This window comes from Medicago sativa, chromosome 8, assembly GCF_051527215.1.
Source record: "Medicago sativa cultivar Bolivia chromosome 8, Bolivia_mono, whole genome shotgun sequence".
In the NCBI taxonomy this organism is placed as follows: Eukaryota; Viridiplantae; Streptophyta; class Magnoliopsida; order Fabales; family Fabaceae; genus Medicago; species Medicago sativa.
In genome coordinates this window covers 64,113,720-64,185,808 of record NC_140756.1, presented here as the reverse complement: position 1 = coordinate 64,185,808, position 72,089 = coordinate 64,113,720, and the positions used below count along the sequence as shown (strand labels likewise).

At 32.1% G+C, this 72,089-nt stretch overlaps 4 protein-coding genes and 2 pseudogenes across 4 annotated transcripts; all 6 read left to right on the top strand.

Moving 5' to 3' along the window:
- The first annotated feature begins 16,392 nt into the window (after positions 1-16,392).
- Positions 16,393-17,602, top strand: LOC146900462 (glycogen synthase kinase-3 homolog MsK-3-like). Its single transcript, XM_085735611.1, has 3 exons — positions 16,393-16,916; positions 17,004-17,054; positions 17,209-17,602. The coding sequence occupies exons 1-3, from the start codon at positions 16,764-16,766 to the stop codon at positions 17,278-17,280; spliced, it is 276 nt and encodes a 91-aa protein (XP_085591737.1). The 5' UTR covers positions 16,393-16,763; the 3' UTR covers positions 17,281-17,602.
- Positions 17,603-27,660: 10,058 nt separating this feature from the next.
- Positions 27,661-31,823, top strand: LOC146900461 (uncharacterized; annotated as a pseudogene).
- A 6,863-nt stretch (positions 31,824-38,686) lies between these two features.
- On the top strand, positions 38,687-40,685 carry LOC146900460 (uncharacterized). The gene has a single exon (XM_085732612.1). It carries the CDS (start codon positions 38,996-38,998, stop codon positions 40,514-40,516), a length of 1,521 nt encoding a protein of 506 aa, XP_085588738.1. The 5' UTR covers positions 38,687-38,995; the 3' UTR covers positions 40,517-40,685.
- A 142-nt stretch (positions 40,686-40,827) lies between these two features.
- On the top strand, positions 40,828-47,197 carry LOC146900459 (NDR1/HIN1-like protein 12). The gene has a single exon (XM_085732613.1). It carries the CDS (start codon positions 46,353-46,355, stop codon positions 46,962-46,964), a length of 612 nt encoding a protein of 203 aa, XP_085588739.1. The 5' UTR covers positions 40,828-46,352; the 3' UTR covers positions 46,965-47,197.
- A 4,471-nt stretch (positions 47,198-51,668) lies between these two features.
- Positions 51,669-53,191, top strand: LOC146900458 (glucan endo-1,3-beta-D-glucosidase-like; annotated as a pseudogene).
- A 13,594-nt stretch (positions 53,192-66,785) lies between these two features.
- LOC146900457 (uncharacterized) lies at positions 66,786-71,645 on the top strand. Its single transcript, XM_085732611.1, has 5 exons — positions 66,786-66,947; positions 67,489-67,559; positions 67,895-67,963; positions 68,187-68,297; positions 68,669-71,645. The coding sequence occupies exons 1-5, from the start codon at positions 66,814-66,816 to the stop codon at positions 68,755-68,757; spliced, it is 474 nt and encodes a 157-aa protein (XP_085588737.1). The 5' UTR covers positions 66,786-66,813; the 3' UTR covers positions 68,758-71,645.
- The last annotated feature ends 444 nt before the right edge of the window (positions 71,646-72,089 follow it).

The following is a 72,089-nucleotide window of genomic DNA, read 5'->3' as shown; positions in this document are numbered from 1 at the left end:
TATGAATCCTTCCACTTATATAATGTACATCATTTATTTCCTTTTAGAGCCACTTCAAAATATTCATTCTACTCATTATATTTTGCTCGAACAATGAGACTCTTTCCAACAAAAATTGATAATCAAAGCACAATATTTCATCCATTAAACATCGATTGATTTAGAGAAGCTTTAAACATTATAGAGAAAGAGAATGATTCTTATTAATTCATTTTGCTTAAAAAAAAAAAGTCTACGAAAGTTTGTGAAATTACTCTCTGGCCCAAAATAATTAGTATATAAATTTTGGGTCTATTTTAAAATTAGTTAATATAAAACTAATAGGTATGGGGAGACTATTATTAGCAACAGTATCATTCAATTTGGATGGATTGTACCCCAAGAATGATTCTTATTAACTCATTATAGAAATCCACATATCAAAAGGCGTGCATTCAACTTCTTAAAAGTTGTTATATTGTGTTTTCTAATGGAAAATTGCTCTATTTAGGTTGCTTAACATGTGCCCTAAGGGCACAAGTTAATATGACTCTTTGCTTAATTAAGCAAAACTCTTTTTTTTTTTTAGAGAATTAAGTAAAACTCTTCTCAAGCTATTTCCCTAGGTAACCTTAGTATTTAAGTCGCATCTGTGTCCAACTTTTGTGTTCAGTTACTTAATTACCAAAATTAGGGGAGAAAGAAACAAATTACTACCACTGTTGTTGTCATGAAGTTGTTATTGTTTCAACTTTTGTGTTGTAAGAAAACTTTCGTACGTAGGAATAAATGTGACTATTGTAGTTTTATCCTTAGTGCTGTTAGTTTTATCCATGTTCTTTTAGTTTGCGATAATTATTACTCTTTCAATCTCATAATAACTATCATATTTGCTCATTTTACACAAATTAAAAGTTTTACTAAATTGTTCTTATTACTCCCTCGGTCTCATATGAAATGATATAATTGGCTATTTTAATTGTTCTTATTACTCCCTCGGTCTCATATGAAATGATATAATTGGCTATTTTAAACATGCAAATGCATAATTTTAATCTTTAATATCTTTAATAATTTGTTAGCAAAATTTATACAAAAATATGATATTTTAAAAATATTCATCGAAAAAAATCCAACATCTTACATTCTATAATTTTTCTTTATTTATTAGTAGAAAAATATGATAAAAAAATATGTTATGTAAATAATGCACATAGTCAAACAAAGTCACTTATTTTGGGACAGAAGGAGTAATATTTATTGTATTAACCTAAATGTTGTTAGTTTGTTCGCAAATTTATCCTATTCTTTTGTAGCAATTTTATAGTTGTGTTATTCCATGTATTTATATCAATTTGAATGGATGGATATTTTTTTAGTTTAAAAAACGTATAACGTATTTTCATTAGGATAAACGCAAACTGAAATGTAATAACTTGATGCATTTACTATGAATTAGAAGGTACAATTAGACACACATAAGTTCTACCTCAACTGACAAATGCTGAAATCATTAATTCAGATATCCATGGTGTCCCAAGTTCAAACCTAAAGATCTTTCGTTTGTGTGAGTTTCATATGATACTTACCACTCCATCGACGTAAAAAAAAGTACAATTAGACAAAATAGAAAGAACTAAACTAATAGTGAAACTCTTTGTTGGGTAATTTATTACATATATGTATTAGTTATTATACAACAGATGGTGTAGTTTTTTCATCCTAACTAGTGTCTTGTTGCTTGCTTTCTATATCAATAAGTTCTTATGTTCTTAAATATAAGTATTTATTGCATATCCCAGTTTTATTAAAAACAATCGGTATTGTAGTTAATGCATCAACTTTTTTTTTTAAGTAGTATAGCGATTAAAAATTTATCTCTTAAAGGTGTATAAATGAGGTGTATGAGGTTCGAACCTAATCCTAACAATTTTTACAAGCAGGATTGCCAAATTTGGTTTAAACACCATGCTACAATGGGGACGGATGTTAAGTTTGATAACCTATTTTGAAATATGGAAGAATAGATATGAAGAGATTTTCCAAAATGTGAAGAAAGATACTTGGAATTCTATCAACACTATAATCTCTTATCATGCCTCTATGGTTCACGCTCTTGGTACCACTAGTAAGTATCATGTGACCCGCCAAGTTCGTTGGAATTCTCCCCCATAAGGATATATTAAAATCGACGTAGACGCTCTTCTTTTGGTAATCCCGACAATGCAAGTTTTGGAGGTCTTTTAAGAAATGATAGAGGAATTTGGATTCAAGGCTTTTATGGATCTCGTGGTAGAGCCTCTAATTTACCGGTTGAACTTTCAGCTATTTGGAGAGGGCTTCAGTTAGCTTGAGACCTTGGATATCGGTATTTCATCATTGAATATGATTCTCAAGCAGCTTTGTATCTTATTGTGAATATTAATCAGAATGAATTTCATCCTCATGCAGACTTGTTTTCTCTCATTAGAAAGCCCTCTTCTCTTCCCTAGGAGTTGTTGTTTAATCATACTTTAAGAGAATGTAATGAATGTGTTGACTGGTTGACTAAGTTTGGTGTCACCAGTGTTGATTCCTTGAAAATGTGGATGTCTGCTCCTCCTCAGTTAAATATCACCCTTCTTGCAGATACCTCTGGGGTATTTAGGTAGCGGATTGCTTTGTTTTTTTTCCTTCTTTTATTGTTCTTTTTCCCCTTGATAAAAGAACAAGAAAAAAAAGAGGTGTATGCTCTGACCCTGCATACTACAATACATTGTCCATATCAATTGAGTTAAACTCAAGGAAACGTTAATGCATTCATTTTTTATATTCTAAAGAATTTAATTAGTATTCTTTGCCAGTGTATGATTATTTTAGGCTAAATTACATATTTGGTCCCTTAACTTGTTTGTTGTTTTCATTTTGGTCCCTTAACTAATAAACGTTCCGTTTTGGTCCCTTAACTTATACTCTGGTAATCAAATAAATCCTTTTTGTAAGTTTTATGAAATATCGTTAATCTTCATCCCTTCCTTCATGAGCTTCATCATTCAACCCAGATTTTCCGAAAATTCATCAATTTCATCACCTCCCTTCATCATTAAACATAGAAAAAAGAAAAAGCTGAACCAACCTAATGATCCAATTTAAACTTTCATGTTCAATTTTTCCCCAAATTCAAAACCCTAATCAATTCTTAATATACATAGTAGGAGTTCAAAAACATTTTAATGCCTTAATATACATAGTTTGGTATTGCGCAAACACATATGGAATGGAATTCAGAAATACAAACAGTATATGCCTTCATTTTTGTAGTAAGTGAAATCGACATTTTAATGTAAAAATATAAAATGCTCTTTTTGATTTTTAGAGAGCATGGAAAATTGGCAGCGGAAAAATGAAGAATAGGGATTTGAGTGGATTCTTCTCACAATTCACTATTTCTGATCCAAAAATTCAAAAGCTTTAATTGTAATGTTACTTGAATATGAATGTGAATCAGTGAAAATGCAAGCTTGTTTTGTTCAGTTTTTGTTTTTGTTTTTTCTTCTTCAGAGTTTGATGATCAAATTGATGAATTTTCTGGAAATCTGGGTTGAATGATGAAGTTCATGAAGGAAGGGATGAAGATTAACGATTTTTCACGAAACTTAACGGAAAGGATTTATTTGACTATCAGAGTATAAGTTAAGGGACCAAAACATAACGTTAATTAGTTAGGGGACCAAAATGAAAACAAAAAATAAGTTAAGGGACCAAATATTTAATTTAGCCATTATTTTATAGATGGATTCAATTATGTGTTGTCACCTGTGAAGCCCTGATACTTCAAAATGGATGACGTATCGTATCCCCTGCGTATCCTGCACCGATACCTGTTCGATACTTCCCGATACGTATCCGGAGAGTATCCAAATATTAAATTTTATTTGGCTTAATTAATGATTTGGTCCCTTAAGTTATTTGTTGGTTACGTTTTGGTCCCATAAGTTATTAACGTTACAATTTGGTCCCTTAAGTTATTTGTTGGTTACACTTTGGTCCCATAAGTTATTAACGTTACAATTTGGTCCCTTAACTTACTTTTTGGTTTCGTTTTGGTCCCTTAACTTATTTTTTGGTTTCGTTTTGATCCCTTAACTCTAATAACATAAAGCACCAGAGTGGTTGACGGAGGAAGAGTTAAGGTACCAAAACGAAACCAAAAAATAAGTTAAGGGACCAAATTGTAACGTTAATAACTTATGGGACCAAAATGTAACCAACAAATAACTTAAGGGACCAAATTGTAACGTTAATAACTTATGGGACCAAAATGTAACCAACAAATAACTTAAGGGACCAAATCATTAATTAAGCCATTTTATTTTTTTAAAAATTAATTATCCGATACTTTCCGATACGTCCCGATACACACGGATACTTGTGTTTTTTATATTATTTTGATTTATGTGTTTTTTTGTTGTAAAAAATAAGAATAAAAACAGTATATTACTATAATATATATACATTTCCTTTATCTTTCTTTGGTGCCAGTACGACCCACACCACACCACACAAACAATTGCATCTTTCCCTTTCTAAGAAATTAGGGTTTCAACTTTTTCTTCCAAAGTGGTCGCCGTCCACTTTGGCCACCGTCGAAGTCTTGGTATCAGACGACTTTGGTATATATTGCGTATGTAATTGACTAATGACCACTCTCTTAATCGTCAATATTATTTATATTTATGTTAATGTGCTACGAGCCTGGTTTCTTGTGTTTGTTAATATATTTGCATATTAAAAAAATGGTTATAATTATATTGTACATTTAATTATATAATTTTTTTATTAACGTATCCCAGCCGTATCGTATCTTGATTTTTGAAATTTTTCCGTATCAGCGTATCGGTGCAGTATCGTATCCGTATCGTATCTCGTATGGCTTCACAGGTTGTCACGTTAATTAATGAATATGAAAACAAATGTGTTGTATTCTTTAATTAATGTGACAACACATTACATGAATGAAATAATTATATACTGACTGAGTACATTAATTAGCTTCTATTCGAAAACACTTAGTAATACTAATTAGGGATTTATTTTAAAAATAATAATAAATATATCTAATATTTTTAAAAAGTCTTATATTTAAAGAAACTTTTTTTATTGAATGAATGCTTATATTTAAGGATGAATGAAGTGATGCTTAAATCTTGTCTCTCGCAATATATATTGTTTGGTCGCCTTTTAATTTTTTTTTTTTTTTGAAAAAGCAAAAATATAATTTTATTAAGATAGCAACATAAAGCATAAGACATGCTATGGATGGCAAGTACAAAGCAGAACAGTTCCAGCCAAGGAAAGCCAATACAGAAGCAAAAAGCCCCAAAGAGAGGAAAACAGCACAGAAGAGAGCTAAGGAAATAAAAAGACCGGGTATCGAATAGAAAGAGACACCATAGGATCTCGCTCCAAGCCACTAACGGACTACTAGGAAGCCAAAGGCGATGCACTGAACAATAGCCTCAACTTCGAAGCCTAACGGACAAGGATTTTGAGATACAACCATGAAATCTCTAATGAAACAATCCAATACCCGACACAAAAAACGCCAAAATCACTGATGATGAAAATAATTAGGTCGCCTTTTAATTAGGTCCTATGGTATGTTCTTTCAAGGTTTTGGACAGGTTGTCATAATAAGTTTCAATTAGGTGATATTGAAATTTTCAAAATCGTTTCGACCAAATACATCATAAATCCCCTTCATTGAAAAAAAATCTCCATATTTATCATCGAAACAATATAATTTCATTGAAGAATTTGTACCATTTAAAATTACTGTATCTAAAATAATTCCCTCGTTCAAACATTCACACAACAAAAAAAAAAAAAAACACTCTTCTTTCAAAAAAAAAAACACTCTTAAACTATAAATTTAACAAAAAAATAATAATTTAACAAGTAAGAATGAAATATATTAAACACTAAAAAAGCTTACTTATCAGCACAATGTATGCTGAAAAGAAGCTAAGAGTTCATATACAACATCAGTTAACTGACACCCTTAAAAGATAAAGGCAATGAAAAAGAAAACAAAGTAAAACAATTAGCCAACGACCAAACAATCAAAAGGGCATCACCACCAACCAACACATGCAAGAGATACAAAAACATCATTATTCTTCAGCCACCACAAAGACACATATTTGACCTTATTGAGCAACTGAAATAACGATTTCTCCTATTGGTTAAAGATCTCGTCATTACGTTCTTGCCAAATAACTCACATAGTAGTAAACCAAATTAAATGCAAAAGGAATTTTCGCGCTTTCGAACCACTTGTCAAAATAGCATACTGAATGAAGTGATCCGAAACAGAACGAGGATAAACCGAAGAAAACCCCAACCAGCCACGACCAAAGACCAAAGAGAACCAAAAAAGTTGCAATGAAGGAACAAATGATTGATCGATCTATCTCACCATAAGTTGCTATGCAAAAAATGATCGTCAACCTGAAGAACACCACACATAACCAAGTTATCCTTAGTAGACAACCTGTTTTGAAGTAATCGCCACGCAAACACAGAGACTTTCAGAGGAACTTTCTTATGCCACACCAACTCGGGATCTACATCTAAAATGAGCACCTGATGACTAGTAAGAAACTGGCACACACCACGAACAGAGTAAACACCACTCCTATCCAACTGCCGCTCCACAAATCAACGGTAACGTCCTGCAAATGAACATGAGAAAGCAGCACCGAACACTCCCCATCCAACTCTTCCTCTCACAAAACAAGATAAAATCAAAACATAGCAAACATGTGATTTAATACAATAATGTTCTCGTATTGGGAGAATGTATAATCCATAGGACATTTATGTCATGTGGTCCTTTGAGTCTTTTAAGTGCTTACATAGCAAATTAGAATGAGATGTATATGCCCACAAGACTAAGCTTAAACCGACAATGTTGTTATTGCTATGTCACACACTTTCAATCAAATTCAAACCCAAAACCTCACACTTATGTGTGACTTTAAGATCATGTTTGTCACTTACATACAATAATTATCAAGCAAATCCTCCAAGAAGGTGAGTTGCAGCTGTTGGAAATATTAAGAGTAAACTAGAATTGAGAGAGTTAGAAAAGATAGAAGAGAGTTGTTGTGCCGTGACAAAAATCACTGCCTTCCGGTGGACCTCCGGTGCAACCCAATATCCGGTTTTGCTCCCCAAGGTTTACACAACTACGTGTCAGAACTCGTGCACTCGAGGCCAACACGTTGGAGCCTCGCAAACAATGCCCATAATTACTGAAGAACAAAGGAAAGAAGAGATTGAATTGAGAATATATAGTGAACCTGATATTCTCCCCTATTTTCCTTGCGCCATTGTTTCCATATATATTGCTATATATATCTTGTGCAAGTGGCCACATAGTGAAGAATATCCTCATATTACCGTTGCCACATTCTCACAGCACAATCAATGACATATATTGATGGCCGTAAACACCCAAGAACGGTTGAATATTTGTTTTACAACGGTAAGCCATAAAACCAAATAGTTATGTAGTTTTAATGAGGCACACATTTGTAGTAGTAAAGGACACTTGATTGTCATTAAATCCTACAATCCCCCACTAATGACAATCAAAGAAAAGGAATCGAAAACTTGACAAAGAAAAGAGATTGAAATCTTGGGCAAAGAAAGGTTTTTTCATGCTTAAGTGTTAATGTCACGAGGATTGAATTAACACGTAATGAAGTGAGGCAACACCTTAAATCTATTAAGTGAAATTACTCTTGAACTTAATAGATTTTAGATGAGACCCCCACAACACGCACTTTTACCTTTAAAATTGTGATAGCTCCGCGATAATTATTTTCATCATAATTAAGACCTTTATCACCTTGGGTCGCTCATGAGTGCTCTAGAAAGATTGCCCAAGTCTTTCATAGAAGGTGGTCTAGGCCTTCACACTCAAGTAGGTAAATTCATCAAGTGCGTCTCAAAAGCACCACCATAAAGGCTATGAATTTATTAAGAACATAAAAAAAATGTTCAACCTCAAATTTAACAAGCGGCGAGTCCATCAAGTCCGTCTCATAAGGACCACCCAAAAAATTAGGGCTATGAACTCATTTAAGAGCTAAAAGCTCAACCTCACATTAAGCACTACCACACGTCATAGGGATGAAAAATGTAGTGCATATAGGAGTATTCATATGGCTTTGTTTGACCACGAATTGGGTATCCACCTTATTTTCCTCCACTCAAGGCTTTATATTCATCCCCCTCGACGTATCCAGGACAACTTTCCTGGGTAATCCTTTCACATAAGGATCTTAAGTTTTTTTTTTCTTCTTCTTTTTCTCACTTCTCATATAGTGAGATAACATTATTTTTAATTCTTTTCACAAAAGGATTTGTGTCGTCTCTTATAGACACTATTATTAGTCTCATAACTTATAGTTTGTGATCACAAAATATTTAGAAGGTGTGGATCTCCTCAATAAAAGTATCCCATTCACACAAACTCTTTCAACTATTATGCTTCTTGACCTCATCCTTATTTGAGATCCAATTCACTAAAATCCTTCTCAGATAGACAATCATCAAAATATAATATCCAAAATACTCTTTAAATATTTTGGAAAACATAATTGACCATTCAAATAATAACCATTGAAATCATGAGTTTATATACTCAATCTATTCATTATACCACATGCAATATCATGTATAATATAATTCACAAAATACATAACATAGTCAATTATGTCACACTCAAATTGAGAGACTATCTTTTGAAATTTCACTTGTTATTCATGAGATTGCTACCTTAAGGCATATTCACTATTTTCAAACCATATTTACCATGTAATTTAGTTCACTTCTAATGCCTTGTTTTTATTTTAAGTAACAATAAAATAGCATTGGTTAACTCTTTCCTTTTAAAAAAAAAAACATTGGTTAACCCTAGCATACTCATAGATAGTGAAATTATCTTAAGCATGGCATTTTATTCATAATTTATCAAGATCTTCTACTCCTACTAAAAAGGAGAAATATACAATCTATGCCAACAAGAATATATTTTTCCCGAATCCTTCTACTTTCCTTTGTTCAAAAATTTCAATGTTTTATTTTTGTTACAACAAATTTCAATGCTATGTGCACATTTAAAAAGTAACAAAAATAAAGTAGAAGAAATATCTTTCACAAAATTAATTTTGTTCTTCTCATAACCCCCACATTTAAGTAATTTAGGTTAAGAAGAATAACTTTTCTACCTTATACATATAACCATCCCACACATATACGAGAAAGTTAAACATAAATTATATGAATAAATAAATTCATCAACAATTCTACTAAAAATTTCAAGCATGTGATACAACAAAATCCAATTACGTCATAGATGTGTTCATACATGCAAACACACTCCATAGATTACCAAATATTTATGGACATCCAAATGCACATGCATAATCACATTTATATCCATAATTCTATAAAATTTAATAAGACGTAAAAGTCCTAAGCTTTATAAATGACACAACTTGCAAAAATAGTCATATTTAGGCCACACAAAAAATCGATAGAGAATTCTAAAATTTCAAGGATCATTTTCCTTGACATATAAAATATCGATCTCATGCCTCTATTTTTCATATAAATCCTTAAAAAACAAATTTACAAGCAGAACCATAACGATGGGTAGTCTATCATAAAGGTTTCAAACCTATGAATCACTATTAAAAATTTAATGAATCAAACTTTTATAGACACATCTCAAATTATAATCAAAACTATCACCACGTGGAACTTTCAATATATATTTTCTTGCAATTTTTCACAAAGCCAAAACATATTTATATAATTTTTGGCAATCATGGACATAAAAATCATTTTATCATTAGATTAAAAAATATATCTACATACATGTCCTTGAGTTTAAGGCACTTACTTAGACTTTAAGCTTTGCTATTTACCTCAAATTAAATGACGATTAATTTGAACTCTCGCCCAATTTGAACTCTCGCCCATAACATTCTTTACCATCCACTTGATGAAGGTATCGAGTGATCCTTTTCAAGCAATTCGAACCAACATGATACATAGAAAAAATCACAAGTTAATATTTCCAATATAATTAAATGAATAATTATATTGAGATATAATTTGCTTTCAGATTGTTGGAAATATTAAGAGTAAACTAGAATTGAGAGAGTTAGAAAAGATAGAAGAGAGTTGTTGTGCCGTGACAAAAATCACTGCCCTGAAAGCAAATTTCCAGTGGACCTCCGGTGCAACCCAATATCCGGTTTTGCTCCCCAAGGTTTACACAACTACGTGTCAGAACTCGTGCACTCGAGGCCAACACGTTGGAGCCTCGCAAACAATGCCCATAATTACTGAAGAACAAAGGAAAGAAGAGATTGAATTGAGAATATATAGTGACCTGATATTCTCCCCTATTTTCCTTGCGCCATTGTTTCCATATATATTGCTATATATATCTTGTGCAAGTGGCCACATAGTGAAGAATATCCTCATATTACCGTTGCCACATTCTCACAGCACAATCAATGACATATATTGATGGCCGTAAACACCCAAGAACGGTTGAATATTTGTTTTACAACGGTAAGCCATAAAACCAAATAGTTATGTAGTTTTAATGAGGCACACATTTGTAGTAGTAAAGGACACTTGATTGTCATTAAATCCTACAATCCCCCACTAATGACAATCAAAGAAAAGGAATCGAAAACTTGACAAAGAAAAGAGATTGAAATCTTGGGCAAAGAAAGGTTTTTTCATGCTTAAGTGTTAATGTCACGAGGATTGAATTAACACGTAATGAAGTGAGGCAACACCTTAAATCTATTAAGTGAAATTACTCTTGAACTTAATAGATTTTAGATGAGACCCCCACAACACGCACTTTTACCTTTAAAATTGTGATAGCTCCGCGATAATTATTTTCATCATAATTAAGACCTTTATCACCTTGGGTCGCTCATGAGTGCTCTAGAAAGATTGCCCAAGTCTTTCATAGAAGGTGGTCTAGGCCTTCACACTCAAGTAGGTAAATTCATCAAGTGCGTCTCAAAAGCACCACCATAAAGGCTATGAATTTATTAAGAACATAAAAAAAATGTTCAACCTCAAATTTAACAAGCGGCGAGTCCATCAAGTCCGTCTCATAAGGACCACACAAAAAATTAGGGCTATGAACTCATTTAAGAGCTAAAAGCTCAACCTCACATTAAGCACTACCACACGTCATAGGGATGAAAAATGTAGTGCATATAGGAGTATTCATATGGCTTTGTTTGACCACGAATTGGGTATCCACCTTATTTTCCTCCACTCAAGGCTTTATATTCATCCCCCTCGACGTATCCAGGACAACTTTCCTGGGTAATCCTTTCACATAAGGATCTTAAGTTTTTTTTTTCTTCTTCTTTTTCTCACTTCTCATATAGTGAGATAACATTATTTTTAATTCTTTTCACAAAAGGATTTGTGTCGTCTCTTATAGACACTATTATTAGTCTCATAACTTATAGTTTGTGATCACAAAATATTTAGAAGGTGTGGATCTCCTCAATAAAAGTATCCCATTCACACAAACTCTTTCAACTATTATGCTTCTTGACCTCATCCTTATTTGAGATCCAATTCACTAAAATCCTTCTCAGATAGACAATCATCAAAATATAATATCCAAAATACTCTTTAAATATTTTGGAAAACATAATTGACCATTCAAATAATAACCATTGAAATCATGAGTTTATATACTCAATCTATTCATTATACCACATGCAATATCATGTATAATATAATTCACAAAATACATAACATAGTCAATTATGTCACACTCAAATTGAGAGACTATCTTTTGAAATTTCACTTGTTATTCATGAGATTGCTACCTTAAGGCATATTCACTATTTTCAAACCATATTTACCATGTAATTTAGTTCACTTCTAATGCCTTATTTTTATTTTAAGTAACAATAAAATAGCATTGGTTAACTCTTTCCTTTTAAAAAAAAAACATTGGTTAACCCTAGCATACTCATAGATAGTGAAATTATCTTAAGCATGGCATTTTATTCATAATTTATCAAGATCTTCTACTCCTACTAAAAAGGAGAAATATACAATCTATGCCAACAAGAATATATTTTTCCCGAATCCTTCTACTTTCCTTTGTTCAAAAATTTCAATGTTTTATTTTTGTTACAACAAATTTCAATGCTATGTGCACATTTAAAAAGTAACAAAAATAAAGTAGAAGAAATATCTTTCACAAAATTAATTTTGTTCTTCTCATAACCCCCACATTTAAGTAATTTAGGTTAAGAAGAATAACTTTTCTACCTTATACATATAACCATCCCACACATATACGAGAAAGTTAAACATAAATTATATGAATAAATAAATTCATCAACAATTCTACTAAAAATTTCAAGCATGTGATACAACAAAATCCAATTACGTCATAGATGTGTTCATACATGCAAACACACTCCATAGATTACCAAATATTTATGGACATCCAAATGCACATGCATAATCACATTTATATCCATAATTCTATAAAATTTAATAAGACGTAAAAGTCCTAAGCTTTATAAATGACACAACTTGCAAAAATAGTCATATTTAGGCCACACAAAAAATCGATAGAGAATTCTAAAATTTCAAGGATCATTTTCCTTGACATATAAAATATCGATCTCATGCCTCTATTTTTCATATAAATCCTTAAAAAACAAATTTACAAGCAGAACCATAACGATGGGTAGTCTATCATAAAGGTTTCAAACCTATGAATCACTATTAAAAATTTAATGAATCAAACTTTTATAGACACATCTCAAATTATAATCAAAACTATCACCACGTGGAACTTTCAATATATATTTTCTTGCAATTTTTCACAAAGCCAAAACATATTTATATAATTTTTGGCAATCATGGACATAAAAATCATTTTATCATTAGATTAAAAAATATATCTACATACATGTCCTTGAGTTTAAGGCACTTACTTAGACTTTAAGCTTTGCTATTTACCTCAAATTAAATGACGATTAATTTGAACTCTCGCCCAATTTGAACTCTCGCCCATAACATTCTTTACCATCCACTTGATGAAGGTATCGAGTGATCCTTTTCAAGCAATTCGAACCAACATGATACATAGAAAAAATCACAAGTTAATATTTCCAATATAATTAAATGAATAATTATATTGAGATATAATTTGCTTTCAGATTGTTGGAAATATTAAGAGTAAACTAGAATTGAGAGAGTTAGAAAAGATAGAAGAGAGTTGTTGTGCCGTGACAAAAATCACTGCCCTGAAAGCAAATTTCCAGTGGACCTCCGGTGCAACCCAATATCCGGTTTTGCTCCCCAAGGTTTACACAACTACGTGTCAGAACTCGTGCACTAGAGGCCAACACGTTGGAGCCTCGCAAACAATGCCCATAATTACTGAAGAACAAAGGAAAGAAGAGATTGAATTGAGAATATATAGTGAACCTGATATTCTCCCCTATTTTCCTTGCGCCATTGTTTCCATATATATTGCTATATATATCTTGTGCAAGTGGCCACATAGTGAAGAATATCCTCATATTACCGTTGCCACATTCTCACAGCACAATCAATGACATATATTAATGGCCGTAAACACCCAAGAACGGTTGAATATTTGTTTTACAACGGTAAGCCATAAAACCAAATAGTTATGTAGTTTTAATGAGACACACATTTGTAGTAGTAAAGGACACTTGATTGTCATTAAATCCTACAGCAGCAACCTCTAAACCTTTTCTAAATTGACTAATGACGCAAGGTCACCTATGAGATTAGGTGTGTCTCCGTGTCCGACACTTCACACGCGTTGGTGTTCGACGCCAAAACGACACCGACATCGACACATATATTTGTTAGCATTATCAAAAACTCCTCTAACTTTGCATATATATTTTTTTCTTCATATTTTCAATGTCATCACACTTGGTAACTCTTAGGTGATATCTTGATATTTTCAAAGGTAAAGACTTTAGAGGTTCAAAGAAAATGGGAAGACAACCATGTTGTGATAAGGTTGGTTTGAAGAGAGGACCATGGACTATTGAAGAAGATCACAAGCTTGTGAACTTTATCCTTAATAATTGGGATTCAGTGTTGGAGAATGTTCCTAAACTTGCAGGTAAATATTTTAATTAAAAGTTGTTGTTTTTTTCACATGCTTTTTAGTTGATAGATAAGTTTCATTGAAAATGTGTTTCTAACATGCTGCATATTTTTGAAGGTCTTCTAAGATGTGGAAAGAGTAGTACATTGAGATGGATTAATTATTTGAGGCCAGACCTTAAGAGAGGTGGCTTTATTGAAATGGAAGAGGATCAAATTATACAACTACATGCCCATCTTGGTAACAGGTATTGAAAATCTGATGTATATTTAGGAGGAATTTCATGTTTGGGGTTGGGAATTTTGTGTTTCAGACTTACCAAGTAATAGAGTCTCTATGGTGCATGCTTTCATGTAGATATTGACTTAGGCAAAGGAGGTTCCATTTATGTTTTTTTCTTTTGTCTGCATATATGGGGATCGCGCTAACTTCAATTGTGCTAGAACTTTGTCAGACAAACTGGTAGTAGGGATTTTGTCGGCATTCATCTTCAAAAACTGATAACCTAAGATACCCTTATTATTTCAGGAAAGTATAGCAAAAGAATTTTTGAATAGGATGGTGAAATGGATCAAAAACATCAAAATTTCAGATCCCTTGAAAGAAGGTTGCAGGCTAGGACCTGTTGTTAATGGAACTGTTTTTGAAAACCAATCTAATATGTGCATTTCTCATCTTATAACAACAACTTAGGGTAATGATGGTCCAAATATTGATTGCAAGGTTAGAAGGGACTTGATTAACTTGAGAACATTTCACATGGAGTATGACATTTGTCGTGCAAGTTATTATATGTTTAATATGCTATTTTTTAATGCTGACACAAAAAAAGCTGGATGGTTCAGTAGTGCTATGAAGAACCTTCTAACGTACATACTCATATCACAATGTATATCAGACTGGATGTTTGAGTTGTTCTAGGTATAGACTCACGTCGTAGATGTATAGAAATGTGGATAATCATAACACTAAATCTCTTTATGCTCATAAAAATTTGTTGTGTATCTGTTCTGTTTATGCACCCATTGCTAATATTCAAATTATACTTTATGAATTGGAGTGAACATGATATAACAATCAGTATTGTAATTGAAGATTAAAATGAACATAATAAAAAATAAATTTATGTACTCTTTTAACTGCTACCAGGTATTTGTACACCTAATAAAATTCAGCTAAACGCTTTTCATAGATAAATACCAATGGTGTAAATATTTTTAATGTTTTTCTTCTTGGAGTGGGGCTAAAACTGATCATTATTCTATTATAATTTGGTAAATGCAGTTCTCCGATGGTTATCTGGACTTGATCATTACGAAGAATTGCCCGAAGTTACGTTTGTTGTCAATGATGTCAGAGCTGAATAAGGGAGGGCACGTGAAATCTCCGTATGTCACGTACCTAAAGGTGTGATTTCCTGATATACTGTGTAATACTTTTGTAGCAGTTACATTGAGCTTTGAAAGAGTCTTGGCATTGGTTTAGTTGCATAACGAAGTTTTCTAATTTATGTATCTTGCTATAAATCAAAGGTGAAAGCTTTCAGATTGGAACTTGGTACACGCACCAAGGACCTAGAAAAGGAAGGGATCATAGATTCAGATGGTGAGGTTTTGACAAGAGGGAGAAGAACCTACAAGTGTGAGCAGAAGGCTTTGATGGCCTATGATAAATTGCAGATAACAGTGGATCAAGGTTTAGCTACACTTTTTACCCCTATGTAATACTCTTGGTAATTATTTTCTCGGGCACAATTCACACCACGCAATATTGTACACACACACACACACACACACACACACACACACACACATTCAGATACATGTTTGTATCAACAGAACCTTCCTGTACATCATCAAATATATTCAATGGCAAGTTTCCTTTGTAACACCAAATTGTTGGCGGTTAAATTTTGAATTATTAATACGGAAATTATATTATCACTCTTTTCTTGAGTTGAGTGAGAGGGTACACTTCCAAAGAAAAAGTGTAATGATAAATATTACTTGAAAAATCCACATGAGATTGCAATAATAGATGTAGTTATATACATGTGTATAAACAAACCATGAAGTTATTGAAAGTTTAGCAGTTATGTTATGATTTTGCACTTTATTCTGTAAATGGGCACCTGCATCCATACTTCAGAAAAGCTATATTCAAAAACACAACCGATTTGTGACATGCACAATTTGAATTGGTTTTGTTTGTGCTTGAATTAATTCTATGTTATGATTTCTACCAGAAAGGAAAATTGAGAAATGATTTTTTATTATATGTTTTAGCATTTACAAATTGGTCGTGCATTCGTTGATTTATGTGGGGCAGCTGTTGTTTTGCTTCTGTAGTTTTTCTTGCCGTGTTTTATTAGATCATTTCACTTTCCTAACAGAATGGAGATAGTAATTTTTGGTTGTCTCTTTTTGATGTTGTATAAAAACAGGTCAATCTTCACACCTACCAACTGAAGATATGCGACTTTAGTCTTGGTTCGTTTCTCTTAACCTTGAAATCCTTTCGTTAGTTTTGCAATAACTATCTGAGTTTTATAAAGACTAAATGCTATATGGTTTTACAGGTTAAATGTGAACCAAACATATCTTACATTTGTTCTAGGTACTATAGAGCTCCTGAGCCTATATTCGGTGCAACTGAGTACACCACAGTCATTGACATCTGGTCAGCTGGTTGCGTACTTGGTGAACTTTTGCTTGGCCAGGTAACTAGCTTCATTGTGTATGCTTGGTCAAGTTACATTTAGAATTCATGTATGTCAAAACTAATGATGAATTTCTGTTCTTATCAGCCACTGTTTCCTGGTGAGAGTGGAGTAGACCAACTTGTGGAAATTATCAAGGTAAGATATGTTTTAAACAATAATATAGCAATAGTGATATTTACCTTGCTACTAGCTTGAACATATCAGTTTTAAGTGACCTTTCATATTTTTGTTTCGTTTTGTGCTATTTTTAGTTCAGTTAATTCGGAAGTTTCATGTGGTTCACTTGCAGGTTTTAGGTACTCCAACAAGGGAAGAAATCAAGTGCATGAATCCTAATTATACTAGGTATAATTATATATAAACTTGGGAAATCTTTGTAGGTTAATCAAGGTTTGAATTCATTGAATTAGAAGTATATCATATATAGTTTGATATTGCTAGCTCATCGCTCTTAGCTAAGTCGTATCGAAGAATATATGGAACGATGCATAGTTTTGTTTATCATCATTAGTTCCATAACTGAGCTATGATTGAATTTTTTGTTGTTGTGTTGAATGAAATATTAACCGTTTTAGAGTGCCATTTTTGTTGTATCCTAACGAATAGGAGTGTAGTCATTTTAGTGCAGTTTGATTTGATTGTTGTAATGTACATCATGCTATAGTTCATACTTTGGCATCCAATCTTTTGATCCATAATCCTAATTTGTATGGTTCACTATACAAGAAGTTGAGTAATAGTGATGGTTTAACTTCTAAGCATTAGAGCAATCAAATATAAAGTTTATAAGTATTGAAGCAATGTAACACCATGTGAAGTGAATGTAAATGAAAATGGTATCTTACCTTGAAATGCTTTCCATTCATTCTTTCATGTGAATAAAGGCCAAAACTGTTGCTTCTTCCATGAATGCCGCTAATTTGCAACTCCAAAAGCTATATAAAAAAAAATGGAAAATGCTAAGAAGTACGTTCGAGACATTGAAGTTTTAAAAATTAACATTTTTCTACATAAAATTTATCAATTATTTCTTCCAACAAAACCTTTATCTTGATTCAATGTGTGACTTGCGTTTTTTTTTTCTTCAAATAGTTTTAGTTATGTTTATGTGTAAACTTTTAAAAAAATATTATTTTGTTAGAAATGATTTATATGCTAAAAGTGAAAAGCTATTTAGATTAGTTTTTGAAGAAAATCATATTTGATAGTAGAGATAGAAAGTCATAGTTTATGATGTCTATCTTTAGTTTTTGATTATGTCGTTTCCTTAACCTTGCTTAGCCTCTTAATAAGTTAAGGTCCCATGGCTTCTTTTGGTCAAGTGTAATATGGTAATTTGCATATTATTGGTTTCAATTAGAAACATGTTAATTATAATGTTGTTTTCCTAATTAGGATATGCTCTTCTAATGCATCAAAGCTTTGTAATTAAAGGGCAGAAATTTCATAGAAATATGTAGTTATTTTCCATAATTTGCTCGGTTTTTCCTTGGAACAAATTTTTTGCAAAATACGTAATTCAACCCGTGCGAAGCACGGGTTTGGGTGTTTCATTATTGGTTCGAATTAGTAATTTCATCTTAATTATTCCATAATTTGCTCAGTTTTCTTTCGAATAATTTTTTTAAAAGATACGTTATTCAACCCCGTGCGAAGCACGGGTTTGTAACTAGTATATGTATAAAACATACTTTATATAGTTCGTACCCTCTACATGGTTAAATAAGTCTTTGAAGTAGATCTAGGAAAAGGGTTTATGAATATGCTATTATTCAATGTAGTTAAAAAAATCGTCCAATACTGTATCCAATTTGTTGTTGTTTCTTCTAAAAAGTGGATGCGTATTGGACATCATTTATATAATGGACAGTTTTTATGAACTAAAATTCTTTTTATTTTTACCACATAATACAAAGTCAAATCGCGACATTTTAAAGTGGAATTGAAAAAGAATTTAACGTGATTTTCACGATCTAATCTTGACATTCTGTAACCTTAACCTTCACAAATTTATATATAGGGTATTACTTTTCCCACCCTATGGTCTTCTCCTGCGCCTTGTAAATTTTCCAAAAATGTCCTTGTGCATTCCTAATTACGTAATCCGGATTGCATTAGCACCATGAAAAAAAAGTATAAATGATGGAATTTTGGATTTTGGATGTAAAAATCATGGAGCAAATGAAAAAAACAGTTGAGCAAAAAAAACTTAACAAACACATCCCTCCACCGCGAACAACACAAACACAGCACACCACCGGTTTCCTTCGTCGTCTACCGCGATGACCTTCAACCACCACCCTCCGCCGCACCGTCGAATATTAACCATAAATATTACATTAATATATTCTACATATACCTCACTCAAAAAACCAGCAACATTTCCATGGCAACTGGAATCGTGGGGGGTTGCTTAAGATATAATTCAATGTGTTCTTGTCTCACCAAGTGATTGAAGTGTTCCACTTGCACTGAGACAACAAGTTCAGTTTCTATCATGTATAATTTACATTCTGAGACTTGTTATTTTCATTGGGACCTACCGTTGCATTTAGATAAAGACTGAATATATGTGCACATTCAAGCCTCACCATAGCACATCACAACACTGTGAGTACTCAATATGATATATTTGTCCACAGAGACATCTCAGAGTGCATATTTGTTGGTATCTTTACATATGAAAAAATTGGTGCTGGTGCTGTCTGGATTACGTAATCCGGATTGCATCAGCACCATGAAAAAAAAGGTGTTTAGGGGGTTTTCGGATTATGTAATCCGAAAAAATCATGTAACGCGCCCTATTTTTTGAGATTTCCGGATTACAAAATCCGGAAAACTTCGTAACTCATTTTTTTCACCCTTTAACAAAGGAAAACACCATTCCGGATTATAAAATCCGGAAATTCAAGGGCATTTTTGGAAAAAATAGAGCGCGCGAGAAAAGCCATAGGGTGGGAAAAGTAATTCTCTTATATATATGCTATGCTATAAGTGATTTGATTTCACTTAGTTCAGAATCCAACTCACCATAATGATGATTTTCTTAATTTTTTTGGGTTTCCTTTACATTGATTTGAGTTGATTGTTACTTATACATGAATTAGTGTCTTCGGTCATACTCCATCCGTCTCTATATCTAAACCCCTTTTGTATTTTTCACATTTTTAAGAAAAGTTGTTAGTGCAATTAATGTGTCTATTTTGTGTCCTCGTGAGCTTAGCTCAGTTGGTAAGGACAATGCATAATATATGCAAGGTCCGGGGTTCGAATCCCGGACACCATAAAAAAATGTGTCTATTTTGTGTGTTAATATTATCAAATTGTCCTTTGTTTGTATGTGTATTAAATTTGACTTTTCATATTTCAAAACAAGTTAGTAGTATTAATTAGGGGTATGTTTAAGAAAAAAAATAAATGTATTTAGTAATTTGAAAAGAGGTTTACATTTAGGGACAAATATAAAGTCAAATGGATGTTTAGATATAGAGACGAAGGGAGTAAAAGACAAGAGAAAGTCTTACATAGACACAAATATAAATGAAAAATGTTTGAGCACACTCACATGAATTGAGAAAAATAAATGAGAACAAATCAAGTTACATCATTCAATTATTTTCTCTTTTAATTTTATCAATTTATGTATGTGTGTCTAACCATTTTTCATTTGTCTTTGTGCCTAAATAAGACATTCTCAAAAGACAAAAGTCATGTGAATCAGACAAAATATTTCAGTCTGGTTGCAAACATAAATAAATGTATGGGAGAACATAGGAATAAAATAAATTCAAAGAGCCAATGAGCTAGTGATACATCATACATGTTTTTTTTTTTTTGAGGGAATACATCATACATACATGGCTGCGGTCAAAAAATAACACGAGGGCCCAATTTTAGCACAATTAATAAAGATATCAACACCTTTAAATCAAAAACCGTACTGTTGTGTTAGGAGTATATGTTTTTTTCTTCAAACAGTTTTGTTCCGGACCAGCATAAAGTTAAGTGATATACTTTTCTATGATGTTCCCGACTATTTGTCCCCGTTTATTATTGCTGAAATGAATTAATTTTACCTTTGTTAAAAAAAAAGTGATATACACTAACAAATTTTTTGTATAGTTTGAGTTCACACTCTCATAATATATGAATTAAAGCCATTTGGATTGGTCGGGTGATCCTAATTTAGAATCTTAGAGTGTGCTTTTTCTTAAGATTTATGGTTCAATTCTCTCTTATACTAATTTAGATGGAATAATTTAGTTTCTTAAAAAAAATATATGAATCAAATTCTTATCAATTGTACAAAAGTTGGTTGACTACCTTCGCGTTATTGTAATTCAAAAAGTAATGGAATTCATAATACAAACTCAAAATTACAAGTTGGTTGTTCTATGATTCAAATATGGTATTGGTTTTTTCTTTTTTTTGCAACGATTATTGCACAAAAAAAATGTTCCGATCAACCAAGAACAACCCAACCAAGATGAAAAACCCAACAAGGTTTTTGCAGCATTTGCATGAACCAATGCCAGTACAACAATCTAACTTTAACCAGATCTAAGATGGTCATAGTCTCATCTTTTCTCTACTTGAAAAAAAATAAAACAATCTCATGCATACCTTATAATCATAAAGGACAAACTACAATATATCCTTAAAATCAATCCTTCTAGTAAAAACTTGAAGAAAAAAAATAAAAGATATTTAAAATTCGCCAAAAAATTCACACTAATATATAATACCCAAATTTATAAGCGCATATATGTTTATCCATTAAAAGGTAAAGAGACTAAAATAAAGAATGAAAGAGAGATTAGGAAAGACCAGATCCTCTATGGATGCAATATAGTATTACATCCGTAGACTCACTCGAAATCTAACACTCTCTACAACTGCAACATCATACTTTAACAGCAGATTATCTAATATTTGATCAAAAAGTAGCAACTTACAGCTTCATACCCAAAATCCTTATGTTAAGGAAAATTTGGTGGTGAATTATGGCCCACACCAGGACTGTGACCAGGACTAGTTGGACGAAAAGCATCACCTTGACTATCCTTGTCATCACTTTTGGCATAAAAACCAATGGAAGGAGCTTGTGGACTCCTCAACAAAACTCTTGGAATTATTGGTGGTGCTTGAATATTCTTCCCTAACACTTCCATCAAACCAAAATTTTGTACAAGAATGAGAAAAACAAGAAAGCTTAACATAATGGTTTTCTTTGCCATGAAGCTCACTATAGAGTAAGAGAGAATTAATTAAAACTAGTTAAGTGATGATGATGGTTGTTAATTGAGAGTGGTAATGGTATTTAACATGAGATTCTATAAGGTCCCACGTGCGACGATATTCTTGTGTTTCAACATGGTGATAAAATAAGGGATTAATTGCACATGGATGTGTCGCTTAAATATTGTTCATGGTAGAGAAAGATAATAAAGGTGTAAGCACTCGAATATTTTCTCAGAGAAGTAAGTCCAACGTTTCTTGGCTATCCTAGTGATTTCCTATTTAAGGCATAACTTTTAATCAAAGTTGTTAAAGTAAAAGAGGGTTGATCATGAGATTAGACAACACTAAGAACAATTTGATTTTTAATAATATGTGATCTTGGTTACTCTGCTTGATTAAGAAAATGCTAAATTCTTCCACTATGTAAACTATCTTCTCTCCATCTCATGGTTTTGGCTGTGTGGAAAAACTGCGGATCACTTTACAACTTATGTTGTTGGTGTACGGTTGTTAGAATATTGAAGTGCAAGGACATGCTTCTTTTTAATTCATACTATCGTACCCTCAATTTAGAGAAGATTATAATGACCGATGATAATTAATACTCCCTCCGTCCCGGAATATCTGACTCATTTACTAAAAAAAAGTGTCCCAAAATAACTGAGTCATTTCAATTTTCAATACAACTTTCATCATTTCCAATACAATATAACTCTAATTAATACTACTTTCATCATTTCCAATTCAATATATTCTATTTTCCCCTTTATTTATACATTTTTCTTAATCTGTGTGAAAAACCAAACTGACTCAGATATTCCGGGACGGAGGAGTATAAAATGAAAATGTTAATGGCAAAATTTAAGGAATAGTACACTTCACGATTTGAATTCTCTTCATTGGAAATTCTATCAAGTTTTCATAAAGTGAAATCTCAATCATCAAACATGAGAGAGAAAGTAAAAGAAAGAGAAGTGGTTGTTGTACTTTAATAGTGGAGATTGAAAATAGAGAACAGTGATTAAACATTTATTTGTATTCAGCTTAGTAGACTTCATAATTAACCAAAAATCATCGTATTTAAATACCCAATTGTGCTCAAAATTGGACATTTGCTTCTATTGAGATCCTTACTTTATCATCTAAAATAGTGACTTTTCAAAATGTAAATCATTTTGAATAGGGCAGTGCTATTTATGGCGAGAGAATGTCTCACGAAGGTTCCACGAATAGTTAAGTAACCAATAAAATCTCTATCCTGGCCAGAAAACACGGTGAGTGGTGGCCGTAAATTTAGAAAGACTTTCAATTACGTCAATCGTGATATTGTCGTGGTCATATTCCTCGGGATGTTAAGCATTACCCTTTTGAATAAGGCAGTGCTATTTACCGCGAGAGAGTGTTTCACGAAGGTTCCACGAATAGTTAAGTAACCAATAAAATCTCTATCCTGGCCGGAAATCACAGTGAGTATTGGCTGTAAATTTAGAAAGACTTTCATTTCAGTCATGATATTGTCGTGGTCATATTCCTCGAGATGTTAAGCATTACCCTTTGATAACCTCGATTGCTTAACAAAAATAGGGGGTGATGATGTGTCACATTAAGTGTCTCATTGCTTCACACACCATGGTACACGTAGATGCCATCTCAAATGTTGCTTTCAACACAAATGTCAGGAGCAAAATTGACATATATTAGCATGCTTTCCATTGAAATTCTAATGTATATTGTCCGTTCTCTACTTTATTGTTGTTTTATTTCCCTTTCTTCAACTTAGCACGATCCATTAGGGAAATCAGCAAGAATCTCCAACTCTTTTCTTCTTTCTTTTCTCCCAAAAGTAAATCTCAAAAATAAGAAAATAATACTCCCTCCGTCCTGGAATATCTGATCCATTTACTAAAAAAAAGTATCCCAAAATAACTGAGCCATTTCAATTTTCAATACAATTTTCATCATTCCCAATACAATATAACTCTAATTAATCTACTTTCATCATTCCCAATTCAATATATTCCACTTTCCCCTTTATTTATACATTTTTCTTAATCTGTGTGAAAAACCAAACTGACTCAGATATACCGGCACGGAGGGAGTAACAAACAACAGGAATACCATGAAACTACGGCAAAAAAGCTCAAAAGGGTTTCTCTTTTTGGACTTACTTGATTCTTGCGTAGAGGTGGAAATACAGCCAGACCTAGAAAATGGAGTAGAGAGAGCATTTTGCATAAGCATATTTTTTTCAACAATTTAAACTAGGGAAATGCTAAACGGTGCCCCGGGATACAGGTTAAGGATCCTAAAAAAGGAAATTATATAATAGTTATTGCATTGAAAATTATGTAATTAATATTAAAAAAGTCAAAAATATTTCCTATTATGATAATAATTACCTTTTTTGGCATCCTTAAGAGTGCCTCGGGGCACCGGTTAGCATGACCCATTTAATTATCATGTACAATATTGCACATACTAGGCAAACCTAAACAATATTCTATTAATGAGTGATCTATTTGTAAAAATAATTTGTTTCAAAATGAGTGATCTATTTGTAAAAATAATTTGTTTCAAAATGAATGATCAATTTAATTTTCAATACAACATTTTTTTTTTGAAGAAGATAAAATGAAGAAGCTAAATTAACCCACTCAAATTAGCATCAGAGAGAATGGAACCTGTGACCTTGAGGAGGAGCACACTCCCAAGTCCCAAGGCCAATATACCACCAGACTAACCCAAATGGGTTAATTTTCAATACAACATTAATTACTTCTTTTAATTGTATACTCTAATTAATAGTATTACTTACACCGCACTCAATTCAACATCTTTCACTTTATATTTATGATAATAATAAATACATCAATATTTAACAAAGCTAATTTTAAAAAAAATACTACCTCCGTTCCTTTTTAAGTGTCACTTTTTAACATTTTACACAAACCAAGACACTCAATAAATGTTACTTTTTCTTATACAATAATCTATACTTTTACTATAATAGCCTTAGTCATTTAATATCTTATTTCATATATTTCTCTCTCCACAATAAATAACTAAGGGTAATGTTGGTAAAACAACATTTATTGTTGCATTGAACTTTGAAAGTGACAGTTAAATAGGAACAAAAAATTTCTCCAAAAGTGACACTTAAAAAGGAACGGAGGTAGTATTACTTTCTATATTTTATTTATACTCATACATTTTTTTTGTTCACTCTCCAGTCATAGGGAAAATAGTTATTAATACGTATGAAATGATGAAAGGGTTAAATATGTTTTTGGTCCCTATAAAATTGTGACCTTCTAAGTTTAGTCCTTACTTAATTTTAATAGCTTTTTTAATCCCTATAAAAAAATTTACTTATAATTTTAGTCCCTGCTAAAATAAATTTTGTTTAATTATCCTTAAACTCTTAAATTTTTTAACGATTCTTTTTATACAAGTTTAGAACACTATGAAAGGTTCATTTACTAAAATCTATAATTTTTTAACATGAAATAAATTAAATATGAATTTTTTAAAACGACAAAAGTTTAAGATATAAGTAACAAAAATATGGACGTAGAAATCAAATTTTTGCGATATTTTTTTCGGAGGACCTTTTAATAACGTTCTTAACACGCCTGTAAAAAATTGTTGAAAAACTTAAGAGTTTAAGCATAAATTAAACAAATTTGGATTGAGTAAGGACTAATATTGAGTGCAGAAATTTTTTGTAGGGATTAAAAATGCTATTAAAATTAAGTAAGGACTAAACTTACAAGGTCGCAATTTTGTAGGGACCAAAAACATAATTAACCCATGATGAAATGTGTGTGGAAAGAGGGGAAGCACTTGGGTGACATAATGTCACCGTGATATTAAATCTGGGCCACACAACACATACAACACATCTGGGCCACACAACACAACACCTTTGTGTGACCCAGATTTAATGTCACGGTGACATTATGTCACCCAAGTATTTTCCGTGGAAAGAGGACGTAGTAGGTCATGTTGTTTTTGAATGTTTCAACCGGTGCTAATGATAAGATAAAGTCTTCTTCAGAGCATGGGCTACATAATTGTTCGTTAGTCAATGGAAAATATTTCTTGAACACTTATGATCTATTCTACATTTTGATGGAGAAATGATTAGAGAAAGTAATATGATAGATGTAATATGTTAGTGATGTAACTCACTTAGATTGACATAGTGGTATTAACTTGAGACCTAGGAGTGTGCTCCTCTTCAAGGTTTTAGATTCGATTATCTTCAATGCCAGTTAAAGTGGGTTAGTTTAGTTTCTTATAAAAAAATGTTAGTGATGTGATGAAAATAGAGATAGAGAAAAAAAAACAAGATGTTGAATTATGTATAAAAATTAAAAGTGTACAAATATCATTATTAGAAGTCAATATATGTGTTTTTTATGGTATTATTTTGGTTAGCCCAATTTTAAGTTTTTCTTTTTATTATTTATTATCTCTTTCCATCACATAGTAACATCATTGTTTAGTCTATTTTTAAAAGCAGTTCACATATGATGCTGGATTTATGATATTCAGATATCATATCAGTACTCTAATGAAACTTTAATGATTTAATCTAATATAATAGTAAAAAGATATGTCTTACATATTGAGAGGTTCTCGATTTGAGTCCGTCAATATCTTTAGAGAAGAGTAAATGTAAATTCATTTATAAATTATCTGAGTTTGTCTTTCCTATCTTGAACCGGGACATCTTTGACTCTAAATTTTCTTCATAAGAAGATATTACTCTTATGAAATTAAGAGGCAATAACAAATTAATGGTACAATACAAGGTTTCTTCTAATTTCGGCTAGCATGCTCACTGAAAGAGGTACCGTTGATAAATGAAGAATTAATAAAATACTTCAATTTGTGAGTTAAGATAACACCACTACTAGGTTGAAGTGCAACTTTATTATGTATATATATTAATATTATAATGATAATGAATTAATGATGCTCTTCTCAAAATAAAAGGTTGAAGTGCAACTTTATTATGTATATATATTAATATTATAATGATAATGAATTAATGATGCTCTTATGAAAATAAAATATCTTGTAATGATGAATAATGATCTTGCTTTCCACAACTCGTGATGAAGTTTAAAGTAGCATTGCGTGAGACTATCGTGCATATAGCTTGTCGCACATTCGAATTAACGAGGAATCTCTGCAAATATAAATTGTTTTATCAGCAGCTTTCATATAGTGCATATATTAATATATACATTTGGTCAAAAAAAAATATATACATGAGAAATGTTAACTTGTGCCCTCAAGACACAAGTTAATGAAACAAATATAGAAATAACTCATTGGAATGTGTCCATTACATTTAATTTTTAGCTTTTTAATGAGTTGAATGCACAAAATTTTATAAAATATTTCTTCTTTTAGGTTCTTAACATGTGCCCTAAAAGCACAAGTTAACACTACCCTATATACATATATCAATACATACAAGTGTACGTATATGGGGTCCAGGTATGTGACGTATATCACACTTTTCATTTCATTAATAAACAAGGTGAAATAGTCAACGTGAGCTTACTTTATTAGCGGGGAAATAGTCACTTTAGTCCCTGAATGGGAAGCGATTCGTCAATTTAGTCCCTGAATGCAGAGAAACTTCAAAATAGTCCCTGAATGTAAACTCTGTTAGTCAATTTCGTCCCTGACGTTAAATAGGTATGTTAACGATGACGTGGCGGCTGATGTGGCAATATGATAACTGCCACGTAAGATTGTGACTTGGCAAAACGTAAACACGTGGCAAAACGTAGTCACTTTAGTCCCTGAATCGGAAGATATTCGTCACTTTAGTCCCTGAATGCAGATAAATTGCAAAATAGTCCCTGAATGTAGACTTTGTTAGTCAATTTAGTCCCTGAATGCAAACTTCATTAGTCAATTTAGTCCCTGAATGTAGACTTTGTTAGTCACTTTAGTCCCTGAAATTGACCATGCAGTGACTGTTTTGCAATTACTCTTCATTCATGGACTAAAGTGACGATTCCTCTCCCATTCAGGGACTAAAGTGACTAATTCCCCATTTGTTGCTTTGAATCTTCAGCTTTTCCAGCTTAGATTGTTGCATTGGACATAGAGGTCCACTTATGTTGGCCAACTTCAATCGGTTTGATGTCATAGTTCTCATTATGTATGACCTTATCTCCTCTAATAAAGTCACAATCGGTTTCGCTCGGTATTTCAAAATACTTGAGTTAAACCCCTCACAAGTATTGTTGCATACATTATCAATCTTAGGATCAATACTAAAAAATGGGGAATTAGTCACTTTAGTCCCTGAATCGGAAGAGAGTCGTCACTTTAGTCCCTGAATGCAGATAAATTGTAAAACAGTCCCTACATGGTCAATTTCAGGGACTAAAGTGACTAACGGAGTCTACATTCAGGGACTATTTTGCAATTTATCTGCATTCAGGGACTAAAGTGATGAATCTCTTCCGATTCAGGGACTAAAGTGACTAATTCCCCAATCTTACGTGGCAGTTATCATATTGCCACATCAGCCGCCACGTCATCGTTAACAGACCTATTTAACGTCAGGGACGAAATTGACTAACAGAGTTTACATTCAGGGACTATTTTGAAGTTTCTCTGCATTCAGGGACTAAATTGACGAATTGCTTCCCATTCAGGGACTAAAATGACTATTTCCCCCTTTATTAGCTGGGACATTATAGAATTAATTGAGATTAGTACTTCTCACAACTACCACACCTATTCATCTTAAGAGGTAAATTTTTAGTTACTAGACTATTTTTTTGTGGTGGCTGGAGTTCGAACCCCGAACCTTGCATATTTTATGCATTGTCTTATCAACTGAGCTAAACTCACGTGGACAGTCACTAGACTATTTAATAAAAAAGGTGAAATATTCATTTTCATTTATTAATATGCAATAAATAGCCATAATAGTTCATCAATTATTAGTTCATCAATGTATTGAAATTGCAAAATATGCGTTCTGTTAGTTGAAATAGTCTCTATCGTTAAAATAGTCATCAATGCTAACAATAACTTTTTGGGTTAATAGTGTTTTTGGCCTCAGTAATATAGTGCACTTTTGGTTTAAGCTCCTGCAAAATTTTTTTTTTAGATTCCACCCTTGAAAAATGAAGATTCTTCAGGATTGGCCCCTGACCCCAATGTGTGAGCAGAATCTCCTACGTGGCAGTGACGTGTCAATTTTTTTTTCCATGCCACGCGTGTAAATTAATGTACACGTCATTTAAAATTAAAAAAATAAAAAATTCTAGAAAAATTAATAAAAATGAAAAAAAATCTGAAAAAATACGGAAATTTTTTTAAAAAATTCTGGAAAAATTAATAAAAATAAAAAATGATTAAAAAAATAAAATAATCTAATAAAATGAAAAAATTCTGGTAAAATTAATAAAAATAAAAAATGATTAAAAAAATAAAATAATTTAATAAAATGAAAAATAATTAAAAAAATTCTGAAAAATTAATAAAAATAAAAATAAAATCTGGAAAAGATTAATATATATCGAAATTTTCTAAAAATTAATATATTTAGAAAAAGAAATCATATATCCAAAATTTTTTCAATAACGGAAAAATGGAAAAAATTCATATTTTTTTATTTGGTTCAAAAGTAAGAAGTTTTATTTTAATCTTTTCCAGAATTTTTTTCAAAAATTTGGTTTTTGTAAATATGATTAATCTTTTTTCAAAAATTTCATTTTTTTAAAAATGATTAATCTTTTTAATTTTTTTTGAAAATTTCGAAATTTTTTAAATTTTTTCCAGAATTTTTTCAAAATTTTTTATTTTACCATATTTTTTTATTTTTTTAATCATTTTTTATTTTTATTAATTTTTCAGAATTTTTTCATTTTATTAGATTATTTTTTTTTATTAATTTTTCAAAAAAAATTCATTATTTTTCATTTTATTAGATTATTTTATTTTTTTAGTAATTTTTTATTTTTATTAATTTTTTCAGATTTTTTTTCATTTTTATTAATTTTTCTAGAATTTTAATTTTTTTATTTTTAATTAAAAAAAATGCCACGTGTACCCCAATAAAAAAATAATTATACAGTCAGCGTGACACGTCATCAAAAAAGGTGACGTAGCATGCCACATCATTGCCACGTAGGAGATTCTGCTGACTCATTGGGGTCAGGGGCCAATCCTGAATAATCTTCATTTTTCAAGGGCGGAATCTAAAAAAAAAATTTACAGGGGCTAAAACCAAAAGTGCACCATATTACAGGGGCTAAAAACACTATTAACCCTAACTTTTTTTATATAAGAAATGATATGAATTAAGTACATATAAGACTGATATGACAATAAGTACATTGAAGGATAGATATGACAATAAATAAATATATTGAGAGACTGATAATAGGAAAATTGTCTGGGTTGACCGAGAATCTGTTTGTAAGACTAAGGAGGTTGGTGGTTTGGGGGTACGGAGAATAAAAGAATTTAACATTGCTTTGTTAGGTAAATGGTGTTGGAGGTGTCTAGTGGATAGGGATGAGTTGTGGTTTAAGGTCTTGTCTTCTCGTTATGGAGAGGATAATGGTCGCCTTAAAGAAGGAGGAAGGAGGGGATCTGCATGGTGGCGAGAGATTGTGAAAATTCAGGCGGGTATAGGTGTGAAAGGTGGGAGTTGGTTTGAAGCGAATGTAAAGAAAGTTGTGGGGTAATGGTTTCAATACGTATTTTTGGTCGGATTATTGGGTAGGGTCGTCGAAGTTGATGGAAGGTTTCCGGAGGTTATATGATTTGTCTATTCATAAAGACAAGACGGTGGGAGAGATGTGTGCTTTGGGTTGGAATGACAGAGGGGATGCTTGGGGTTGGAGGCGTAGGTTATTGGCCTGGGATGAGGAGTTAATGGGGGAACTTATGATTTAACTGGCTAATGTGTCTTTACCGGATTCTAGACAGGATGTTTGGTTGTGGCGTCCAAATGCAGGTGATGGCTATAATGTGCGTGGTGTGTATCAAATGCTTATGAGGCAAGAGATGCACGATCATGATGATATATTGGATGCGGTGTGGCACAAAAGTGTTCCTTTAAAGATTTCTATATGCGCGTGGCGTGTTTTCCGTAATAGGTGGCCTACAAAGAACAATTTATGGCGTCGCGAAGTTATTCCCCTTGACTCTCAACAACTTTGTGTTTCAGGTTGTGGACAAAATGAGACGGCAACACATTTAATCATTCATTGTTCTACTTTTGGCTCTCTTTGGCAACTGGTGAAGAATTGGATTGGTGTGTTTTCTGTGGATCCCCATAATGTTATGGATCATTTTCACCAATTCATTTATTCCACTGGTGGATATAATTCTCGCCGTTCATTTCTTCAATTAATTTGGCTCTGTTGTATTTGAGTTATTTGGAGTGAACGGAACCATAGGTTGTTCTCTAATAAAGTTAAATCAGTAGTGCAGCTTATGGAGAAGGTGAAAATCACTTCTTTTACCTGGTTGAAAGCTAGAAATGTTTGCTTTCCTTTTGGTTATCATATGTGGTGGCATCAACCCAGTGGCGGAGCCAGGAAATTTATGGAGCCCGGGCAAAAAATTTATCGCAAATTCACATGTGACATAATATATAAACAGTCATAAATCGAAATAAAAGAGGTTCCTCATTTTGTCAACAAACGTACAATTTAAAATAGGATTATTAATTGAAAATGACTATGTAATATACGTGAATTCCGAAAACTTAGAGACGAGTTAATAACGTTAAAATATGGCTTTACACCGAAAAAATTATAAATTTTCGACAAACGACAAATTAATTATGAATTTTTAAAGTGTCAAAAACTCAAAAAACAAAACATCGAAAATCTCGACCTATAAATCGAATTTTGAGCTCATTATTTCCAGAAACATCTATAAAAATACATAAAAAGGATCTGTAAAGTTTTATAGCATTTTGAAGTCGTTTAAATATATTTTGATTTTACAACCAAAACGTGCAAAATTGAAATTTTATTCCGCGTAAGCGTATACTCACAAGTCAAATTTAGTTCCCTATTTTGTAGGCATGACTAGAACATGATAAGAATTTTCACAATGAAATTTTGTAGTTTTTAAACGAGATACAAATTAATTATAAATTGTTTAAGAAATTAATAATTATGAGGGAATAAAAATTCATAATTAATTTATCCCTAGTCAAAGAAATTTAATTTTTTGTGTAAAGCTATATTATAACATGCTAAACGTGTATGAAAAAAAATAGTAAAAAAATTCAACCTGTAGGTCATATTTTTAGACTACGCGTATATTATAGGGTGGTCAAAAATAAGAAGAAATTCTAGTTACAATGCTAGAATATATGTTTTGTATTTTACAGGGTCATTTTTCAGACATGTATATTACAGGGTCAATTTGAACAATTAACCCGTTAAAATAAGAGAGATGAACCTGTCAATAGTGTGCTAAATAAAATTAGGAGGTAAATGTCTTTTCCGAACCTATTTGTATGTGAGAATTTTTCAAATTTTGCCCAAATTTTTCTTTTTGTAAGTGTGTTAATGGGCTTTTGGATTGGGTCTAATGTGCAAAAATTATCGATCGAGCCCGAGAGACCGCCCGGGGTCGCTGGGCGGTGAAACCGCCCCTGCATCAACCCCTAGTTTGTTTGGGGATTGGTTGACCGTTGTTCTGCTTTTTTGGACTTATTTGGACTGGTTTTTGTAATTGTGCTCTGCTTCTTTTTGTACTCCTTTGTGCTAGGAAGCAAATGCTTTTGTTAATATATCTCATTTTGGCTTGTTAAAAAAAAAACATAGCATTTTAATGTCGAAGACTATTTTAACTAACATAATGAACAATGACAATTTTAAAATTTTAATACAATAAAACATTATTATAGTTACTCATTAGTCATTACACATTCATGACGAAATGATTATTTTCTCTAATAAACAATAATCAATGAGCTACTGGTGTATGTTATCAATGAGCTACTGGTGTATGTTATAATGGAGTAATACTTTAGTGTCTGATTTACTTGATACTTTTTTCTTAAAGGTACTTATACTTAATATGAAGTGATTACTTGATACATAATCTTTTAATTTTTTTTTACTTGATACATAATAATTTTTGGAAAATGTTAACAAATGTTTTGAAACACTTTTTAAGGATATTAAATGGAAATTTTTTTATGAAAATTTATGCATTCAATGTATTAAAATTTAGTGTTTTTGTTTTTTAAAGAATAATTATTTAATTTAGAATGCTTAAAGAGTGATTCAGAAGAACTCATTAGCAAGACCGGTAAGAGATGTATGAATTACACTCCCTTATTTTTTGTTATAATATACACCCCTTCTTTGAAAGTAGAAACCTAAAATAAATTATACCATTAGCTGCTAAGAGATGTTTGATTACAATCTCCTCCCCTAAGAATTATTTATGTACTACATTTTAATTCATTTTTACGTAAATAAATATTTTTATGATATCTAAAAATTTTGATCCACCATTCAGAAAAGGATTTTTTTAATTTCAATGTAAGTGATAAATTTTTATTATTAATTAATGATTTAAAATATAAAATAAATTTTTTGAAGGAAAAATAAATTTTTAAATGCCCATATTTTATTTCTTTTAGTAATTTCTAAAAATTTTGATCCACCATTCAGAAAAGGATTTTTTTAATTTCAATGTAAGTGATAAATTTTTATTATTAATTAATGATTTAAAATATAAAATAAATTTTTTGAAGGAAAAATAAATTTTTAAATGCCCATATTTTATTTCTTTTAGTAATTTTTTAAAATAATTTATTATGCATCGTTGCATATTTTATAATAATGTTTAAAACTATATAATAATGATATTGTATATAAATAATAGAGAAAAATATTATTCGAATTTTGATTATAATAAATTACATATGTTAATGATATTGTATATAAAAAAAAGAGAAAACTATTATTCGAATTTTGATTATAATAAAATGGATCCATGTCATTTTTTACTGTCATGTGTGTGTTAATTTTTTTGTTGTTATAATATTAATAATAAATAAATAAATAAATTTTTTTAAGAGATTTTAACATTACAAGAGAGGTGGTTGTAATTCAAGCTTTTCTTTATGAGAAATGTAATTTTTGCTAATACGTTTTTCATAAAAAGGGATATGAGTGTGGTGGCCGGGGTTCGAACCCCGGACCTTGCATATTTTATGCATTATCCATACCAACTGAGCTATGCTCACGATGACATATGAGTGTATATTTTGACATAACATAAGAGGGGAGAATAATTTAAACATCTTTAAAAAGATGTGAGTGTAATTTATCCTTTTCTTAGGAGAGGAAAGTGTAATTTACCTTTTTTTTTAAATGGTTGTAATCATTTTTTTTTATTTGGTGTAGTTTTTTTTTCACATTGTCCATTAATATTAGGGTTAATAGGTCTTTACCCCCCTGTAATATAAGTCATTTCCAGTTTTCCCCTGTAATTTTTTTTTTTGATTTACCCCCTGAAAAAAAAAATTTGTTTTGATTTACCCCCCTAATAGGCCAAACAAAAACCAATTTTATTTTATTTTTTTTCAAGAAATTTTCGTTTTTGTTTGGCCTATTAGGGGGTAAATCAAAACAATTTTTTTTACAAAGGGGTAAATCAAAAAAAAATTACAGGGGAAAAACCAGAAATGACCTATATTACAGGGGGTAAAGACCTATTAACCCTTAATATTAATGTGAATGTGAAGAACATGAGATAACATAAATCAAGTTTCCGTTATTGATGAAGTGTAATGACAAAGTTACATCAATAAGAGCTAAGAAGAAAGAGAAAAGATATGCATGTGATGTGAAGTGCTATGTGACACACATTCATTGACCAATATGTCATATAACGTTGGTATCCCAATGGTACACAAGTAGTATCCCTCATACAATAACTTCTTCCAATTGTAGATAACATATGACTAATTAACTGCTTGTGTAACTAACTCTAGATCACACAAATATATCCAATTGAGATAAACTAATTTGTACAATAATAGCTCCTTTCAAGTTGGACTATGGATAGAAGTATAGAACATAGATCCAACTTGGCCAACAAGCAAAATACGCAAGGGAACAAAGAGGTTTAGTGAATGCGTTAGCAAGTTGTGAACATAGGGCACAAAAAGTTGCATAGTAAGTGTGAGAAGTTTTTGAAAAAGAAACTAATAGGGACACTTAAATTTGAGGAGAGGACTAGGGAGTCTAAGATACATAAGTGTGATGATTCAAGATACATCTAATTCCAACGAAATAAAAATTTTCTACTCATACTCATGGTAACTTTACACAAATGAGAGGAACTGGTATGAAAATAGGATACAAGGGCGATTCCTCAACTCCTACTTGTAATTCCACCTTGATTTTGCATTTATTGTCTTTCTCCATTTTCAAAGTGTATATCCTCCCCAAATGAAGTGTTTAGATATATTTATAGATGCAAGGTAAGGATGGTTTCGCTAAGAAAATTTGATGTTGCCTTAGAGGAATGGTCTTTCTTGATCATGAAGTAATGTGGGTTATTCTCATCATAGTACTCTTTAAACTCTCACAATTCTTTAAGAAAAATCATCTCTTTGTTGTCCTCGTGAGTTTAGCTCAGTTGGTAAGGACATTACATAATTTATGCAGGGGGCTGTGGTTTGAACTCCGGACACCCCACTTCTCCACATTTAATTGCGTGAGCTCCAACCACTAGGCTACTAGACAAAAAAAAAATCATCCCTTTGCTAAGTGAATTCTCGGTGTATTACTTCCAAACTTTTTGCCCTGAATTCACTAAGCTATTGCCAACTCGCTTAGCGAATTTTCCACAGTCCTGAATCTTCAATCTTTGGCTAAGTGCTCTTTGTTAGCTCCTCATCTTTGAGTGTTTATTCTCTTAAATCTAATTATTTCCACATTTCGTTAACATCTTTGAGTGTTAATAGCTTAGTGAAGGGGTTAATAGAGGCTATTAGTAAAAAGATGAAGGGGTTAATAGAGGCTATTAGTCCCTCAATAATTACTCAAAGATGTTAAATCATTGAGGGACTAATATGACAATGTTAACGAAATATTTTTAACATAAGAGACTATTTTGACTAACATAATTTTGACTAATCAAAAACTATTTTGAAATTTCGATATATTGAGACTATTGTGACTATTCGTTAAATAGTTAGGGACCAAAATGACTATTACCTCAATTTTTGTTGAAAATTGCTTTTCTGACATTCACAACTTCACAATGACACAAGTAAATGACTAAATTACCCCAACAGTAGTTAACTACCGCTGGCATATCCGGCAGCAGTTAACTACCGCTGGGCCCCAGTGGTAGTTAACTACCGCTGAATTCATTTTGCCAAATTCTCAACATATTCAACTACCAATTTGTCCGGTAATTTTTTTGATGGGAGGCCTGCTCATGTGAGTTCTGCAAAGTAAGCAGCATCAACACACAACCAGCCTATCACTCATCCACAAATTACCAAACATTGAGAAAGAAGAGGTGTATAAATCACATATTCACGTGGCCACTATTAAAATTAGTTTTCTCTTGTTTCTCACCCTCGGCCACCAGCAACTACACCTCTTCTTCTTTCTGCAACTTCCTCTTGTTCTTCTTCCAAACTAATATCTCTCAAATAATTGGCTTGTCCCGTCCCTCTCTCTTCCATAATTTCCAATTGGAGTTGAATTTTAAGAATGGGGATTTTAAAATTATTAATTCTGATAACAAATTAAGTATGAATGACATGCAAAAATCTAAGAAATTGAAGATTCTAAGTTTTTAAGGTATTGGTTGTTCTTATTCTTTTGCTCAATGTTTGTTGGATGTTCAACAAATTGAACTCGAAACTTGAATGAGTGTGGTTTTAGGAGTGTTCTGTTGAAAAACAATCATGCATTTTCTTTTGGGTTATGTGAACAGGGTGAAAAGGATGAATATGAGGAACTTGCAGAAATTTTTTGTTCTTCAGCGGTAGCTAACTACCGCTAGGGCTCAGCGATAGTTAACTACTGCCGGATCTCAACGGTAGTTAACTACCGCTGGGGGCATTTAAGTATTTTACTTGTGTCATTGTGAAGTTTTTTATGTCATTTTTGTTTTGTTTTAGCCCTCTAGTTCCCAACCGATCCGGAGTTCGGTCGTGATGTAAGTATAGTCTGGTCAAGAATTGTTACACCTAAGAATCTAACGCTGATTTCCAAATGATTCGCTCTGGTGGAACTTATTAACCACTTGAGTCCAACTATTTGGTATATACTCCATTGGAGTATAAAAGGAAATTTACTTCAATCGCACATGTGGGTAAAAAACTTTCACTTTTTTTTTTTTTTTAAGAAGCCAAATTAACCTACCAAAATTGACACCGGATATAATCAACCTAGGATCTTGAGTGGAGCGCATTCTAAGGTATCAAGCCAACACCACCTCACATTTAATGATTGTGTAATATGATAAAAGAAATCAATCTCATTTAATGATTACCATAATCCATATCAAACTCAATTTCAGTTATGCATTTTTAGTTGTATCTGTTTTTTCTACCGCACTTAATTGTTTGTAGAAAAAAATATCATTTTTGGCATTATCATCAAATACTTTTCGTAATTTTTTTTTTTAAATATTATTACTATTGTAATGATGTTGTTCCTTTTTAATAAGTTTTAACAATTGTTTATTTATAATTTAAATTTCTATTGCAATGATGTTTCTATTTTAATGGGAGGGATTTATAGTATTTTTAATTAATAATTTAATTAACAGAGTATAAGGATAAACTTGTAATTACAATAATTTAAATGAAGGATAAAAATGAACGTGAAAAATGTAATCCAAAATCATGTATCTTTTTTTTTTCTTTTCCGTTAAGTAGTTTAGGGGACTAGAATTTCACCATTATAAAGTGAATAAGTGAGAAATTCATGGTTCAAACCCCAACCCTCTATATATAATGCAATGTCCATGACAATTGAGCTATCATGGGAAGAATCATGTATCTCTATTATATATAAGCATATAGATAGGGATATGTATAGAATAATGAAATGCCTTAAATTTGCTTGCATCATAAAATAAGAATGAAAAAGACTTAATTGTAATCTTGATCCCTCTATTTTCACCCATTCACAAAATTGGACCCCCTATTTTAAAATCATCCAATTTTGGTCCTCAATCAAATTTTTGTATTAAAAAAATGGTAATTTGATATATTTTAAATGATTTAACATACGATCCGATGATGTGAAGTGATCAACAATTATGAAATTAAAAAAAAATTATTCAAAACCTTAGTTTTACCATTTTTTAAGTAAAAATATCTAATGAAGAGACAAAATCAGATATTTTAAATGAGTGAAAATAGATGAACCAAAATATTTAAAAAAAAAACCATAATTTCATACTATCTAAGAAAACAATATTTCCTTACAAAAAACAATATTTTTTTTGTTATAATTAGAGAACAAAATATATATTTTTTTTTCAGAGGAGAGAACAAAGTTTTAATCCATACGCAATTTTCAAAGTTTATGTCAATGATGAAACTAATGTTTTTGGCCAAATAATCCCAGAACGAAAGTCCCATCTCTAAGATTGAAAACGCATGAATTCAATCTCTAGATTCTCTCTACCCTCAATTTCCAATCTCTCAGTTTCATCCGGTGACTCATCACTCGACTGAACTTCATCAACCAAAACCTCCGCAACTCTAAGGTACCATAATTCTTCGAATGCTCTTTCCATTAATTTTCACTTAATTCATCAATCTCAACATGGAACCAGTTTCAAAAAACCCTAGAACAACAAAATCTTCAAGATACTCGTCAAAATTCAAAAACCCTAACAAAAATTCAACCCCAAATTCCAAACCCAATGAATTCCCATCTCATCTTGACACCCCAAACGTATCATCAACAGCTAGAACCCTTTGCAATCTCCTCACAAGAACATCACCTCAGGATATTGATAATGCGTTATCATCATCCGGGATTCATCCTTCTGAAGAATGTGTTCATGAGGTTTTGAAACTTTCTTATAATTATCCGTCGTCGGCTATCAAGTTCTTTAGGTGGGCTGGGCGTTTGAGAAAACACTCGGCACTCGCCTGGAACTTGATGGTTGATCTGCTGGGCCGGAACCAGCTTTTTGAACCTATGTGGGATGCCGTTAGGACTATGAAACAGGAAGGTGTGCTGTCATTGCCCACCTTTGTTTCGGTTTTTCAAAGTTATTGTATGGCTGGTAGGGTTAATGAGGCGGTTATGAGTTTTGATGTGATGGATAGGTATGATGTTGAGAAGAATGTTGTCGCGGTTAATTCTTTGCTTAGCGCGATTTGTAGAGAAGAGAATCAAACTTCAGTGGGTGTGGAGTTTTTAGAGAAAAAGGTTAAGGGAAAGGGTGAATGGGGAAAGGGTGAATGGAAGATTGAGTTGGATGGGGATAGTTATGCCATATTGCTTGAAGGGTGGGAGAAGGAAGGGAATGCTGCTAAAGCTAAAACTACTTTTGGTGAGATGGTGATTCGTGTTGGTTGGAGTCAAGATAATGTAGCAGCTTACGACGCATTTTTGATGACTTTACTTCGGGCTTTGCAGTTGGATGAGGTCGTGGGGTTTCTTAAAGTTATGAAGGACCATGACTGCTTTCCAGGTTTGAAATTCTTTACCAATGCTCTTGATGTGCTTGTTAAGCGTAACGATGCTGCTCATGCCATCCCTTTGTGGGATGTCATGGTTGTTAGTGGACTATTGCCTAACTTGATCATGTATAATGCCATGATTGGGTTGCTTTGCAACAATGACGAGATTGATCACGCGTTTCGCCTGCTCGATGAGATGGTTCTACATGGCGCTTTTCCCGACTCTTTGACTTATAACATGATTTTTGAGTGCTTAGTGAAGAACAAAAAAGTTCGTGAAACGGAGAGGTTCTTTGCTGAGATGATCAAGAATGAGTGGTTGCCCACGGCTTCTAATTGTGCTGTAGCCATTGAAATGTTGTTTGATTGTGATGACCCTGATGCAGCACTTGAGATTTGGAGTTACATGGTTGAAACTCGCGTCAGGGTGCTTGATGTGAGTGCAAACATGGTGCTTATTGGTCTTTGCAAATTGAAAAGACTATCAGAGGTTAGAAGGTTTGCTGAAGAAATGCTTGATAAAAGGATCACCATATATGATTCTACAATGAGCAAGTTGAAGGAAGCATTCTATAAAGAGAGTAGAAGTGCAAGTGCAAGAGACAAATTTGATGCTATTTACAGGAGATGGAAAGCTCATGTCAAGTTGTAATCTAGAAAATGTTTTCTTTCTTTTGTGTTTTACAATAGTTTTACACTTCATCTTTGGTGCCTCTTGTGTCAGAGATGCTCTGCATTTGCTTGTTCTTGACTTGGCTTCTGAAAACAGTATTCATCAAATTTTATCATTCCAACTCCATGGTAGCCTTTCCTTGACAAAATTTTGTTGCATTGGGTTTCTTTTTTGGACAATTCATTGCTTTCTCTTTATAACAAATTATTTAGATATTCGAGGTTCGTCACACTCTGCTACTTGATATGAACGTGTGATTCATGAATTGTAGCTCATTGCATGAATATTTTTAGAGTTAAGTGTCGCCATATTATAAAACAATTAGCGTAGCAGGGATGAGGATGTTGCGTTGGATGTGTGGTAAGACTAGACGGGATAGAATTAGAAATGACGACATTAGAGAGATAGTTCGAGTAGCACCTGTAGTAGAAAAGATGATAGAAACTAGACTTATGTGGTTTGGGGTAGAGAGAAGACTTGTGGGTAGATTAGATCGAGGGGATTCAGATCACTAGAGGTAGGGTTAGACCTAGAAAAACTATAAGAGAAACTATTAGAAATGATATAGAGATATGAGTTCGAGAAAGATATTGTTTTTAATAGAACACTATGGTGTCGTTTGATTCATGTAGCCGACCCCACATAACGCTTAATTGTTGTTGTTGTTGTTGTTTATGCAAATACCTGCATTTGTTTATGATTGTCGGTTGTTCCTGCACTGATTTTTGGTTCACATTTTGTCGTACCAGCAGTTCTTTTTTTGGCCTTCTCATAGAAGTTAGTATAACAACAAAGCTGCAACTTGGGTTTGCTTGTTCCATGCTCCTACTTAAATTTTTTATTATCACTCACTAGTGTAAAGATGGGCACTAACATGACTATCCTTTCGCTTTTATTGGCAACGGACAATAAAATTGTAAAAATAATTAAGCGAAGGGTAAAATTGGAAGAAAAATGTTACACCAAGACATAGTTTTTATTTTTTATTTTTTATATAAGGCCAAAATAAGCTTTTACATAGTGTCACAATATTTTTCCTATTATTGGATTATTCCTCTTATTGTTGTGGATTGTTTTATTTTAATGCGATTTAACTAATTTTTTAATTGATAATTTAAATAAAAATGATAAGTTAGATGAATGAATAAAATTGGAAAGGAAAAATCCAACCCAACAGGGTTTATCCCATTTATATATTGGTATAGATAAAGGCTTGAATGCAAGTTCATCATGCTATTGCTCTATCATATTTTATACTTCTATCATGGATGTCAATGTGTTGGTGTGGATGAGGCCATAATTTGATATGCCCGCCAGATTCATAAAAATGAAGATTTAAATGATGAAGATCAGTCAGTGATGGATTTTCTTTTAGGGTTCATTATGAATTGAGAAATCTTTCAACATGTCTCTTTTCTCAAAAAAGGTATATATCTGTTGGACTATATTTTTGTCAGTTTTGCACATTTAGAATGACAGTTCCTATAAACTATGAATGAAGAGATAAACCTTTGTAAGCCAAGTTATTTCTCGTATTCTCTGTGTTCATTTGCAAGACTCTCATGTGGCTAGCTCCTCATGGATAACTTACAGACCAAAATACCTCATTTGAAGTGATCAATCCACAATTATTTTTATTTTTTTTTCATTAGGCCACCAACTATAGCCCAACAGTGTTGGGCTTGAAGGGAACTCGATTCCCATATTGAAAAGAGATAAGGCTTGAATACAGTTTATAAAGAAGGACATCCTTCACCGTACAACTTGTAAGTTACAAGCATGTTTTGTAAGGATGAGTACCCAATCTAAAAAATCTATCATACTATTTGAGCTGGAGTTTGCAGGCATGTTGTGGGTTTTAAATTTGCATTTGTATCAATGTTTTAAATTTACAACTTGTTGAATATCGGCCAAGGCGGATATTCAATAGACCGCCATACAATGGTGGTTGCGTGGCGGATTTCATTTGGCAGAGCCATGGTGGCCCCAAGAAGGTAACAACGGCCATGGCTGCACAGCAGAAAATGTAATAAAACTGAAACAACTTGTACTAGATTGTGTAACGTCGACCCAAATAAGTTAAAACCCTAAAAACAACTACTTTAGCCTCTTTTCTCTCTGCTCTCTACTCTCTGTTCTTTTCCTTCTTGCTGCGTGTGATTGTGCGACCACCCTCCAACTGCAAAGACTGCTCATCTGCGACTGCCACCCAGCTCTAAGTTCCCTCTTCCTGTGTTCTCGCCTCTTTGAGTGGTGTGTTCTCTTCTCTCTGCTGCTCTCTGTTTTTCATTCTTCTTCTGTTTCTTATATTGTTTCTTTATTTGTTTTTCATTTTCTGAATTATTATTATTATTTTCTATACAATTATTTATTTGCTCTGTTTCTTTCTTTATTTTCTACTTTATTTCTTTTTCCATTTCATACTCTATGTTTTTATATATATGTTTGATTTCTTATTTATATATTACCACATTTTTTTGCTCCATTTATACATATTCTGATTCCATCTATTTAGTTTATTTGCTTCACTTTTTTAAATTTATTTTTCTGTTTTTGTTCTTGCTCTGTTTATTTCTTCTTCTGTTTAAGCTGTTTAAACTTCTTTTTCTGTTTTCATTTTAAATTCTGTTTTTTAAAGGATGTTAGTCTTACCAAGGGTTTAAATTGTTTTTTTTTTTAATTTTTTATAATTCTGTTTTAAAATTTGACAAATGATATTTTCTATCAATTAAGTCTATGGTTCTTGACATATATTGAAAGTCTTTTGGTGTTTTATTATTTTTTTTTTTCTTTGTTGTGTATGTATTAAGTTTTTCAATTTTCCTGCCATGCTTCTACCTAGGCCATTACGCCATTCGCCAATTGTTGTTTATGGAGGATTTTTAACTTGGTTGAAGTTTACTCTTTTTTGAGAAGGGTTCGTAGTTTAGGATATGTTGGCCTTGCTATGCATAGCCAGCCGGTCCCAAGCCCAGATCAAAAGAGAGGGTTGTGTTAGGCCATTGACAACCAACGTAAAACTTAATCGAATCTCTCTGACATGGATCAAATATGTTTGTAGTTTAGGATTATGGTTTGTAGTTATCAATATTTTTCATTTGATATAAACACACGTTTCATGTGATACATCATACATTACACTTTTGTACACCTGGGCAAAGAATGTGCCACAAATTGAGTGTTTCTAGCTTTCTAGATCTTTCTGGTTGATAACTGATCAGCAACTCATCCTTTTCTCATACAGAGCCCATTTACGAGTCTGTTTTTTCAGTTGGGAACAGTTTAGTGTAAGCTTTAAAAGCTACTGAACTTCCAGTAAGCCTTTGGTCGGAGCTATGGTAGTAATCATATACAGCCTACCAATGAGGATTGCTCTTAGCATGAATCACACCTAAGCATGTCAAGCAAAGTGCTTTGGTACTTACCGGCTAAACCAACTAATGGTAGCTACCAGTAAAACATCATTGTGTCATATAGTGTAGCTACTAGCTCCTGTGACGTCTGCCTTTGAAGGCGGTGATATGACAGGAATTTGGCGTTTATAGGTGCCTAAGTCTAACATCAGTCGTATAAGATGCTCGAGAGAATACTTAAGGGGCTTGGTTTTCCTCCTGGACAACTAGCTTTTAAGGGAGCGTTCCCGATTTGAGCATGTATCAAAGGACTTACAAAGATTTTGTTGTTATATATCACGAACTAATTAGTACACCCACTCTTTGTTTTATTTGATTAGTAATAGCATCCCAGGACGCTGATCTGACAATCTTCTGCTTGTGGTGGCGGATGTATTGGACTGCTGGTTGTCAGTGGTTACTTTTCCTGTTTGCAGAAAAAATGAACCAGAGTAAGGAAAAATATTAAATTATGACTAAAGATAATGCAGTAAAGACAAGCTTTAAGTCCAGGTTCATAGTACACTGCATAGAAACATTTCCGTGTTCATTTCTTTTGTTTAACTTGCTTTTGTCTCTGTAACCTTTGATTTTCTGTGAATGTGAAAGTTGTCTACGTGATTACATTTCAAAGGTGAAGGGTCTGCAGAGTGCAGACTGCAGTTCTCATTAGAAACAATAGACCAGCCACTTATTTTTGCTGCAGATTATTTTTACTCATAGTCTTTGTATCAAAATGTTATTTTACATTCATCAGAATTCAGAACCTATTTATATTAGCTTGTATATAGAAATAGCTTATTTGCTCAATTGACCAATAACTTGAGATGGTTAACTGTTGCAGTAAGGAGCAGAAGTCTTAATTCTTAGATTTCCGCTGAATTCCAGGGTGTTCTTGTTTGGTATGTATTGTAAATGGTCAACATTACAATAATTAATTTGGAATGCTTCAAACTAGACAAATGTGTGACTTATTTTATTTTATTATTTTAATTATTATAGTTTGTTTGATTCAGTTTTCAGTTACATATTAAGAATGTTTTGGGATGGTATCATGCTGTGAGTCAGTTATCCTTATGTCTTATGTTGGACAATTCTACTGTATCCAGTTTTTATTTAAAAAGAGAGTTTAGAGAGAGTTTACCATACCTTAGTCAATTAGGTTTCTAGTATAATCTCTTACTTTCAGCAAATGATCTTTGTGTACAGTTTTTATTTAGAAGAGAGAATGAGATTGTACTTTACATTTAAAAGGGAGAATGAGATTGTACTTTACCTTTGTCGATTAGGTTTATTGTATAATGTCCGCTCAGATGGACTGATTTACTTTCAGCAAATAGGCAGGTGTTCAATTTCTGTCTCAGTTTTGGGTTTGTCTCAATCACTCTGATTTTGCTTTTCCAGAAATGTATGTCCGCAACGACATCCGCTCCTGTGTATTACAAAGAATATATGCAATAATCCTCTTTCCATTTTGTAGATTATGTAAATTATTTTTCCCTTAATATGATCCCCCAGCAAACTTTGATTTAAGCTCCAAAAATTTCTGAGATTTTAGACATATAATACCTGAAGTTTAAGGCTTTGGAATTGGATCTGCTATTTACGAAAACTAAACTCAACAAAAGCTGTTTTGTTTTTTGGTTTTCAGACAGGAATCTTAGTTTATTACAACTTTAATCAATTTGTTTTAAAATTTGCATAATATTTTACAAGAGTAAAGTGTCTTGAGTGATGAGTTTACACGGCAACTTTTGTGGTTAAAAGCAGGATTCTTCTATTTGGCACTTCATTTATCTGGCCACTTTCTGATTTTTGCTTTGTCATTAGCTGTGAGGAAATTCAAACAGAAGAAGCCTCGTAATTTTCTCAGGGGATTGTAATTATACATGATAGTTGTATTGATTTGGTATTATAAATTTATTAAATGTAAGCACTTAAGCAATTTTAGAAGCTCATACTACAAAAATTGGTCTAGTAAACTTTGATATTAAATTTGTTGTACTAGTATACATGCAAACTATGTTATTCAATTAGTTTTTTTGTTTTTATTTAAAAGTTTATAGGACTGATTGTGATCTGATATTTTGTTGAATTTATACCCTTAGTGTGCAAGTTTGGTATTTTACTTTTTGTTAGTAAAGCACTCCCAAGATTCTTAGTTGTTGAGAAGCTTATACCGTACGTGCAACAAAATATATATGCATAAATCAGATGCTTTACAAGTGAGGAAAGCATGATACCAAACCTTCAGACCAATTAGAATCAAAAGAGGTCAAATTCTCTGCAAGATTCTCAAAGGAAAACTTAGTACCCTTTTCCAACAACATAAAATTGAACAGAAAATAAGTAAGTATATGTTTTAGTCCCTTAAGTTCAATGTCATTTCTTTATTTTCACCAAAACTTACTGTTGTACACAATATGACTGTATTCAAGAGAAAATTGGAAGTGGCTTCTGTTGGCCACACCAAACCATTTGTTTGGCTAGCAGCTATCATCTGCACAATTTTTGCCATAGCTGTGACTATTACTGGCATTGTAGTGTTCATTGGTTACATAGTGATTCATCCAAGAGCACCTATAATCAGTGTCACCAATGCTCATTTAGATCTTCTAAGAAATGATCATGCTGGTCTACTGCAAACTCAGTTAAGCATTGTTGTGACTGCTTATAATGGAAATGCAAAGGCTCATGCAACATTTTCTAAGATAACATTTAGTCTTAGCTTTCAAGGTCAAGGTATAGCTGTGCTTGTTGCTGATTCATTTGACGTACCGAAAAACAGTACAAATGATCTTAGATATGTTGTTCGGTCATCGTCGATTCCATTAACTCCTGACCAAATTGATAAAATTGATGAGTCTTGGAAAAGAAATGAGATTGTTTTTGATTTCAAGGGTGCTGCTAGGACTAGGTGGAGGATAGGTCCTTTTCGTTCTGTTAAATATTCTTGTCATTTGAATTGTTACCTCAAGTTTCGTCCCTTGAATGGTAGTTATATACATTCCAAGTGCTCATCCAAATCAAAATGATTCTTTTTACCCGTTTTCTCACCTCATCTTTATTCTGTAGATTATGTTCAGCTTTTATATTTTGATTTTGACTTCTTGTTTATACATATAGATATAGATTTTAAGGCAATAAAACTGAGTATTTTTTTAGAGTTTTTAAGGAAGTTCATAGCTTTGAACTCTAGTTAATTGTATTCCTCTATCCGTGTATGAGACAAGTTTATGTTTATCAAATTTAGTTTGGTTTGCTGAAATCGCTTGTTCTTCTTTTGCTGATTTAACTTATGCCTTATTTTAGCGATTTTAATCCCTAATGTTTTAGGGATTTAAATCAATAGATTTGAAAAATTAAGAAAATGTAGTCGAAACATATTTTAAATAATTTTAAAAGTTAAATTTTTATTTATGTTAATAATATTAGGATCTTTAGTCATTGACTCATTAGTCATTGACACATGTTATATCTCATTGTATTATCCTATAATATAAATTTGTCTTCTATTGTAACAGAAATCACATTATTGAAGATTATAATACAATATAATCCCTCTTCTTTTCTCTCTTTTTTGATAAATGGAGAGGATTCTTACTCATTTTTAACATGTGTTAGTTTTAATTTTGTATCAATGATTATTGGCAATACTATTGAAATTTCATCAACTGTAATCAAAGCCTCATAGATACTCCACTATTCAAATCATATTCTTATATTACAACGGTGGAATCTCAATTTTTTACAACAACTAAAATAAGAACTCGCCCATATGGCAGAGACAAAAAGCACCTTCCACCGATATATCAATTAAATAAAAAAATTCATATGAATTTTTTTATTGATAATATTAGATTTTTTACAATAGATCATGTGAAATGTTAACCTAAAACAAAACCCTACCTTGATGGGAGTGTTAGAGTAAAAAATAATGAAAGTTTGATGTCGGAAGGAGGAAGAAGAAGGAGCAGAATTCGGTAGAGTTGTTAAGTGTCTTCCTCTATTTATTTTTTATTTTTATTTAAAAAAATAAAAATTTTGGTTAAAATCGGTCAAATATGTATGTGGGACTACTTAGTGCAAAATGGAGAAGTTGAGGGGTCCAAATCGCTCATTTTAAAGTTGAGGAACCAAAATTGCATAATTGTGAAACTTAACGGGTAAAAAATGCAATTAAAATTTTAATCTATCACAAAACCCTACCCTAGTAAAGTCCTTATAAATACATACATGAGTTCACTTTCACAATATGCCGACGACACTCTCCCAAACGACAATCCTCAGGTTTCTATCACCTTCATCGTAATCTTGTATTTGCACGAAGCAGTAAGTCAGATCTTTCAGGATCATCCTTCTCCTTCATGGTAGTTTTGTATTTCCATGTTTGCGCTTGTTTACTTCTTTGATTGAATTGAATATGATAATATTTTCGACAGGGTAGATCTATTGGAATTTTATTCTACTCAAATAAATATCATTTACATGTAAAGTTTTAGGTGATTGATCTTACTTTGTTATTTATTGTAATTGTCGTAGTTGGGATCGCTTTTCTTGTTTAATCTGTGTTGTTTTGTGTCCATCAGATCCGCGAGAGAAGCAAAAAACTAACTCATGGGTCATCATTCTATACCTGATCAGATGAGGACCATTAACTTTTTCTTAAATTTGTTCATCTTCTTTATTGTGCTTTGCTGTATCAATCTCGTTGGCAATGCTCAATATAAATATCTAACGAGTGTGATTTCTTTGATTAAACAAAAGAGTGAAGGTATGTTAATGCATTGAACATGAGTGTTGATAAAACTATTATATTTACCAATTTGTTTTCTCGGAATATTATTTTCTCACTTATTATTTAATGATTAACATTTTTGTATCCATGTTGCAGAAGAAGAAGCTTTCAATGAGACCATTATAAAGACACAGGAGATGGGACTGTCTGCATAAAATTATCCTTCCAAAATTCGAAATCCCTTAACCCGAATAAAGATATAATTCCATTGCTCCTTACCGAAATGCATCACATCATATGTTTTGCAACTGTGAGAAGGAGATGCGGATCACAAAGCCAGATAGTGAATTTGCATGCCTGCAAACTAGGGCTTCAGTTGCCTCCTCCTCATACTCGAACTGAACCAAAGCCTGCTTTTTTCCCTTCATCTCAAATACTTTGTAGTTGACAACGAGTTCATGCTCCTGCAGAAGACTTGCAATATCCTCTTCAATAATGTGTTCTGGGAGGGTAGACATGTGGATGATCTTTGTTGGCGAGCAGCAATACCGATAGTTTCTCACAACTCTGTGATTGAATTGGTTGAGACTTGAGTTCATGTACTCATGTGTGTCAGCACCTGGAGTTATGTTGGGATGCTTGGAGAAGTTCACCTCCAAATGCTTTCCAAACAACATGGCATCCTTTAGAAAGTTCACCTGGAATTATTTATGTCAATTTGATTTGCACCCAATGATCTTGCACACAATCAATTGGATCCTTCTCTTAAAGACAAAGCTTCTTCTGATGAAGGTTCCATATATAAATACAATCAATTATTGTTAGTGTTGGTTTCTTGTAATGTGAATTTGAACACAAGAATAATGTAAATTTAAATTTCATTAAAGGATATGTTTTTCTACGACTGACCATAAAATGTTGTGGCAAAAATGCTTGGTTCTTTAACCTTATAGTTAAACAATTGATTATGGTATACGCCTAAAGAAAAAACTATATTGTGATCGATCAATCTCTTAAATAGATCTGAGTCATCTTTGATGAATGGTCTTTGTAAAGATTGACTTATGACCCAAGCTGATAAAACTATTATTTGTGCAAATTTTCTTTGCTTAGCGTATCATTTTCTCACTTACTTATTGATTAATATTGAACTATGCATGTTTCAAAAGAAGAAGTCACCAACAAGCAACAAATCAAGAAGGACTTATATCATAGCGATATTGCACACAGTGAAGTGGATCATTCTCCTAAAGACAAAGTTTCTCCTGATGTAGATTAGCTTTATACGTCGATCATTTTCTATCATTGTTTTATTTCTTATAATGTGAATTTGAACACAAAAATAATATAAACATAAATTTCATTGACATAAATGTTTTGTTCTTTAACCATTTAGTTAAAGATTTGACTATGGTTTATGCATTTAGAAATTTAAATGTTTAGGATGGATTAATCTCAATCATCTCATATGAGTTGTCTTTGTAAAGGTCAACTTAAGACCCAAGCTAATAAAACTATTATTTTTACCATTTTTTTTTTTTGCTCAGAATGTTATTTGCTCACTCATTTAATGAATAATATTGATGTATACATGTTGTAAAAGAAGAAGTCACTAGTAAGAAGAAAAAAAAGAAGGGCCTATTGTATAGTAACCTTGTAAAAAATCAATTGGATCCTTCTCTTAAAGACAAAGGCTTTGTTGATGAAGGTTATAAGCTCTGTAAATACGATCAATTAATTACTATTGGTGTTTGTTTCTTGTAATGTGAATTCGAACACAAAAATAATGTAAGCATAAATTTCATTAACTGAAATGTTTACATATACAGCTGGAAACAACATCGTGCAGAGCAAATGCTTGGTTCTTAATTTATTTATTTCATAACAATACATATTTATAATTTCATTTAGGTAAAATTCTAAAGGATTGGTCTATGTGAGCTTAACTCAGTTAGTAAGAGACAGTGCATGTATGCAAAAGCCGATGTCGAACCCCAGACATCCTACTTATTCACCTTAAAAGGTGGATTTCTAGCCAATAGGATAGTTGACAAAAAAAAAAGTCTAAACGAAAGTTTTTATGGGGGTGTATTCGATTAAGGTTTTAAGAGATTTTAAAAGATTTTTTTATCATCAAAAAAATCTTGTGGTATTCAAACAAGACTCTTTGCAATTTAAAATTAAAAAGTCTTTGTTGTATTCAATCAAGACCCTTTGTCATTTAAAACAAGTCTTGTGGTATTCAATCAAGACTCTTCATCACTTGAAAAATCCTGTCATATTCAAAATCATTCAAATTTCGAAGGATTGTTTAATAAAATGGATTTTGATAGATTTTGTAGGATTTTCTAATGAAATTTTAGCATTAAAAATCTTTTATGAAAACATGAGATTTCTTACGATTGTTTTTTCTTCTAAGATCTCTCTCTTAAAAAAAAATAAAAAATAAAAAAGTATGTATTGAGAATATTGTGTAAAATATTGTGTTATAATCATTTCTTTTCAATGAGTCCTTAAAATTCATAAACTATTTTGAAATCTTATAATATTCATAGAATCATTTCACATCAAAATCTTATGATGTAACTCCATCCATTGAAATCCAAATTGTAAATATTAACGGTTTTTTAAAATCATCAAAATCATGCAAATTCTTTTAAAATCCTCATGCTTTTTTTAAACAAAACTTGTGAATTGAAATATTTGAAGCATGAAGTAACATTTCAAATACACCAACTCAATCGTTAAGTATAAAAAATTCAGTTTTCAAAATCTTGAAGCATACTAGTAGTCCATAGGGACAGCTACGCAGACCATGTTTCTCATTGAACCTATACACTTTTAATCCCAACCTTTCACATTCAATTCCTTGCAGCTTCACTCGTAACAATCCCTCGAAACATTACAAAAACTCCATCTTAACATTACCATCTTAAACAACATTTTAGCCATTCAAAATCATAAATACCACTTTCACTCATATCAGTTCCAACATACTACAATGTCTACTAACAACAAAAACAACACTCATTTTCTATTCCCACAAGCCAATTCCACTGTCCTCCCTGACCCCTCCAAATTCTTCTCATCAAATTTGCTATCCACACCCTTCCTTACAAACTCTTTCTTCCAAAACTTTGTTCTCAATAATGGTGACCAACCTGAGTACATTCATCCATATCTCATCAAATCTTCAAACTCATCACTCTCTGTTTCCTATCCAAATCGTTCTTCCAACTCTAAAGTTATATCTCAAGTGTTCAAACCTGATCTTACCATCACTTCCTCAAAAAAAGAAAAAGGTTTAAATGGAAAACATGTAATCTCTTCCTATAGTGATCTCAGTGTCACCCTAGACATTTCTTCAACCGACATGACTTTCTTTCTTGGCTTTGATAGCTGAAGAAATTTTTTTCTATGATGTGATTCCAAAGGTTAAGGTTAAGAAGTATTTGAAGGAGATGATTGAGCCTTGGCTTGATGGAACTTTCAAAGGTAATGGATTTCTCTATGATAAAAAATGGGAGGGATAATTACAAAACAAGGCTCTACTGATTCAAATGCTGAGTATGGTTTTGGAATTTATAATAATCATCATTGTACATTAGGATATTTTGTTTATGCAATTGTTGTGCTTGCTAAGATTGATCCAGCTTGGGGTAGGAAGTATAAGGCTCAAGCATATTCATTATTGGAAGATTTTATGAATTTGAGCACGAGTTTGAACTCGAATTATGCGCGTTTGAGGTGTTTTGATCTTTTCAAGTTGCACTCATGGGCCGGAGGGGTAACCGAGTTTGCAGATGGAAGTAATCAAATGGCAAGTAGTGAAGCTGTAAATGCATACTATGCTGCAGCATTGATGGGAATTGCTTATGGTGATGCTCAAATTGTGTCCGTTGGATCAACACTTGAATCATTGGAAATTTGTGCAGCGAAAATGTGGTGGCATGTTAAAAAGGATGGGAAGCTCTATGAAAAAGATTTTACAAAGGAGAATAGGATCATGGGAGTTTTGTGGTCTAACAAGAGAGACAGTGGATTGTGGTTTGCTCCGGCTGAATGGAGAGAAGCAAGGCTTGGTGTTCAAGTTTTACCCTTGTCGCCTATTTCTGAAGTTTTGTTTTCTGATGTAAAGTATGTGAAGGAACTAGTTCAATGGACATTACCTGCCTTAAAAGGGAAGGTATTGGTCAGCAAATGAAGGGATTTGTGTTTGCCTTGCAGGGAATTTATGCCAATGAAGTTGCATTGAAGAATATAAAAAGCCTAAAGGGGTTTGAAGATGGAAATTCAATGACTAATCTTCTGTGGTGGATTTATAGTAGAGGTTGAAGTGTTGAAACATTGAAAGGTTTATGATATTTTGAAAGTAATCAAGAACCATCCATCTTTCTATGACTTCAGTTTAATGTATTTTCTGTTGGAATTCCCTGTTTTATTCTTATTTGAGAGCTTTGTATTCAATTACTAGTGTTTTTGTGTAGCAGGATTGCGATTTGGAACGAGTAATAGTAATACTATTTTGAAGGAGTGGTGCACTTCATAAATTAACTTCTAAATGGTTTAAATGAAGTGACTTTTCTAAAAGAAATAGAAAATGCTATTTATGTTCTCTGTTTCTATTCATTTGCAATTTGGGGAAATTTCAAAATGATCAAGTCCTAGGTTCAAGAATTCTGAAGTGTAGTTAGTGACAGAAAATGAACAAACCAAGCTTCATTTTTACTCCAAAAAAAGTTGAGTAACATAAAAATGTAATTTGATCACAACTCAAAAAATAAATAAAATGCAGTTCAATTTAAGCGCAGATATTATGTTTGAATAAGTAAGGTTAGGGTCGAGTTGGGATCCTCTCCAGCTACCAAAATTTTCTTGTCATTGGAGATGATCTCAAGCTCCAAGAGTCTAACATTGGAGGTCACCGGCAATCACCATATTGAAGAATATGTTTTGTGATCAGTGATCGCCTGTACGTTTCCTAGAACCATCGTAAGCACCAATAGGTACCAAATCGAACGCGTCAATTAGAACCAAAGGATACATGGAACTCCAGCAGTATAGAAATAAATTGGGGGGGGGGGGGGGGGTGGGAATCATATCCATGCTACAAAATATGTTTATTGCTCTTAATAAGGCTGAACAAGATCAACATATCAATGATGTTAGTATTCAAAACTGTGATATTTAATTTGAGTATGACTGCATAATTTTTTTAAAATTTCTATCAATAGGCACTCTTCTTTGAATTCTTCATGTCCTTCCTTTCCTGTGATTGCAAATGTTTGTTATTTTCTATGGTTGGAAGTTATAAGGCTTGCAGGGTACAGACAAACTGCAGGACGAATGAAGAATGGAATTATAAAAGACTGAATGTATCATATTATATATGTGTTGTGCAGCAAGTGTGAGTCGGACGTCCCACGTTATTTAAAAAAATTGAGGTTGAGCATTTTGATAGGTGATAAGACCCATAATGTCTTACGGTTTTGGATAAATATGTGGTGTCTAACTCATTTGCGTGATTGCTCTTAGTCCAATGCGTGGATGATCCCCATACTCTCTGGTGACCCAAACTAGCATCAATTCTCATGCAACACAATGATCGAAAACTTATTTATGCAACATTTTGAAGTTACACAACATGTGATACCACACATAATAGAGGAAGAACCAATTAGCTAGTAAAATCAAAAAGGGTTAATATGTCTTTGCACCCTGTAATTTTGCCGAGTTCCGGTTTACCCCCCTGTAAAAAAAAAGTTTAGATTTCAACCCTATAATATGAAGATTCTCCATAAAACACCCATGTAATATGAAGATTCTCCACAAAACACCCCTGACCCCATCCAGACGCTGACGTGGCATGCCACTGTGTAATTATTTTAATTTTTATTTTTTTTAAAACCTGACACGTGTGTAATGGACACTGACGTGACACGTGTAATTATTTTAATTTTTATTTTTTCAAAACCTGACATGTGGGTAATGGTTTAAAAAAGTAATTTTAAAAATATAAAAAAAACTAAAAATTAATTTTCAAAAATTTAATTCACTCTATAAACATAAGAAAAAAATCAATTTTTTTAAAAAAACAAAAAAAATTGGATTATTTTTCAAAAAATAAAAAAATTCAGAAAATATTTTTGTACCAAAACATTCAAAAATTAGCTTATATTATTTTTTTCGAATATTTTTAAAATTTTAATTTAAATTGGATTTTTTTTTAAATTTTTTCAAAAGTTTCAAAATACAGGAAGTTTATGTTTTTTTTTTATTTTTTATATAATTTTTTGGGATATATATATATATATATATATATATATATATATATATATATATATATATATATATATATATATATATATATATATATATATATATATATATAGAAAACAACCCATTTCAGCTCTTTTGGACTGGCTGTTTCTTTTCAAAAAGGCCCTCAATTTTCAATACAAATAACAAATGTAACAAATAGATAAGAATAAATTTAAATATTAAAAAAATTTCCAGATTTTTTAAATATTAAAAAATATCCTCAATTTGGTATAAAATTTTCGAAAAAAAATCTGAATTTTCCTAAATTTGTATCCAGATTTTTAAAAATAAAAATATTTTCCAGATTTTTTTTTGTTGAGAAAATTTAAAAAACTTCTTTTTCGAAAAAAAAATCTGTTTGAAATTTTGAAAAATATATATTTCCAAATTTTCGAAAATAATTTGAATTTTTTTTCGAAATAAAAATTTTGAAATATATATTTCAAAATTTTCGAAAATAATTTTTAAAAATTATGGAAAATTAAAAAATTTTGAAATATATATTTTTCGTAAATTATAAATTTTGGAATTTTCAAAAAATATATATTTCAAAATTTTGGAAAATATTTTTCGTAATAAAAAAAATCCTGAATTGTTTTTTTTTTACAAATTTTTTAATCTTTTTTTAAAAAAATAGGCGCAAATGCCATGTGTACCTTTAAAAAAATGAAAAACAAAATTAATTATACAGTAAGCACGCCACATAATCAGATATGCACAGTCAGCATGCCACTCAGCTCGCCACGTCAGCAATTATGCACAGTCACATGGGTCAGGGGCTAAAATCAAAGAATTTTATTTTACAGGGTTGGAATCTAAACTTTTTTTTTACAGGGGGTAAACCAAACTCGCCCAAATTGCAAGGGGTAAAGACTAGGGGTGGGAACAGGTCAGGCCGTCCGACAGGGGCCTATGGCCTAGCCTATTTAAAGCCTAGCTCGGCCTAGCTCGTTTATTAACAAGGCCAGGCTCAAGCTTTTTATAAAGCCTATTTAATTAAATAGGCCAGGCTAAGGCTTACAAAAAAGCCTATTAAGCCCGTCGGGCCGGCCTATTAAGCTTTTTATGTATAATATATCTTCCATTATTGATATCGTTGAAGTTTTTTTCTCATAAACTCAAGCCTTCATATGATTGGTTATTTAGTAGTAGATATATTGGTGTGATTAGACCTTTGTAAGATTTCATTATTTAGTAGCACATATATTCATGTGCTTTAGGCCTTCGTAAATTTTGGCCTATTTAGTAGTAGGCTTACATGTGTTGCTAGACTTTAGTGTAAAATAGGCTTTTAAATAGGCTTTCGGGCTTCATCAGGCCTTTAAATAGGCTAGGCCAGGCCTCGAAATTGAGCCTATGACGGGTAATAGGCCAGGCTCAGGCCAATAATTTTTGAAGTAGGCCAGGCTTGGGCCTTACAAAGCCCGGCCCGGCCTAGCCTATTTCCACCCCTAGTAAAGACATATTAACCTAATTAGAAAATAAAACTAAGTACATTTTATAATATTTTGTTGTGGCCCTTGTGGGCTTAGGGAAATGAAATAGACCCAAGAAAATATATAAGAGCATAGGACTTTGAATCAACTCAGATATGCAGAAAATTGTTTTTTTGACAATGAATACTTCCTATTGACATAAGTAAATGACGCTTTTACCCCCAGCGGTTGTTAACTACCGCTGGGATATGCGCCGGCTGTTAACAACCGCTGGCTTCCAGCGGCAGTTAACTACTGTTGTATTCGTGATATATTCAAGGCAGTAGCCATAATCCAGACACTCACTCTATCATCACCATCACCATTTTTTCTCTCAAAATTTCACTCTCTCTCTATAAAAAAACTCTACCAAATCATCCAAAATTTCTTCCACTAAATCACAAGTAAGTTATCACTTATGCTATTGTCATACATTTTAGTTAGTATATGTGTTTATATGTTTATAATTTTAGTTGTTGTTTAATTATTAAATTTTGAATATTTGTTTTTAATATAGTTATGTTGTAGATCTGAAATGATATTAACATATATTATGAATACCTGTTATAATGAAGTTATATTGCTTAAATTTATAATTTTTTTTCGAATTTTATAAATTTTTTAGGGTTTGAATATTTGTTTTTAATATAGTTATGTTGTAGATCCAAAATGCTATTAACATATATTATGAATACCTGTTATAATGAAGTTATATTAATTGAATTTATAATTTTTTTTTCGAATTTTATAAATTTTTTAGGGTTTGTTTAGGATTTTTAGGGTTTATGTCAAATTTTCACTACAAGTGTTTGAATGAGTTTTTCATTGATTATTATTTTTAATTTCTATGTGTGTAGATTTGAAACAATGGCCGGGTGGATCGACGTTCATGCAGAATTCAACGGCGGAGAACCTCAGAGGTTGAAGGTTCGGTGCCTTGGTGTAACGTTAAGAGGTCTCAAGGATCAACTGAATGAATTCAACCAAGGAGTCAACCCCAGAGACACAAGGAGGGTGGAACACGTTCGGTATAAACATCCAAAGCTCGATGAGGGGAGGGTATCATTCACTTGGGTGGAGTTAAAGAACGACGAAAACGTGACGACCATGTTTTGGGAGCACATCATGTTCCAGTGGATCGATATGCGGGTGACGTTGCTGAGATCAACTGAAGATATCATCAACAACTTGATTCCGCTAGATGATCGTCATTAGTTAGGGTAAGGTGCATTCCAACTACAACAATTGGCTTACCTCTGAAATGGGGTAATTCAAACTCGCCAAACGGCGATGACTCAAGCATTTCGCTCAGCGTTCATGTTTTTCCTTTGAAAAGATTACATTTTTGTTTGGCTGGTTTAGATGAAGGTATTAAGTGTCAAGGAATGGACCTCATTTCGTTCGCACTTGAATACCATCATCTAAATCAAGCCTAACAAAAATTTATTCTTTTCAAAGGAAAGCATGAATGTCGAGCGAAATGCTTGAGTCCTGTTGTTTGGCTAGTTTGAACTTACCCCATTTCAGAGGTAAGACAATTGTTGTAGTTGGAATGCACATTCCAACTGCAACAATTGTCTTACACTGGATGGGGTAATTCAAACTTGTTAATCGGCATGACACCAACATTCAATGAGCATCTTGAACGATGGTATTCAATTGTCAAGGAATGGACCTCATTTCGTTGGCACTTGAATACCATCATTCAAGATGCTGATCGTATGCTGGAGTCCTGCTGCTTAGCAAGTTTGAATTTGCCTCATTCAGTGGTAAGATAATTGTTGCAGTTGTAAGGTACATTCCGGAATGTAATGTAATGTAATGTAATGTGATAATTATCTTATTTATTCACTTTTCGAATTTATTTATTCATTACGGAATTTTAATTATTTGAATTCACGTTAGATTTAATTAGTTTTTATTCAAATATGCAATTTTAATTATTTGAATTCACGTTAAATTTAATTAGTTTTTATTAGAATACGAAATTTTAATTATTTGAATTCATGTTAGATTTAATAAGGTTTTATTCAAATTCACGTTAGATTTCTTTAATACACATTTTTTATTTGAATTTTTGTATTTCATATAAATAAATGCAAATAAAAACTAAAATAAAGGAACACAAGTAATATATATAAAATCACATTTTATTAATATAATAATACATTTACAATGGGGTAAAACTAAACATGCTTCGTCGTACATTTATTCCTTAATAGGTGGAGTCATCTTCGTCGTACATTGACTGTGGATGAGCCTGAGAAATACCAGACTCACTTTAGTGAGTACATTAAGAAAGGTATCGAAGCAGATGTCCTTGAGGAGCTTTACAAGAAGGTTCATGCTGCAATTCGTGTTGTTCCTCACATTTGCACTCTTGTTGTTTAATAATACATTTAACTACCGCTTGGGTTAAAACAAAGGAAAAAAAACCACAAACCATAAACCCTAAACCCTAAATCCTGGGGTAAAACCAATTCAAAGAGGCTTATTTCAATGAAAGGCGAATGATGACAAACATGATGACAAACAAACATTTTGTAGAAGAAAGAGTAAAGAGGAGAGAATGATAGGAAATGAGAGTAAGGAGGAGAGAATGTGAGGGTTTTTATAGGGGAAAAATGTAGAAAAAATAGGTTGAATGTTGAAAAAAAAGGTTGAATGAATGATGGAAAAAGAGGTTGAATGATGGAAAAAGAGGTTGAATGTAGAAAAAATAGGTTGAATGTTGAAAAATGTTGAAAGAAAATAGGTTGAATGTGGAAAAAATGTGTTGAATGAATGAAGAAAAAGAGGTTGAATGATGAGAAGGACGGTGCATCCTAGAACGCACGTAGCGGCTGGAAGCCAACGGTTGTTAACAGCCGGCACATACCCCAACGGTTGTTAACAGCCGCTGGGGATAAAAGCATCATTTACTTGTGTCAATAGGAAGTATTCATTGTCAAAAAAAGCAATTTTCCTACATGCAACCTTTCAATCTTCCATTCAATTAAGTCATCTCATTAAATTACTAGTCCCTATGATCCTAAAAAAACAAAAGCAACCAACCAATAAATAGTCAAAGGGTATCTTTATATCCATCACCATTCACCACCTTAAACCATTCAATGCATCCCTTTTAATCTCAACCTTCCTATATTCCGTTCCTTCTAATCTCAATCATCACAAAACCATCTAATAAATATCACACAAAACCCAAACCCTGCAGCTTCTAAACCTTAACTAGCTAATATATAGTCCATCAAATTCCAATACAAGTAACACAAACAGTCACAATGAAGGTGAGAAATCTCCATCACCACAACCATTATTAACTAATAGTTAAACAAAACTATAATAACTAAAAAATACAACTCAACGTGTCACATCATCAGTTTTACATAGTCAGATGTCCCGAGGGACTAAAACTAGGCGAATCTTATATTACAAGGGTGGAATCTCAATTTTTTTTACAAGGACTAAAACTAGAACTCGGCCTTATGGCAGGAATGAAAAACACCTTCAACCCGTATAACAATTAAATAAAAAATTTCATGTGATTTTTTGTATTGAAAATATTAGTTTTTTTTTTCTTTCCAATAGAGCATGTGAAATATTAACCTAAAACAACGCCTGACCCAGATGAGAGTGTGAGAGTGAAAATGAATGGAAATTTGATGTCTATTAGGAAGGAGGAGGATTGGGTGGAATTGTGAAGTGATTTACTCAATTGATTCTTTGATTTTTTTTTTTTAAATTTCATTTTTGGTTAAAATCGGTCAAAATATGCATAGGGACTATTTAATGTAAAATGGAGAAGTTGAGGGATCCAAATCGCTCATTTTAAATTTGGGGAACCAAAATTGTACAATTGTGATACCCAAGGGGTAAAAAATACAAATAAATTTTTGATCTAACACCAAACCCTACCCTAGTAAAATCTTTATAAATACGTACACGAGTTCACTTTCACAATATCCCGACGGCGCTCTCCCAAACGACAATCCTCATATTTTTCTACCACCTTCATCATAATCTTGTATTTGTACTGATCCAATAAGTCAGATCTTTCAGGATCATCTTTCTCCTTCATGGTAATCTTGTATTTCCATGTTCGTGTTTGTTTAGTTGTTTGATTGAATTGAATATGATGATATTTTCGAGAGGGTAGATCTATTGAATTTTACTCTACTCAAGTAAATACTATTTACATGTAAAATTTTAGGTGACAGATCTTTGTTATTTATTGTAATTGTCGTAGTTTGGATCACTTCTCCTTTTTAATCTTGTGTTGTTTTGTGTACATCAGATTCACGATAGAAGCAAAAAACTTACTCATGGGTCATCATTCGATACCTGATCAAGCGGAGACCATTAATTTTGTCTTATATTTGTTCATCTTCTTTGTTGTGCTTTGCTGTATCAATTTTATTGGCAATGCTCAACATAAATCTTCGACGAGTGTGATTTCTTTGATTAAATACTGGTAAGATGATACACACAAACTGTCTCTAATTGTATTATAATTTATTTTGAACTTGTTGATTTTATTTTGATGAGGTCATTCAATTTAATTTTTAGAATTTCTCTTGCAGGATTTTTCTTGATAGTGCATTTCCACCACCTAGCATTTGGATTGACACTGAATTCTTCTTAATCCATTTGCTCATGGACCAAGAGAAAAGCTGTTGTGTTTATTCAGTTGAGGAGAAAAAACTATACCAGTGATGTACTTGTGGTGACCCTTTAGTTTGATTATAAGTTTATTGTGCTTAAAATACTAATCTCCGCATCTTCCCTTCCGATCGCAACAATGTTATTGTCTACAGGGTTAAACACATGGAATGTTGCAGCTGGTGGAGGTAGCAAAAATTCAGACAATGCGTCAAATGTCACCATGTTGAATAATGAAACTATTCCTCCACTTGAAGACATGGCATATGAATCATTCCTCCGAGCTTCCAATTCCAGCCTAACTATTTCACGATCGTTCGATACTTTCTCCAGATACTCATGTTCAACCAGCCGCATCTTGCTGTTTTCCTCATTAAAAGCTTCACACACATTTTTCTTCTCCAATTTCCTTGCATTAAACTTATTAAACACTTGACATAGAACAAATGTATTAAATATCAATGTGTCATTTACGTCACACCAAAATTATTGTCACCTTTGAAATGAAAAGTCAACATAATTGATATTTGATAGTAGTACAAGGCTTGTGACATAAGATTCCTCCACGTAATGCTAGTAATAAGAGGCTTTATTCTACCAACTTTTTTTTTTATCCATTAGTTCCTTATTATTAGGTTTTTCAGTTGCAAGAGCCAAAGCACATGCATCCATAATCAAATTCACCCATAATAATCGAACTGATATTAATGGTGCTTCACTTGCTGAAATTGCCGCTACGAAATTGATAACAAGTGCTGCCACATTCACTGTTAATTGAAATTGAATGAATATTTGAATTTTATTGTAAACACATCTTCCCCAATACAGCCAGTGATCCTTGAATTCTCCAAACACTGCGACATAAATCAACATAACCACCCAGGGTCTCAATTCTATTCTTTTCATCTACTCTTGAAGGTCGGTGATCAGATGTTAGTGCCTTATCAACCCCTCCTCTACTAATAACAGTACGACAATCACCGGCGTTAGACACAACTAAGTTACCATTCCTAATCAATGTTGTTACACAACAAGAGCCACCATGGAGATCTTTTTTCATGAAATTAGAATCAATATTGAGGTAACCACATTTCACTGCCTCCTTAACACCGCTCATGATAACTTCGTCCAAGATGTTGTTTTCTAAGTTATTTGCCGCAAATTCAGCAGCTTTTGCACCTCCATGGCCATCAAATACTCCAAAAATAAACATCATACTCATCATCAATGTCAACTGCCTCATTCTTCTTTTCCATATCAGCATCATGCGGTAATTTCCCACCTCCATGGATGAAGATTGAACAAGGTTCAAACAGAGAAAAATTCAACAAAATCAACAAAAAACAGAGAAGAATCAAGAAGGAAACAACAATTGAACGCAGAATTTGCAATTCAATGAAGTAGAATCGCGAAGAAAAGAATCATGAATGAAGAATTCATGAACAACAAGGAAGAGAAAAGGTGCAACGGAAAACGGTTACAAGATCATAACAAACTTTCCCAAAGAGGGAGAAAAAGTTCATGATACCATATTAGGAAAATAGAATGATTATTCTCATTGATCTAAAATGAAGGTTACAATGCATATATATACAAAAAGAGAGTGCATGGTAACTAAACCTATGCCAGCAACTAGCTTAGTGAAACTTAAACTATGGTTGCTTGAGCTGCAAGGAATCTGTTTTTATAGCATGCTTCTCTTCTTTCTCTATATTCTGTGATATCCAAGATCCTTACTTATCTGCTCCTTCATATCCTCATCATAACGACCCTTCACCGGCGACGAGAGCTGCTTCCTCTCAAAATTCCCCCCTTGTGAAAATAGGTTCCGGAAACCATCAGAAATTGAGAAAACTCTACAATATTATTGAATGAATAAAAGTTGCCTCTTAAGCTGCAAATGTTAAGTTTAAAATAAAAGTACTATATAAATACTATGGAAACCCTCCTACATTAATTAGACTTTCTGTTTGTTTTTGCAATATCTATTACAATTTTGATATATTTAACCATTTATGACATCATCAATGAAGTGGAACTTGCATACAATGAAGTGGACCTTTCTCCTAAAGACAAAGTTTCTACTGATGAAGGTTAGCTTTATTATGTCGATAATTTTTTGTTAGTGTTTTGTTTCATATAATGTGAGTTTAACACAAAAATAATGCAAACATAAATTTTATTAATAGGTAAGTTTTCATATGATTAACTATAACATGATGTGGGCCAAATGTTTGGTTCTTTAACCATTTAGTTAAAGATTTGATTGTGGTCTATGCATATACAAAATCAAATGTTGGGATGGATCAACCTCTTAAATAGATCTCAATCACCTCATATAATCAGTCTTTGTAAAGGCCGACTTAAGACCCAAGCTAATAAAACAATTATTTTACCAATTTTTTTCCTTTACAGAATGTCATTTTCTCACTTATTTAAAGATTTATTATTGTTGGATGCATGTTGCAGAAGAAGAAGTCACAAGGAAAAAAGAAAGAAGGACTTATTGCCTAGTGATTATTCACAAACTCAATTGAATCATACTGATGAAGGTTAGCTTTATACATACGACCAATTATTGTTAGTGTTTGTTTCATGTAATGTGAATTTGAATACAAAAATAATGTAAACATAAATTTCATTAACGTATATGTTTTCATACGAAAAACTATAAACTGATGTGGCACAAACTCTTGGTTCATTAACCATTTAGTTATAGATTTAATTGTGGTATATATATATAGAAAAAAACTATAATATGATGGGTCAATCTCTAAAATAGATCTCAATCATCTCTGATGATTAGTCTTTGTAAAGGTTGACTTAAAACCAAGCTGATAAAACTATTTTTTGTGTCGATTTGTTTTGCTCAGAGTGTCATTTTCTTACTTATTTATTGATTAATATTCGTGTATGCATGTTGCAGAAGAAGAAGAAGTCACTAGCAAGGAACAAAGCAAGAAGGATTTATTGCATAGTGATCTTGCACACAATAAAGTTGATCTTTCTCTTGAAGACAAAGTTTCTGCTGATGAAGGTTAACTTTATATTTCGATCAATTATGTTTTTATTCTCTCTCTTCATTTTTCTCTTTCCATTGTTTTTGACCAATAGGAAGAGAGGAAAAAGAAGTTGTCATGATAGTTGTTAAAAATGGTTGTTCAAATATCACTACTCTTTTTTTTTTTTCTTTTAATTTCAAGGTAGGTCTAGTACCCATGAAGTATCTAGTGTTGTCGACTGGGGAAAACCATCGAATGCGTAGATTTTATATTTATTAATTAAACTGACACTATAACCATTTCATATTCGTCTCTAAAGAGATCTGAACTCTGTACTTAGAGCTTCTTATACTAGGGTTTTACCATTGAGCTATTACCTTAAGTGTATGTATTTTTACGAAGGTGGTTCATAGGGGATAAAGCTAGATTTTAGGTGGTGTGCTCACAAATCTGTTCATAGTACACGTTGTTAGTATATACATTTGTTTGTGGATCACGTCCATAGTTCGTAAATGTTGTCGTTTTGCGACTTTTTTTGCAGGTGTCAGATTCAACATCGAGTTTGTCAAACAAGAGGAGAATATTAGTTTCAATAGGGTTTTTGGTTGGTTTTGTTTTTTACGAGACAGTATATAGTTTTTTTTTTCAAAATACCAACAATTTTGATTATATTAGATGCAACAATTAACTAGGTAACAACTAACTCTAAATACCATTAAGATGAATAAACAAAAGGTTCAACGATTAACCATTAACTCTGGTTACATAATCTGCAACGATTAAGTATAAACAGTGAGAGATCATCCATTGAGAGCGTCTGGGATAGAGATGATGGAAAAGAGACAGTCGAGATAAAATTTAGTTTTTGTCAATGAATTTAAAATGATTATACTGTACATACAGTATAAAGTTAATTGAAAAGCAAAAAAAAAAAAAAAAACCAGGTTGGGTGTTTTGGTTGAGCGAGTCTATGGGCCAAGTGAAGTGGTGAGTGTTTGGGTTGGGTGGAGAGTTTGGAGCGAGTTACTAAATTAATACTCTTAATTAAGTGAGTTTGCATTTCGATTTGGTGGGTGGCAAAACAAAAGCAACAAAAAGAAAAACTAAACCGCCCGGTTGAGTGAAAATTTGATCCGACCACATCCAAATGAAACATAGTTTTTTTTTTCTTTCCAATTTTTGTTAGATGTATTTTGTTGGGTTGGTTCGGTTTTAAACATTCCTGCTCATTTTGAATGTTTGATTTGATGGTAACTTTCAATTATTATCATGCTGAGTAAGAGTTTGATGATATCATAAGGTATGGATCAAAGGAGTTGTCGGTGATGGCTGTCCTTTAGATCTGAGTGTATGAGTTAGAAGATTAAGTTGAATGAATTTTTTAGGTATATCTTAATTTTTTTCCTAAATTTGGATTGGAGTGATGAAAATTTGGATGAAGAAATTGATAATTCATTAAATTTATTTAATTATTTTTATAAACAATTGCTAACTAAGATGTATTTTTATTTTGTTATTGGTCTAGAGGCCAATACACACTCAAATAAACACATGAGGGGAAAATGTGGTGACCCAAGTTCGAATTTGGGATTTGCATAAAATACCCTCCTAGTTAACTCATAGTTAACAAAGCTATAATTAAGAAAGACAATTTTTTTTTGATGAATCAAGAGCGCAAGAAAGGCACCAAGGAGAATCTAAACATCCCAACTATGTTGGCACCCCATAGCCGCTCCCATCCTTTACCACCTGCTCTAAAATTTTATTAAAAAACGAAAAACTATACAAGAGGGGGGGACTAGGCCCAAACCCTAAAATATAACAACAAAAAACAACTCAATGTGTCACATTATCAATTGTGACAAAAAACAAACTCTAAAATTTCATATGAATTTTTATTAAAAATATTAGATTTTTTATAATAGATAATGGGAAATATTAAGTTAAAACAAAATCCTACCATGATGGGAGTCTTAGAGTGAAAAAGAATGAAAGTTTGATGTCTAGGTGGAAGGAGGAAAAATAAGGAGTATGATTGGGTAGAGTTGTCAAGTGATTTTCTCTATTTACTTTTTATTTTTCTTTTATAAAAATGTTAATTTTGGTTAAAATCGGTTAAAATATGCTTGAGGAACTACTTAGTGCCAAATGGGGAAGTTGAGAGGTTCAAATAGCTCATTTTAAACTTGGATAAGCTAAACTGCATAATTGTGAAACTTAAGGGGTAAAAAATGCAATTAAACTTTTAATCTAACACAAAACCCTACCCTAGTAAAATCCTTATAAATACATACATCAATTCACTTTCACAATATGCCGACGGCGCTCTCCCAAATGACAATCCTCACATTTCCATCACCTTCATCGTAATCTTGTATTTGTACAAAGCAGTAAGTCAGATCTTTTAGGATCATCTTTCTCCTTCATGGTAATCTTGTATTTCCATTTTCACGCTTGTTTAATTGTTTGATTGAATTGAACATGATGATATTTTCGAGAGGGTAGATCTATTGAAATTTTATTCTACAAGTAAATATTGTTTACATGTAAAATTTTATGTGATTGATCTTACTTTGTTATTTATTGTAATTATCGTAGTTGGGATTACTTTTCTTGTTTAATCTTGTGTTGTTTTGTGTCACTCAGATCCGCGAGAGAAACTAAAAACTTATTCGTGGGTTGTAATTCCATGCCAGATCAAATGGAGACCATTAACTTTGTCTTATATTTGTTCATCTTCTTTGATGTGCGTTGCTGTATCAATCTCGTTGGAAATGCTCAACATAAATATCCAACAAGTGTGATTTCTTTGATTAAATATTGGTAAGATGATACACACTATCAGTCTCCAATTTTAATACAATTTATTTTGATGAGATGATTCAATCTAATTTTTTTTATTTGAATTTGTAGGTTTTATCTTGATGACATGAATTAGTGAATGGCTAATAAAAGTTTATTATAGTTTTCTACTCAATATTTATTTATTTTATTATGTATTTTGTACTTTTGTTATCTTCGGATAGAAAGCAATTTAGAAGCACTACTTCCTCATTAGATCTATAAGTATTGTGTTTTTTTTTTTGTTAGATTTTAAAATGATTGATATATCATGTATTGTTCCAATATTTGAAATGAAAATATTACTTTTGTGTTAATTTAAATGGGAAACTTATAGTAAACATTGGGTGGTTGTAGAAATTAAATATTTTAAAATTTGTAAAATTTAAATAAGGGGAATCGTGTTTTGCCAAATTCAGTTTAGAAGGTTATTGTTTTATTAGTCTTTCTGTTTTTGTTTGTTTTTGCAATAACCATTACAATTTGGGTATATTTAACCATTTTGTACACCATCAATGAATAGGATCTTGCATAGTGATGTTGCACTGAATGAAGTGGATCTTTCTCTAAAAGAGAAAGTTTATGCTGATGAAGGTTAGCTTTATATCAATTTTTGTTAAGTGTTTTGTTTTCTATAATATGAATTTGAACACAAAAATAATGTAAATAAGTATTCATACGATTGACTATAACATGTTTGGTTCTTTAACTCATTAGTTAGATATTTTATTGAGGTTTATGCTTATACAAATACAAATGTAGGGATGGATCAATCTCTTAAATAGATGACAATCATCTAAGATGATTAATCTTTGTAAACGCCAACTTAAAACCCAAGTTGATAAAACTATTATTTTTACCAATTTGTTTTCTTCGAATGTGATTTTCTCACTTATTTAATGATTAATATTTTCGTATCCATGATGCAGAAGAAGAAATCACTAATAAGGAAAGAAGCAAGAATGATTCATTGCCTAGTGATCATGCACAAAAGCTTGGTACTTTAACCATTTAGTTAAAGATTTGATTGTGGTATATGCATAAAGAAAAAACTATATTGTGATGGTCAATCACTTAAATAAATCATCTCTGATGATTAGTCTTTGTAAATGTTGACTTAAGACTCAAGCTGGTAAAACTATTATTTATGGCTATTTGATTTGCTCAAAGTGTCACTTTCTCACTTATTTATTGATTAGCATTGTTATATGCATGTTGTAGAAGAAGAAGAAGTCACCAGCAAAGAACAAAGCAAGAAGGACATATTGCATAATTATTCTGCACACAATAAAGTAGATCTTTCTCTTAAAGACAAAGTTTCTGTCGATGAAGGTTAGCTTTATATGTCGAGCAATTTTTGTTTGTGTTTTGTTTCTTATAATGTGAATTTGAACACAAAAATAAAGTAAACATAAATTTCATTAACATATATGTTTTCATACGATTGACTATAACATGGTGTGTCACAAATGTTTGGGTCTTTAACAATTTAGTTAAAGATTTGATTGTGGTTTATGCATATAGAAATACAAATTTGGGATGCACCAATCTCTTAAATAGATCTCAATCATTTCAAATGATTAGTCTTTGTAAAGGCTGACTAAAGACCCATGATGATAAAACTATTTCTTTTACCAATTTTTTTCTTAGAATGTCATTTTCTCACTTCTTTAATGATTAATATTGTTCTGTGCATGTTGCAGAAGAAGAAGTCACTAGTAAGAAGGAAAAAAAAGAAGAGGAACTTTTTTTTTTTTTTTTGACAAGAAAAGAAGAGGAACTTATTGCCTAGTGATCGTGCACACAATCAATAGGATACTTCTCTTACAGACAAAGCTTATGTTGATGAAGGTTCCCTTTATAAATGTAATCAATTATTGTTAGTATTTGTTTCTTGTAATGTGAATTTGAACACAAGAATAATGTAAATATAAATTTCATTAATTTTCCTACAACTGACTATAAAATGGTGTCGCACAAATGTTTGGTACATTAACCATTTAGTTAAAGATTTAATACATTAACCATTTAGTTAAAGATTTAATTGTTGTATATGCATAAAGAAAAAGAAAAAACTATATTGGGATAGATCAATCTCTTGAATAGATCTCAATCATCCTTCAAGAATAGTCTTTGTGCCAATTTTCTTTTTTTGCTTAGAGTGTCATTTTCTCACACTTATTAGTTATTTATTGATTAATATTGTACTATGCATATTGCAAAAGAAGTAGTCACTGGCAAGGAACAAAACAAGGAGTTATAGCATAGTGATCTTGCATACAATGACGTGGATCTTTCTCCTAAAGACAAAGTTTATGCTGATGTAGATTATCTTGATACGTCGATCAAATTTTTTTTTGAGGAGAAAAAAATTATTGATCGACGTATCAAAATAAATTCCATGACGTCGATCAATTTTTATTAGTCTTTTGTTTCTTATAATGTGAATTTGAACACAAAATATTGTAAACATAAATTCCATTAGCATATATGTTTTCATACAATTGACTTAACATGGAGTAGCACAAATGTTTGGTTCTTTAACCATTTAGTTAAAGATTTGATTGTGGTTTATGCATATAAAAATTCAAATGTTGGGATGGATCAATCTCTTAATTAGATCTTAATCATCTCAAATGATTAGTCTTTGTAAAGGTCGACTTAAGACCCAAGCTGATAAAATTATTATTTTTACTAAATTTTTTTCTTCTAAAAATATCATTTTCTCACTTATTTAATGAATAATATTCTTGTATGCATTTTGCAAAAGAAGAAGTCACTATTAAGAAGAAAAAAAAAAGAAGGAATTATTGTATAGTGATGTTGTAAACAATCAATCAGATATTTCTCTTAAAGACAAATCCTCTGCTTATGATGGTTAGCTTTATAAATACAATCAATTTTTATTAGTATTTTTTTTTTTTGACAGATTAGTGTTTGTTTCTTGTGATGTGAATTTACGCATAAAAATAACGTAAACATAAATTCATTAACTAATATATGTTTACATACGACTAACAATAACATGGTGTGGCACAAAAGCTTGGTTCTACAGCCATTTAGTTAATGATTTTATTATGGCATATGCATATATCAAAAACTATATTGTGATGGTTCAATTTCTTAAATAGATCTCAGTCATCTCTGATGATTAATAGTGGGCTTAAATATGCAATTCGTTCTTGCAAATATAGTCAGTTTTGGTTTTGGTCCTTGTAAGGCTGATTTGGCATGACTTTTGTCACGTGACAGTTGCTGACGGTGTAACTTATCACCAATGTTTGATCATTGCATTCCGAGTACCACTCACAATTAATTTTTACAATATAAAGATTGGGAATATTAATGGTGCGTTTGGTATCTTGTTTAGGTCTTTTAATTTACAAATAAAGATGCACATGTTACAAAAAAAGTACAATCTCAAACAAAACCAAACCTAAGAGCAATTTATCAATTATGCTAATGAACACAACTGTGTAAGTGTTTGATAAATTGACAATGAATTGAAACTAAGTGTGATCTTATAGTAATGTGAGACAAATCAAATCAAAGAACGAAATCAAGTATAAATGTTTAAACCTTGATCACACCTAATTTCCACACTAGTAATTTATCAACCTTCAAATACACAATTAATCAAAACTAATAGGATAAAGAAGAGAGAAGACACCGAGATTTATAGTGGTTCGCTCTTTCGTCCTCGCTTCGAGCTACCTCCACTCTTCTTGATGGAAAATGTCTCCACCAAGGATTTCCAATAGAATATTGAATGTTTGATTACAATGTGATTACAAGAATTCCTTGAAACTACCATAGTTCTTCAATTCTTATGCAATCATTCCCCCAATCTTCAAATAACCTTTGAAATTGGTGCTTCTTGATGTTTTCGAATCTTCATTCACCCGTGCATCCCTTGAAGTTCTTCACTCAAACTCTTTGATGCACCGTCCGACAATTAGATCCCCCTTGAACACAAAAACTTTAGAAACAACCCCTAAGACCTTTGGAGGTGGAATGAGATTATTCACTTCACTTTAGAACCTTGATTTACCCAATCAATTTAATTCCTTGAATGAACAAACTTACAATCCCTATAGAACTCTAGCAGTATGACTCAAAGAACAAAGTGATTCTAAGAAAAAGTGTTTAATTTTGAAGAATGTATGAACAATGAGGTTTGGAGACTCTAGAGAGAATAGATGCAACTGATTCAATGAATTGGGTGTTATGAGGAAGCGAGTATATATAGAAAAGGGTGGAAAATGCAATATTTTGTCCAAAAACAACATATTAAATCGATTCAGGCAGCTAACTGACAAGCCTGGTGAACCATGAAGATCGATACGCAGGAGAGAAGTTTTGAATCGATTCTGTTGTGAATTCGTTGCAAAAATCACACCAATAAAACTTGATGTGTGGAGCAAATAAAACCAATCAATCAAATCAAGCGGGTGACAATATAAGTCAAACAAAAATAAACAGCAAGAGATAAAGGAAAGAGAACACAATAATTTCTTTACCCAATTCGGTCTAATGATGAACTACTCTGAGGGAGAGAGCAGTTCTTCGTTACACTATAATGATATGAGTTTCTTTACAAAGAGATATTGAGGATTACAAGAATTAGTCTTCAAACCTAATTCTACCCAAAGTCCCAATCTCTTCCCGTGACCAAGAGACTCAATCCTAACAGTGTTTTGTTCAAGGTAAATCAAAACAATCCCAACCCAAGTGTTTGTTTCCAAGCGAAATTCTCTATAAACCCTAGTTTGTTTGTTGTTTTCTAAACCCTGTTTTCTACACACATATTCATCTGATACAAGGTTTATATTTATAGTGAAAGCATCCCTCAAAAATAGGAACAAAATAGGCCCAAGAAAAAAACGGTTTTATTTTTCTGCTGCTGCAAAAATTCGGCCGCCGAATTTGACCCTTTTGGAGCCAAAATTTTACGAGACAAATGTCTCCCAAAAATAGACAAAATTTGGGCCCCGGACAGCACCATTCGGGCCCCCGGTTTTGACTTTCCAGTAAACTTCAATTTCTTCAATTTTGAGTCACTTTCAACATTTCTCCACCTTGACTCTAAATTAGTGATGATGCCAATTTAATCATCAATCACCT

Coding starts and splice junctions, on each gene's coding strand:
- LOC146900462 (XM_085735611.1), top strand. CDS start 16,764: ATGGTTTTACAGGTTAAATGTGAACCAAACATATCTTACATTTGTTCT. Junction 16,917..17,003: donor GTGAACTTTTGCTTGGCCAG/GTAACTAGCTTC, acceptor TGTTCTTATCAG/CCACTGTTTCCTGGTGAGAG. Junction 17,055..17,208: donor AACTTGTGGAAATTATCAAG/GTAAGATATGTT, acceptor GTTCACTTGCAG/GTTTTAGGTACTCCAACAAG.
- LOC146900460 (XM_085732612.1), top strand. CDS start 38,996: ATGGAACCAGTTTCAAAAAACCCTAGAACAACAAAATCTTCAAGATAC.
- LOC146900459 (XM_085732613.1), top strand. CDS start 46,353: ATGACTGTATTCAAGAGAAAATTGGAAGTGGCTTCTGTTGGCCACACC.
- LOC146900457 (XM_085732611.1), top strand. CDS start 66,814: ATGCCAGATCAAATGGAGACCATTAACTTTGTCTTATATTTGTTCATC. Junction 67,560..67,894: donor GAAAGTTTATGCTGATGAAG/GTTAGCTTTATA, acceptor TCCATGATGCAG/AAGAAGAAATCACTAATAAG. Junction 68,298..68,668: donor CAAAGTTTCTGTCGATGAAG/GTTAGCTTTATA, acceptor TGCATGTTGCAG/AAGAAGAAGTCACTAGTAAG.